This window comes from Hordeum vulgare, chromosome 1H (assembly GCF_904849725.1).
Source record: "Hordeum vulgare subsp. vulgare chromosome 1H, MorexV3_pseudomolecules_assembly, whole genome shotgun sequence".
Taxonomy (NCBI): domain Eukaryota; kingdom Viridiplantae; phylum Streptophyta; class Magnoliopsida; order Poales; family Poaceae; genus Hordeum; species Hordeum vulgare.
Window position 1 is genome coordinate 374,217,384 of NC_058518.1, and position 72,089 is coordinate 374,289,472.

At 44.8% G+C, this 72,089-nt stretch overlaps 2 protein-coding genes and 1 non-coding gene across 3 annotated transcripts; 2 read left to right on the top strand and 1 right to left on the bottom strand.

The window, feature by feature from the left end:
* Positions 1 to 9,833: 9,833 nt before the first annotated feature.
* LOC123438352 (NADH dehydrogenase [ubiquinone] 1 beta subcomplex subunit 8, mitochondrial) lies at positions 9,834 to 16,252 on the top strand. The gene is made up of 4 exons (XM_045115771.1): positions 9,834 to 10,098; positions 10,197 to 10,283; positions 10,410 to 10,505; positions 15,906 to 16,252. The coding sequence occupies exons 1-4, from the start codon at positions 9,961 to 9,963 to the stop codon at positions 15,960 to 15,962; spliced, it is 378 nt and encodes a 125-aa protein (XP_044971706.1). The 5' UTR covers positions 9,834 to 9,960; the 3' UTR covers positions 15,963 to 16,252.
* Positions 16,253 to 16,476: 224 nt separating this feature from the next.
* LOC123438336 (putative lipid-binding protein AIR1) lies at positions 16,477 to 17,521 on the bottom strand. The gene has a single exon (XM_045115770.1). The coding sequence runs from the start codon at positions 17,172 to 17,174 to the stop codon at positions 16,734 to 16,736; it is 441 nt and encodes a 146-aa protein (XP_044971705.1). The 5' UTR covers positions 17,175 to 17,521; the 3' UTR covers positions 16,477 to 16,733.
* Positions 17,522 to 38,310: 20,789 nt separating this feature from the next.
* Positions 38,311 to 38,430, top strand: LOC123422646. The gene has a single exon (XR_006620625.1). It is a non-coding gene; the product is annotated as a U5 spliceosomal RNA (small nuclear RNA).
* Positions 38,431 to 72,089: the final 33,659 nt, after the last annotated feature.

Genomic DNA, 72,089 nt, shown 5'->3' on the forward strand with positions numbered 1-72,089 from the left:
GCCACCCTCCTCTCCCAGGCGCCGCCACCGCCCTCTCCCAGGCGCCGCCGCCGCCGCCCTCTCCCAGGCGCCGCCGCCGCCGCCCTCTCCCACGCGTCGCCGCTGCCCTCCTCTCCCAGGCACCGCCGCCGCCATCCTCTCCCAGGCGCCGCTGCCCTCCTCTCCGAGGCGCCGCCGCCGTCCTCCTCTGCCAGGCGCCGCCGCCGTCCTCTCCCAGGCGCCGCCGCTGCCCTCCTCTTCCAGGCGCCGCTGCCGTCCTGCCGTGGTCAAGTCGCTGCGCGCCGGATCCTACCGCCCCGCCCTGTCGATCTCCATTCCCCATCTCGTGCAGCCATCTCATGCATGTTCACCAAACACTCATCTCTTCTCATCTTTGCATCAAGTCAACCTGGCCATGCTCATCCTGGATCCCTCATGCGATGCAGCCACAAGCTACCCAGGGAACCAAACACGCCCAAAGTGAATGTGGTTGTCTCTAATGCCTAACCCATAAACGATAGTGGTAATTTGATAAGAAATGTCATATTCTGCACTATGTCTAATAGTGCACGATTATGACATACGGACACACCATCAGACTATGGTGTTTCAGGTGGCATGAGTTGTGAAATATTTTTCACGTGAAACAATTTTCACCTTGTCTTAAACGTTTACCAAACTCGTAACTCAGATATATATGATTATCTCCACGATCACATCGTAGACATATTATCCTCTTATCACGACGATCTTCAACTTCACTCTGAAATTACTTGAACCTTTTTCAATAATTCAGACCTGTGTTTCATCAAGTAAATACACTAGTATCTACTCAAATCATTTGTGAAGTATGAACATAATGATATCCACTGCATGCCTCAGTACTCATCGGACTGCACACATCAAAATGTATTACTTCCAACAAGTTACATTATTGTTCCATCTCACTGGAAAAAGAGGTCTTCGGTCATCTTGCCCATGTGGTATGATTTGCATGGCTCAAGTGATTCAAAAATAAAGTGAGTCAAACGATCCATCTGTATGGAGTTTCTTCTTGCGTTTATACCAACAGGCATGGTTTGCATGTCTCAAACGTTTCAAAAATGAGTGAGTACAAAGATCCATCAGCATGGAGATTCTTCATGCATTTTATACCAATATGACTCAAGCACCAGTGCCACAAATAAGTGGTACTATCATTACTACTTTGTATCTTTTGGCAACAATATTATGAACATGTGTATCACTACGATCGAGATTCAATAAACCATTCATTCTAGGTGCAAGACCATTTAAGGTATCATTCAAGTAAACAAAATAACCATTATTATCTTTAGATGAATGATCGTTTTTGCCATTAACATAATCCAATCATGACTATGCTCAACGCAAACACCAAATAACAATTAGTTAGGTTTAACACTAATCTCGATGGTAGAGGGAGCGTGCGATGTGTGATCATATCAACCTTGTAAACACTTCCAACACACATCGCCACCTCGCCTTTAGCTAGTCTCTGTTTATTCTGTAGCTTTTATTTCAAGTTACTAACACTTAGCAACCGAATCGGTATCTTATACCCTGGTCCTACTAGGAGTACTAGTAAAGTACACATCAATATCATGTATATCCAATATACTTTTGTCGACTTTGCCAACCTTCTCATCTACCAAGTGTGTAGGGTAGTTCCTCTTCAGTGACTATTCCCCTTATTACAGAAGCACTTAGTCTCGGTTATGGGTTCAACCTTGGGTCTCTTCACTAGAGCAGCAACTGGTTTGCCGTTCAATGAAGTACCCCTTCATGCCCTTTCCCTTCTTGAAACTAGCGGTTTCACAAACCATCAACAATTGATGCTCCTTTCGATTTCTACTTTCGCGGTGTCAAATATCGCGAATCGCTCAAGGATCATCATATCCATCCTTGATATGCTATAGTTCATAACGAAGCTTTAGTAGCTTGGTGTCAGTGACTTTGGAGAACTATCACTGTCTCATCTGGAAGATAAACTCCCACTCGACTCAAGCGATTGTAGCACTCAGACAATCTGAGCACATGCTCAACGATTGAGCTCTTCTCCTTTACTTTGCATACAAAGAATTTTGTCGGAGGTCTCACACCTCTCAACAAGGGCACGATCATGAAATCCCAATTTCATCTCTTGGATCATCACGTACGTCCCGCGATGTTCGAAACGTCTTTAATGCCTTAATACTAAGTTGTTCAAGCAACACGCACTGAACTATCATGTAGTTATCAAAAACATGTATGTCGGATGTTCACAACATCTACAGACATGCTTGGGGTTCAGCACACTGAGCGATGCATTAAAGACATAAGCCTTCTGCGTAGCAATGAGGACAATCCTCAGTTAACGGACCCAGTCCGCACAATTGCTACTTCTATCTTTCAACTAAGATTTCTCTAGGAACATATCAAATACCGTAGAGCTATATCGCAAGTTACATAATTTGCAAAGACCTATTTGACTATGTTCATGATAATTAAGTTCATCTGATGAACTCCCACTTAAATCGACACCCCTCTAGTCATCTAAGTGATACATGATCCATGTCGACTAACCCGTGTCCGATCATCACGTGAGACGGACTAGTCGTCATGGTGAGAAACTTCATGCTAATCGTATTCAACAATACGATTCATGTTCGACCTTTCGGTCTCTTGTATTCGAGGTCATGTCTGTACATGCTAAGCTCGTCGAGTCAACCTAAGTGTTTCACGTGTGTAACTCTGGCTTACACCCGTTGTATGCGAACTTTAGAATCTATCACACCCGATCATCACGTGGTGCTTCGAGACAACGATCCTTCGCAACGGTGCACACTTAGGGGAATATGATCTCGAAATTTTATGAGGGATCATCTTATTATGGTACCGTCGTTCTAAGCAATAAGATGAAAAACATGATAAACATCACATGCAATCATATAGTGACATGATATGGCCATTATCATCTTTGCTCTTTCGATCTCCATCTTCGGGCATCGCATGATCATCATTGTCACCGGTGTGACACCATGATCTCCATCATCGTGTATCCGTGAAGTCGTCACGCCAACTACTACTACTACTATAGCTAATCGTTAGCAATGAAGTAGAAGTAGTAAACACATGGTGTTGCATCTCATACAATAAATTAAGACAACTCCTATGGCTCTTGCCGGTTGTCATACTCAACGACATGCAAGTCGTGAATCCTATTATAATAACTTGATCATATCATACATCACACATGTAACATCACAACTTTGGCCATATCACATCACATGTCAAACCCTGCAAAAACAAGTTAGACGTCCTCTAATTGTTGTTGCAAGTTTTACGTGGCTGATTTGGGTTTCTAGCAAGAACACTTTCTTACCTACGTGATAGCCACAACGATGATATGCCAAAGCTATTTACCCTTCATAAGGACCCTTTTCATCAAATCCAATCCGACTAGAGTGGGAGAGACAGACAACCGCTAGCCACCTTTATGCACGGTGTGCATGTCGGCCGGTGGAACCTGTCTCACGTAAGCGTACGTGTAAGGTCGGTTCGGGCCGCTTCATCCCACAATACCACCGGAAAAGAATAAGACTAGTAGCGGGAAGCAATTGACAAATCAGCGCCCACAACCTTTTCTGTTCTACTCGTGCATGGAATCTACGCATAGAAAACCTGGCTCGGATGCCGCTGTTGGGTAACGTAGAATAAATTCAAAATTTTCCTACGCCATATTCAGATCTTCCTATGGAGAGACCAGCAACGACAGAGGGGAGAGTGCATCTTCATACATTTGAAGATCGCTAAGCGGAAGCGTTGCTAGAACGCGGTTGATGGAGTCGTACTCGCGGCGATTCAGATCGTGGTGTGATTCTGATCTAGTGCCGAATCACGGCACCTCCGCGTTCAACACACGTGCAGCCCGGTGACGTTTCCCGCGCCTTGGTCCAGCAAGGAGGAGGAAGAGGTTGGGGAAGATCTCTGGCAGCACGACGACGTGGTGTCGATGGAGAGACGAGGTCTCTCGGCAGGGCTTCGCCAAGTACCGTGGGAGAGGAGGAAGAAGAAGAGCAGGGCTGCACCGAGAGAGATGGAAAAACCGTGTCTTCAATGGCACCCCCCCCCCCGCTATATATAGGGGGAAGGGAGGGTGGCACCCCCTTTAGGGTTTCCCACCCTAAAGGGGGGCGGCAGCCGGCAGCCCTAGATGGGGTTGGAGGTGGCGGCCAGGAGGGGGAGAGGGGGTTGGCGCACCCCTGGTGGGCCTAAGGCCCACCTGACTTAGGGTTTCCCCCATTTCCCTCTCTAGGCGCCTTAGGCCCCTCGTGGGAGAGGAGGAAGAAGAAGAGCAGGGCTGCACCGAGAGAGATGGAAAAACCGTGTCTTCAATGGCACCCCCCCCCCGCTATATATAGGGGGAAGGGAGGGTGGCACCCCCTTTAGGGTTTCCCACCCTAAAGGGGGGCGGCAGCCGGCAGCCCTAGATGGGGCTGGAGGTGGCGGCCAGGAGGGGGAGAGGGGGTTGGCGCACCCCTGGTGGGCCTAAGGCCCACCTGACTTAGGGTTTCCCCCATTTCCCTCTCTAGGCGCCTTAGGCCCCTCGTGGGAGGCGCACCAGCCTACTCTGGGCTGGTTCCCTTCCACCTTTTGGCCCATGTCACCTTTTGTGGCTGGTGGCCCCTCCCGATGGACCTCCGAAACCCTTTCCGGTGGTCCCGGTGGTCCCGGTACGCTACCGGTGACGCCGAAACATTTCCGCAGTCCAAACCCGTCCAACCTATATATCAATCTTTACCTCCGGACCATTCCGGAGCCCCTCGTGACGTCCGGGATCTCGTCCGGGACTTCGAACAACCTTCGGTAACCTCGTATAACAATTCCCTATAACCCTAGCGTCATCGAACCTTAAGTGTGTAGACCCTACGGGTTCGGGAATCATGCAAACATGACCGAGACACTCTCCGGCCAATAACCATCAGCGGGATCTGGATACCCATGGTGGCTCCCACATGTTCCACGATGATCTCATCGGATGAACCACGATGTCAAGGATTCAATCAATCCCGTATACAATTCCCTTTGTCTGTCGGTATAGAACTTGCTCGAGATTCGATCATCGGTATACCTATACCTTGTTCAATCTCATTACCGGTAAGTCTCTTTACTCGTTCCATAGCACATTATACCATGACTAACTACTTAGTCACACTGAGCTCATTATGATGATGTTCTATCGAGTGGGCCGAGAGATACCTCTTCGTCACACGGAGTGACAAATCCCTATCTCGATTCGTACCAACCCAACAGACACTTTCAGAGATACCCGTAGTGCACCTTTATAGTCATCCAGTTACGTTGTGACGTTTGATACACCCAAAGCACTCCTACGGTATCCGGGAGTTGCACAATCTCACGGTCAAAGGAAAATACACTTGACATTAGAAAAGCTTTAGCATACGAACAATACGATCTAGTGCTATGCTTAGGATTGGGTCTTGTCCATCACATCATTCTCCCAATGATGTGATCCCATTATCAATGACATCTAATGTCCATGATCAGGAAACCATGATCATCTATTGATCAACGAGCTAGCCAACTAGAGGCTTGCTAGGGACACATTGTGATCTATTTATTCACACATGTATTATTGTTCCCTGTTAATGCAATTATAGCATGAACAATAGACGATTATCATGAACAAGGAAATATGATAAAAACTTTTTTATTATTGCCTCTAGGGCATATTTCCAACACTATCTACTGGTTCCAAATTATTTTTATAAAAATCTTAAAATAAACTAGGCATTATAAGGATCATTTTGCAAAAAGAAACACTAGAAAATAAGTTGTGGATCAAAAGTTATAGCTAAAACAGTTTCAGGGACTAATCTGTAATAAGAAATAACAGAAACACGGGCTAGCTTGAGATAAGTCAAAGCGCCCGAGGGGAAAGGCGTTTCCCCACAAGAAAACAACTTCTAACCGAATACGCTTTCTGCAACGACAGAGAGCTCCTGCGATCAAATTGGACAAGGGGTAAGAAAGGGGAGGAGCTCTTGGACGCGAATGGAAGTCTCTGGAGGTCCTACCGATACTTGCACGTCTCGGGAATGGCCGGATCCCGAAGCGGATCGGGCGGCCGGAGCTGGGGAAGAAGGTCCCTCGAGGACCTCCTCCTGGATCGGCTGGTGTTGAGGAGTGAAGGTGGAGTGTGGAGAGGTGCGAGATGGACTTCGAAGCTCGGGGGAGGGGTTATACTTATAGGCGCCGCGGGAGAAGCTTCGGCATTTACTCCGGCGAGCCGGTGAAGCGGGGGCTCGGGCAGGCGATTAGGTGGTGTGGGTCGCACCTAACCACCATGGGAGTCTCATTTTTGACAAGAGGGGAGTTGGTCATCGACGGAGAAAGCACGGCGACGACGTGGCCATTGATGAGCTCTGCGGTGGCAGAAACTGTGCTCTGAGCAGCTCGGTGCATGGCGACGGCTTTCGCAGCATGCACTGGCGATGGGGGACACGCGGAGGCTGCAAAGGCGATGGACGGTGCCGGGCGGTGCGGGGTTGCAACAGAGAAGCGTTGTTGCTGTTGCAGAGCCGCTGTCGGAGCTTGTGACTTTATGACCAATCTTTAAATAATACTTTGAATACCACCTTGGTCATCATATAAACTCCTTGAAACCAACACATGTACTTCAAGAAGTGCATATGAACAGATTCTTCGAATATAACTTAAGGCAACCATTAGTCCATAGGGATTGTCATCAATTACCAAAATCACATACGGAGAAATATGCTCTAACAACGCCCGACCGCGACTTGTTGTTTATTTTATGCCCGTTCTACAGTGTCGCTAAGACGCCCGACTGTGTTTTTATTTATTTATTTGATGCCCTGTATGAGGTGTCGCTTAGACGCCCGATGATGGTGATTTATTTACCCGTTTACCTTTCGAGGCGTCGCTCTAGACAACCGATCGGTGCAATTTATTTTTTTGTCTCGATATTTCGGGAGGATTATCGTCCGACTTATCCACTAACTTAACTGCTACTAACATATTTATCATGATTAATTATGACCTGAACCATGCATATTGAATAATTGTTGCATGCATTTTATCTTTTGTGCAAACTGTTTGCGAGTACTTTTCAAAATACTCACTGGCTTGTAGATGTAGCCAGATATGGATGAAGGAGACCTCATGGATGAAGAATTCGATAGCGAGTCCGACGTCTAGAGGAGTCCAAGTCAGTCTTATGGTTTGGAGTCCATCGCTGTATTATTTCACCGCTTCCGCCACTTCGAATAAATTGTCAAGCCTCACTCTGACGCTTGGCGCGTAGTAGTACTTGTCATGTCATATTACTCTGATGTGACGTGCCCCTTTTTATTACGAGCAATAGAGTTGTTCCATTACCTGTGTAACATATCCATCTGTGTGAGACTTGGACATGTTGTAATAAATTGTAGAGAGGCCTCCACTTTACTCTGTTTAATATCAAGTACTACTGGTTTTCTGTATCAAGATGAGTCTATCAGTGAAAAAAAAATCTACACTGGTGACATTTATGACTGATTTCCAATAAATCATTTTTATTTAGAAACCGGTCCTCACAATGGGTGACAACAAAATCTCCAGATCGGTTCACCTCCTCCTTGTATATAGGCATAGTGGCGGCCTCATATGATTTTACCGGTGCCGATTTGTTGTTTTATTTCTCTTTATGTTGGACTTGTTGCCTTCTAACTATACAGAAACCGGGTGCCGTTCAATTTGATTTTTACCCTCTTGATGCTACTTGTTGAGTTAATAAAAGTATCCTTTATTAAAGAAAATATCCAACAATTGGTACACCTCTCTCGCCCGATCACTGTTGCTTTGAAAAACAACTAGCAAAAAGACTCGTGCGTTGCAATGGGAGAAAAACAATTATAATCTCCAATGGTGTTGATCATATTATGTCTTTAAAATATTAGAACATTTCTTGAAATGCATGAACTTTTTTGAATTAGCAAACGTTTTTTTCAATTGCACTAAAAAATAACACACAAACTTTTTTCGAAATCATGGACTTTTATTGTTTTCATCAAAATTGTTCTCAAAATTATAAACATTTTTGTGAATATGCGAATATTTTTACAAAAATCCTGAGCATTTTTTAAATTCACAAACATTTTATATTTTCTTCAAACTTTTATTTCAAAATTCCCAGTTTTATAAATTGCAAAAAATTTCGAAGTTTTAAATTATTTAAACTAAAAAATGAAACTAAAAAATGAGACTAAAAGCAGAGGCACGAACTGTTTTTAAGATTTTTACACGGACTTTTGTTTAAAATCGTTGACTTTTTTATTTTATGGACATTTTCTCAAAGTTTAAACATTTGTTTATATGCAGACATTTTTCAAAACTCCTGAGTAGTTTTTGAATTCTAAAAAAAATTATGTTTTTTTGAATATTTTATTTCAAAATTCTCAGTTTCTTAAAATTGAGAAAAGTTGTTTGAAGTTCTAAATTATTTAAAGTAGAAAAACAAAATGAAACTGAAAACAAAACTAAAAAAACTAAACTAAAAAAACAGGCGCCCACGGATGGGTCGGCCCAAACAAGTGTGCTGCATCTTTTTCCAACGCCCAGAGCGTAATATAGGAGGTGCCTACATGGGTCGGTCCAGTCCAGAGATTTTCCTGTTTGAAACGTTTTTTATGACTTATAGATGGCATTGATGGGTAATTTTAGTCAATTTTAAGGGCTATTTGGATGACGTACGGAAGAAGCACTATTTGCTTTATTAGTACTAGAAAAAAACCCGTGCGTTGCAACGGAAGAGAAAATAACACACGCTTTGAACGTAATATATTAGCACATTTGTGTTGTCGACGATGGCCTCACTGCTCACACAACGAAAACGTGTTTGAATGTACAATCACTCGGAATAAGATAAGAAATATGTTGTTTCTCCCCACGAGATTTTCCAAAGGTGTGCATGTGTGATTAACGATGTTTTCTTTCCTCTCAATTTGGTTTTAATTTAATGGATATTTATTGCAATTCGTATGGTCGTCGAAAAGAGAGAAAAAAAAGACAGTGCATTATAGATTAAGTTTGCACCAAAAATAATATTTAAGAAGTATTCAACAGCTAAAAATAACATCCTATTTAGATTATACACTTTTTTCAATCAAATTTCATATATAACATGTTAAAATCGGAGTTACGGTTTAAAAGATATGGATAGTTTTGTTTTAGATAAAATATGGATTGATTAACTGAAAAGTGAGATTTTTTTTGTTAAAACAAAAAAACTGACTTAAATAGGGACGACGTATTGATTACCTGAAATATCAAGGAGTTTTCTGTAAAATGCAAAAAAGCTGGTTTGGCGCCGACTAAAAGATGGACCGCGGGTTGATTATCTAAAACTGTGAGGAATTTTTTGTAAAAGGACAGAAAACGGTTCGTTCTAACTGAAAGTTGAACTGCGGGTTAATTAACTGAAACTACGAGGGCTTTTCTGCAAAATGACCGATGAAGGGCGACAGAAACGCTGCGCGTTTTATTATTAGGGGAGATTATTATTATTATTATTATTATTATATTATTAGTAGGTAAGATAAGATAAGATAGGCTGGTTAACATATTGTACTTCCGAAGTTTCTTTTTAGAACCTTCCGACAAAGTAGTACCCAACTCATTTGTTCTCATTAAGCCCAAAATACCAGTTTAACACAGCTCATGACAAGCGGATTAAGCCCAAAATACCAGTTCAACACATAGACAGCCCATTACCCTCAATAAAAAACACGTAAACAGCCCATTAAGCCGAACACAACTCATTTGTCTGGACCACAACCCGACACCCAAACCAAGCCCACGCTCGCCGAGTTGCTTGTGTCTCCGCCGCCGCCGACGACGAGCACACCCGCAGGCGCAGATCTGAGATTGAGTGAGTGTGTGAGAGAGAAATCGGTGGATATGGCCGGGAGGCTGACTGCGATGGGATCCCGCATCATGGGCGGCCACGGCGCAGCCGCACGGGCCGCGGCCTCCGCTCTCCGCAACCGCGCCGGCATGGGCCTCCCCGCCGGCAGGCACATCGTCCCCGACAAGCCCGTAAGCTAGGAGACCCCCGCCTCCCCCGCCCTCTATGTGTTTGTGTGATCTCCATCTCTAATCGGTTCCATTTCGGATTGGTGATTTTTGCGTCGCAGCTGCCTGTGAACGACGAGCTGGTGTGGGACAATGGCACACCCTTCCCTGAGCCCTGCGTCGACCGCCTCGCGCCGCACATCGGCAAGGTCTGTTGACCCCCCCCCCCCCCCTACTGCTGCAATACAGAAGACCGCACCCACTGCAATTTGGTGCGTTGCACCGGATCACATGCGTCTGTATTGGTTTGATTCTGGTGTGTTTTGGTTGGACAGTACGAGGCTTTGGCGTGGCTGTGTGGAGGTCTGAGCTTCTTCGCCGCTCTCGGCCTGGCCGCTGTTGTGAATGACAAGGCCTCCAAGATGCCATATGTGAGTTTCCAGTGCCACTACTTCTACTGCCTTGTGATTATACAATTCCCATTGTTTGTTTATTAGAGATCATCCTTGTAGTGTTTGTTTGCGCTATGATTTAAAGGAAAAATTCCTGCAAAAAGAAAAAAGATTCAAGGCAGACTTGCCGTATGCCACTGTGCAAAAATATTGTTGCTAAGATGGTAGTATGAACTTTGGGTCATTGTGAGAACATTCCAATCGTTAATTTTAGGCTAGAGTTGCAATTGTTATGAATTGAAGTAATTTTGCACAATTTACCTAAACTAGACCTGAAAGGCAGTGCAAACCCCGTCAATAGAGTTAACTGCAAATACAGTACATTTTGGCGTTTTGTTGTTGCTGTTGCATCTAGGCTTGTAGATGGAAGTATTATTATAGTGTATGATCATCACCATATTTTCTTTGTGGATTATTGGTTGTGATTTGTGTTCTAGCTATCTTGCATGATCTAAATTGTTTCTTGTTAGCAGTTTATATACTGAGAAAATTAAAGACTGCAAGTCGAAATTGATTAATTGAATTAGAACAGAGTTAATGGACCTGAGTTGGTGCAAAATATGGTCTCCACTGTTCCTTGCAACAATCAAAATATAGAGCTTCCTTGATTTCTGATGCATCTACGGGGGCGTTCGTTGTGGGCTTGTGGTATTCTTTTCTTTTCAGATGAACTGCAATTAATCATCTAACTCTCTGATAATAAATTCAGATATTTGCCACCTCATTGCTTAGCAAGTTGTTTTACTGCCTTCAAGTCTTCAACTGGCACTGATTGCTTAAACTTCCCATGGAGGACCTCACTTTAGGAAAAAGTCCGCATTACACTCTCAAACTATTGGCTGTGCTCATGTACCCCCTTAACCAATTTTTGGGGTCATTCAACTCCCTGATTAATTTGAGATCCACTTAGCCCCCTAAACTAAAGTCAGTGCTTCCCAGGCAGGTGTTTTATAATCTTGGTTTGACATGTAGTCACATGGCACACCATCACCAGCCACAGCTCCTTTCCTCCATTCAGTTGATTTAAACGGGAATATTTCAAGGAGACAGAGTGCAGTGACATGGTGGAGGAAGAGGGGTAGGAATTAAGATTCCAGTGGTTGCTAGAGATACCACGGGACATCCAAGTGCTAGCTACCTTAGAGACGTGCCAGTCGGGGTGTCCTAGTGATAGGATCCATCAAGCAGGTTGGTCGTGTCCTTGGCCTTGAACAGCAGATGGAAGCGACGCATATTTTCACGCCACATCATTTCCAGGAGCTCCTATATGATACCCTTGTTGACCTTCTGGAAAAAAAAACCCAGTATGTTGTCATGAACCAGTGCTTGTTCTGTCAGATCACCGTGGCAGAGCAGCACTGCAGAAACGCCTAGTAGCCGTCTGCTGGTGGCTGGTTAGCTAGCGCTGAAGCTAGATATTCAAATTCACTACGGTGAGCTGTAAATACATCTTACCTGTTAGCATCATTGTTTATAAGGTGGTAAGGCGATCTAAGGCGAGTACCAACCGCCCTAATGCGCAAGCGCCTAACGCGGGCATAATTGCAAGGCGTTGCCAGGGCGCCTTGCCACCTAAGCGTCCAAGGTGGGACACCTTATAAGCTATGGTTAGCATGCACGTGCTTTGGCTGATCAAAGGTAGCTGTGCCAATTCTGGATGCAAGGAAGTTACAAAGAGTGTCTTGTGCATGGTAGAAAGTCACATCATCAATAACCTCTGCTTTCTCGTTTTGTGGTGCAAACCCTGCCATGTCATCACTAATCCTGGTATAGGGGGTTAAGTAGACCTCAGATTCTTCATCAGACGGTTAATTGAGCCTAGAAATTGTTTTAAGTCTTAGAGCAGTTAGTATTTTGGTACACCCTTAAACCTTATATGTATGTCAGGCCTTAGATATTTGTGTTGATCACCTTAGGTAGGATTAGACTAGTCCATCTTCAGTTCATCATAGATAGGATTAGAGCACGACTGGTAGGATGGAAGGGGAGGCTGCTGCCTCTAGTGGGGAGGCCGGTGCTGGTGCGCTGTGTGCTCTCCGCCATGCCAACCTTTGCCCTCACGGTTCTGCGTGCGCCCAATAAGTTCTTCAATAACATCGATAAGGCGAGACGGCGGTTCTTGTGGGCGCAAGATGAGGAGGCCACCGGAGGAAAATGCAAAGTAGCATGGAAGATGGTCACCGCGCCGGAGCGCTGCGGAGGGCTCGACATCCACGACCTGTCAAAGTTTGCATCGGTTCTGTGGCTCCGATGGCTGTGGCTTTCCTGGAGGCAGCCGATCCGGCCGTGGGTTGGCACGGGCACACCCTGTGATGACGCGGACCGGGCCAGGTTCGCGGCTGCAACGGCAGTCACCATCGGAAACGGGAAAACAACGTCCTTCTAGGGCTGTTCATGGCTAGGAGGCCGACAACTTCGTCTGGCCTATCCCGCAGTTTTCGCATGCTCAATTAGAAAGAACAGATCGGTGCGCGAGGCGCTCCAGGGTGACAGATGGATAATGGACCTACTCCACAGCGACTACAATTCCATCCTGCCTCAAGTGGTGCAACTAGCAAGGGAGATCAGAGATGCTGCCATCGTGCTCGACGTGGGTGTGCAGGACGAGATCCGCTGGACTATATGCGCCCTGGGACAGTATTCTGCACAGTCCGCCTACAATGCCCATTTCAGAGACCAGCCGGCAACAAGCTTCAGGGCAGCTATCTGGAAGATCTGGGCGCTAGGGAAAATCAAAATGTTCCTCTGGATGCTGCATTTGGATAGGCTATGGTGCAATGACAGGCTGTAAAGACGGGGATGGGAGAGCAACTACTTTTGTATGCTGTGTGTGAGGAACCTGGAAACCTTGGTGCACCTGATCTGGGAGTGCCCGATCGCCATCCAGGTCTGGAACAAGGCGGCCTCATGGATCGGCTGTCAGGCTCTCGTGCATGGCGTGGAGAGCAGGGGCAGGACGACGGCCGAGCGCGTCCAGATAATAATCCAAAAGGCACCTACAAGTGTCAGAAAGGGCATCAAAACCATGATCGCGCTCATTGCCTGGCAAATTTGGCTGGAACAGTGCGCTTGCACATTCAAGGAGAAGACGGCAAGCGCGCACAACATCATTCAAGCCTGCCGTCGAGACATGGAACAATGGAGGATTGCAGGAGCCAGCTGCATCGAGCACCCTTTCGGGGACGTACCGTGAGATATTACCCTAGAATGCACCGGCCAGCTTAGAGCTCTCCTAGCTGGCTTGTAACACCCCCCCCCCCCCCCCAAATTCTTTCTTCCGACCCACTGATCACTTGATCAAACTGTTTGTCGCCCTCTTTGTGCTAATGATGTGAAACGCCAGCCAAAGCTGGGTCTTTCTTAGATATTTCTGTTGAGTTCCTTATTCTGATTTTGGCCTGACACAACCTTGCATTTCCCCAAAATTTGATGTCTGGAATCTGTTACTGGATATATACTGGTGGTTGCTGAGTCTAGATGATCCATTTATTCTGATAACTGTGAAGTTTATTATCATTGCTGTATGTTACTCTATTGGCTCAAACAATTGGATAGCCATGTGTCAAACCTTTCAATCTCTGAGCTATAATGCCTCCTTGGTATGCAAAGTTCATACCCACGTCAGAAGGTGTTAGTATTAGCATCATGGGATACTCATGATATTAAGCAATCTGTTATATCCTTCAAAGTCTTGGAGGATTTTTCATCTATGATTGTTACCTTATGTGCTATACACGTGTGGAAACAAAAAGTTTGGTACTCTCCTGAAGGTTACAGCAGTCAGTAAAGCTATCTGTTAAGCTTATGCCCTTTGTCCTAGAAGAAATTCCTTAATATGTCATATCATCCCAATCCTACTTTTTTGGAATCCTGCAAACGTAAAAGGCCCTAAAATTAACCATCTGTTTAAACTTAATCTTATAGTAACTACAGATGCCAACTTGACTTTGCTCTCCCTTGTAAATGGTATCTGTTATAACTCTTAGGGCACCCCGCCCCCGCCGCCGCTTGGGGGCGCTCAGGTTCCCAAACGCCTTTTTCAAATCGGAATCGGACCAAATTCGACGAAATTTAGGCGATTTCATTAAAATTTGTACAAATTTAGGCGATTTCGGACGAAATTTAGGTTTATGGTGAGGTTGCCGCCACAGTTGTGACGGTGCTCTAACGTCTCCTGGGGCTCGGCCTTCACGGTGGCGAGCGGCGGCATCGTGCCGGAGGAGGACCCCGCCATTCGCCTCGGCAGCCACCAGCTGCTGCTCCGGCGCGAGAGCGACGGCGCCGGGTGCTCCAACGGCGTCTTGTTGCCGCCCTCGATGTGCTCGAGGACAGGGTGCGCCCCACCACTGACGGCGGCCGTTGGAGTTGTGACGCCCCTCTCGCGTCGGAAACCCGTTGGTGGAGGCGAGCTGGTCGGCGTGGCGGCGATGGAAGTACGTCGTCCATAGAGGGAGGTTGTCGGCGGCGTATCTTTCTTCGTGCCGCGCGTGCAAAGAGGCCCGGATGCGAGCGATCTCGTCACGACGTTCCGCGACGGATGGTGGAAGGGGGCACGGGAACTCCTCCGACGCTCAGCCTCTAGGCGCCCGGCACGTGCCTGTCTGGCGGCGTCGGGTAGTTGGCCTCGTAAAGGACTCGCGCCTCCCATTCGTGTAGCGACCGGCTGCCGAAGCCGTTGCCGGCCGCTCCGTTGCCGGGGAATCGCTCCGCCATGGTTTCGGAAAGAAAACTGACGGTGGATAGGAGAGATGGGAGAAGAGGATGGTGGAGTGAGTGTGCGGCGAGCGGCGGCGACGCGCCGATTTTATAGCGGGGAAGGGGCGGGAGCGGTGTGCACGTGTGGCGGAAAAGGGCGGGGCGTGCAGCGGCATGCCATCATTGCGCCGCCAGACCTTGGAATCCGGCGCATTTAACTGGCGCGGGAGCCAAGGCGATGAGGAGGACGGACGTTCTTGGCGACGCCCAGTCTAGCTGACTCGACAGATCCAGGCGGGAGGGATTTGGCGCGCGTTGTTTTCGCGACAAATTTCTTTTCCCCGGCGCCCCCCGACGCGTTGTGTTTGGCCTGGGTCCGCCGGCGACAATTTCGGCCCAAACCGGCGAAAAACGAGGTCATGGGAGCGCGACTGGGCGCATTTTTTTGCGCCGGCGCCGGCGCCAAAAAAGGGCCTGGGGGCCAGTCAGTACAAATGTACAATGGCATGCCATTTTCAGCCAAAAGCTAATATGGTGACAAACTGACACGTGGGTAATGAACGGTGCCTATGATTTGTGAATGCAGACCTGAAAACTATCTAAATTTGTTTTAAATTGGTAAAGAAGGATGCCTGTTTATTTTGCTGAACAAGCTAACTAAACTCATCATGCTTTCTCTTGCAGACACCAAAAGTCTACCCGTACGACAATTTGAGAGTGGAACTTGGTGACAGATCATAAAATATTTCCCCCCACCTTTTCAAGTGTTGCGAGGAACTGAACTCAGCACGCCTCCTTCCATTGGAGAAAACAGGGAAATCTTGCTGTTTATGATGGTGTTTGTTGTTGTTTGCCATGTTACAAACATTGGTCTTGTGGTCCGAATCGAGATAATCGATCCCAGTCATTCCATATCTATGCAATGATCCATGTAATAAACAATTGGGCATCCTGTTGATTTCAGATCAATTGACGATGGAACTCTTTGGACTTCTTTTCAAGCTACTTTCAATCATATTCTGTTTTCATAATCATAATGTTCAGTGTGGTGGATTTCTGCATTTAACTCAGACAATGGCAAAACTATGGTACGTATTCCCCCGTCACAAATAAGTGTCTCAAATTTAGTTACAGGGAAGGAGGGAGTAGAACTGCATGTAATATTGTCTACTTGGTCAGCAACGTCCATACCCCCATTCTAATTCGTTTGGAAAGCACGGTGTCCATAGGGCATAATCATTTCAATCAGACGACATTTAGCAGAGACCGATCAAACATTGAAATATCACCGGAAGTGTACAGCCAGTAGGAACTGGACGTCGTCCACATACATAGCGTAGCACATGACACCAACAGCTAGACTTGTAACAACATTAACGGGCCATACATTATTGTACTCCTATAAAGCAAAGAAACTTAATTAAAATTCGCACTCAGCTACTACCACTGCTAGAACAAGCAAATTATCGACGTTCCATTCGTGCGTGCGTACGCACGGACTTGGCTGGTTGATCAGCTAGGGCACTGGAAGCCATCCGGGAGCTTCCTGTCGCAGTGGTTGACGAGGAGGCCGAGCTGGAGGGGCAGGCCGACGTCGACGACGCCCAGCACGTTGGCCTTGATGGCGGTGCAGAGGCAGACGGCGGCGTCCAGGTCGGCCAGGCCGCCGACGAGCTCGCAGCACGGCTTCTTCCCCGACGACGTCGTCGACCACGAGCCGGACATCAGGTTCGTCAGGCCGTCGCCTAGGCCCAGCACGTCCGCGCACACACCCAGCTTCAGCGCGTCCACCGGGCACTTACCTCCGCCCGTCGCCGTCGGTGCGCTCGGAGTTGGCTTGCTCTTGCTGGGGCAGGCCGCCTCCGACGAGACGGCGAGGAGGAGGAGGCTCGCCGCTAGAACCAGGGTGGACAGTGCAACCACCGTGCTGCTGGTCTTGCCCGTCGCCGTCATGGCCTAGTACGAAGTGGTGTATATGAGTATATGACAAAGTTTGGAGAGATCGACGAGAGAACGAGTACGTAGCTGCCGTGCATGTGGTTGTACTTGTAGGGGAGCCATCGGTGGGAAAGTTGCAAATTTACTTTAGTCAGGTGTCCGATCGGCTTTATCGCGGCGGCACTTACTGGAGCAACGTGCAATCTGTACTGTATCTTGGGTAGTACTAGTACTACTTTTATAGCTTGTAGGGAATGTTAATTGATTGGGTCTCTTCTTGTCGGTGACGCATTAATTCAGGCGCTGCCTGCCGTGTGGTAACTTTCGATCGAGTTATTGATTATTTCTCTGTTCTTTTTTAATGTATTTCATCTCTACCATAATAATTATAGTTGGAGTACCTTTTTTCTTTTTGAAACTTGTTGTCCTTTTATTAACTAGCTATCAAAGCTAGGAATGTCATCAGAAATTACAGCCAATACAAAGTCCGGTTACCCCCAACCACACCTTACAAAGCTCATCTCCTACTTCAACTTTCGCAAACTTATGCGCGTCACCATTAGCTGATCGCCGTACCCAGTCCACTCTACAAGCTTCAAAGGACGACAACAACGATTTGATTTCCTGAATCCAAGGCCCCACAGCAGCCAAGTTCGTCTGTTGGTCCTTCAGCATCATAACCAAACCTTGATTATCTAGTTCAAGGTGTATCTTGGCTACCCCTCTCTGTCTTGCTAACTGCACCGCCCGCCGGCACGCTAGGATCTCGGCCGCTTCCGCGTCCCGGACATCGCCGAAGAAATGGCTAGCACCAGCAAGGAAAGCTCCATTGTGGTCACGCAGCACTGCTCCACCGCCACCCTTAGTAGCCATCTGAATTGACCTTAATCCTCCTCCGGCAGTTCCCATCTCTGAATATGCATATTTTTTGGCAGACCCTCAGGCCTCTCATGTGTGTTCCTCCACTCCTGTAACATAGCAGTAACAGATTCCAATATCGCATGTGGTGTAGCAATCCTCTTTCCCTCCCTTGCTTTGTTCCTGGCCAGCCAAAGCCCGTATGTAGCCTGCACCATTGCTTCCTTCTCGTCGTCAGCGGCACCGGCAAACCATCCCAGCAGCCAGTGAGATAAGGCGCCCTGGGAGTCAATTTAGATCGGTGGGGCTGCCACCGAGACTCCTTTTTTCGAGCGCAACATCTGCCAGAATTGGGCTGAATGTTGGCACGTCCAAAACCTATGAAGTATAGATTCCTCTCTACCGCACGCAACACAAAAAACTCCGGGCTTAATTCGACGCCGATGAAGTTCTGCACCCACCGCAAGGCCATTTCTAATCATTCTCCACATATGAATTTTAGCTTTGCCTGGAACATTAGTGTCCCACAACGCAAGGTAACCCTTGTGTTTATCCACCGAGCTCGAGCCCTCTGGCTGTCCAGATCTCGCTCGTGTCAAGGACACCCTGAGATGGTAAGCTGTTCTCACGTTGAACACCCCATTCTTCGTGTAATTCTAAGCCTGGTAATCCTGCATATTCGGGCCACCAACAGGAATTTGCTTAATATCGGCCGCGTCCGATTCCGAGAACATGGCATCCACCTTGTGTGTGTCCCAACACATTTCCGAACTGGTAAGTAAGTCGCCAACTCTAGTGATACCCTGTATAAATTCTTGTTCCAATGGCTTCATACTCCCTTTCCGTGGTATCCAATTGTCATGATGAATGCGGATATTAGATCCATCTCCCACTCTCCAAATCAAACCCTCCCTTAATAAGTCTCTCCCATACATAATGCTCCGAAAGGTATGTGATGCATTTGAAGGACAAGTGGCTGACAGTATCGAGTGATCAGGAAAATACCGAGCTTTGAGCACTCTTGCCACCAGAGAGGATGGAGCTTGCAGAACACACCAGGCTTGCTTCGCCAAGAGAGCTTGATTGAATGCCTCCGGATCTCGAAAACCAAGCCCTCCATCTCTCTTAGGTGTACAGATTTTGTCCCACGAAATCCAGTGCACTTTCCTCTCACCGTTCATTGCTCCCCACCAGAATTTTTGAAGAAATAGAAGTCAGGTTCCGGCATATCTTCTTGGTTAGGTGAAAACAACTCATGGTGAAAGTCGGTGTGGCCTGAAGGCCAGATTTGATGAGAACCTCCCTCGCAGCTTTGGACAGCCCCTGTCCTTTCCAGCCAGTCACTTTACCTTTGGAGCTTTCCGTAACATACTTGAATGTTCCCTCTTTCGACTTTCCAACCAGTGTTGAAAGCCTGATAACCCACAAGTGTAGGGGATCGCAACAGTTTTCGAGGGTAGAGTATTCAACCCAAATTTATTGATTCGACACAAGGGGAAGCGAAAGAATATTCTCAAGTATTAGCAGCTGAGTTTGCCAATTTCAAGCACACCTGAAAGATTAGTGTCTGCAAGCAAAGTATCAGTAGCAAAGTGGTATGATAGCAACGGTGCCAGAAAAAGATCTGTTGACGGTAGACTATTTCTAACTGTTGTATCAATGGTGCCAGTAAATAGCACGTTGACGGGGGACTATTCTTCCCCAATAACTGCTCCAGAAAAGTCTTGCAACAGGTAACAGCAAAGTAGCAAGTAACAGCAGTAGCGATAGCAGTAGCAAGGAACAGCAGTAGTGACAACAGTAGCAGCAGCAGTAGTAACGCCAAAGTAACGTAGCAAGGACCAGTAGTAAAAGACTCGTAGGCAGTGGATCGGTGATGGATGAGTATGACGGATGTGATTCATCATGTAACAACTATAACACGGAGAGATAAGTAACTAGCTCCCGTTCGTCAATCTAATGTAGGCATGTATTCCGTATGTAGTCATACGTGCTTAGGAAAAAGAACTTGCATGACATCTATTGTCCATCCCTCCCGTGGCAGCGGGGTCCTAATGGAAACTACGGGATATTAAGGTTCTCCTTTTAATAAAGAACCGAACCAACGCATTAACACTTGGTGAATACATGAACTCCTCATACTATGGTCATCTCCGGGAGTGGTTCCGGCTATTGTCACTCCGGGGTTGCCGGGTCATAACACATAGTAGGTGACTACAACTTGCAAGATAGGATCTAAAACACACATATATTGGCGACAACATAATAGGTTCAGATCTGAAATCATGGCACTCGGGCCCTAGTGACAAGCATTAAGCATGGCAAAGTAGTAGCAACATCAATCTCAGAACATAGTGGATACTAGGGATCAATCCCCGTCAAAACTAACTCGATTACATTATAGATCTCATCCAACTCATCACCGTCAAGCAAGCCTACGATGAGATTACTCACGAACGATGAAGAGCATCATGGAATTGGCGATGGAGGAAGGTTGATGATGACGATGGCGATGATTTCCCCTCTCCGGAGCCCAAAACGGACTCCAGATCTGCCCTCCAGATGAAGAACAGGGGTGGCGGCGCCTCCGTATCGTAAAACGCGATGAATCCTACTCTCTAATTTTTTTCTGGGCGAAACGAAATATATAGAGCTGAGTTTGGAGGCGGTGGCGCCACATGGGCCCCACAAGCCCTCACGACGCGGCCTGGGGGGGGGTGGCCGCGGCCCAGGGGCTTGTGGCCCACTGGCACACCTCCTCCGGTGGATCTTTGCGCAGGTATTGTTCATTTATTCCAGAAAAATTCTCCGTAAATTTTTAGGACATTCCAAGAACTTTTATTTCTGCACAAAAACAACACCATGGCAATTCTGCTGAAAACAACGTCAGTCCGGGTTAGTTCCATTCAAATCATGCAAATTAGAGTCCTAAACAAGGGCAAAAGAGTTCGGAAAAGTAGATACGACGGAGACGTATCAACTCGCCCAAGCTTAAAGCCTTGCTTGTCCTCAAGCAATTCAGTTGACAAACTGAAAGAGACGAAAGAAAAACTTTGACGAACTCTGTTTGATCTTGTTGTTGCAACTATGTTTAACTCATATCCAGAGTTTCAACAAGATCACAAGCAAACCACACAAGCAAATGACATCTAGGTCTCACGGTAAACTCATATCAATGGCATAATCAACTAGCGAGCAAATAATAATAAGCCTCAAATGTCAACACTTCAATCAAAACAACATGAAGCAGTACGAACAGATGGTATCTCGCTAGCTCTTTCTCAGACCGCAAAATATAAATGCAGAGCACCTTCAAAGACCAAGGGGTGACTAAACATTGTAATTCATGGCAAAGAAGATCCAGTCACAGTCATACTCAACACAGTTGAAAGCAAAGCATAAAAATGACACAGGGGCTCTCTAATTGGTGCTTTTGTAAGAGGAGGATGACTCAAGAGGGACATAAATAGACAGGCCCTTCGCAGAGGGAAGCATTGATTTGCAGAGGTGTCAGAGCTCAAGCTTTGAAAACAGAGATAATAATTTTGGGTGGCATGCTTTCATTGTCAACGCAATGACTAAGAGTTCTCAACATCTTCCACACTACACATGCTATAGGCGGTTCCCAAACAGAAAAGTAAAGTTTTGACTCCCCCACCACCAATCAATCACACTCCACGGCTAGCTGAATCCTCGGGTACCGTCCATACCAACATCAATCCTGGGGGAGTTTTGTTTGCAATTATCTTTTCGATTTGAGCATGGAACTGGGAATTCCAATTACCGGCCCCTTTCTCGTGAATGATAGTGAATAAACACATATCGAGGATAACACGCCTAACATGGAAGATACCAATAGTCCCCTGTCACCACATGAGCGGTTCGGGCATGCAAAACAGATTATTTCTTGAAGGTTTAGAGAATGGCACATGCAAATTTACTTGGAACGGCAGGTAGATACCACATATAGGTAGGTATGGTGGACTCATATGGAACAACTTTGGGTTTATGGAAGTGGATGCACAAGCAGTATTCCCGCTTAGTACAAGTGAAGGCTAGCAAAAGACTGGGAAGCGGCCAACTAGAGAGCGACAACAGTCATCAAAATGCATTGAGATTAACCAACATTGAGTGCAAGCATGAGTAGGACATAAATCAGCATGAACATGAATATCATAGAGGCTATGTTGATTTTGTTTCAACTACATGCATAAACATGCGCCAAGTCAAGCCACTTGAAACATTCAAAGGAGGATACTATCCTATCATACTACATCATAGTCATCTCAACATTCATGTGGGCATCCAAGTCAAACCATTATAAGCTCCTAGCTAAGTAAGCATGGCATAATCAACTATGATCTCTAAGTTGTCATTGCAAACATGTTTCTCTCACAACAAAGCTGAATCAGGCATGATGAGCTAGTCATATTTACAAAAACAAAATAGATCGAGCTCATATCAGCTTTTCCAGGCTCAGTCACTTCATCATATATCGTCATTATTGCCTTTCACTTGCATGACCGAATGATGTGAACAATAATAAGCGTGGTCGTGCATTGGACTAAAGCTGGAATCTGCAGGCAAACACAAAGGAGAAGATAAAGTAATATGGCTCTTTGAAAGCTAAACAGGTATGCATGCAAGAGCCACTAAACATTGTGTTGGAGCATATATTGAGCATATATCTCCATATGTGGTTTTGGTACTTGATGACAATTCCTATGGACTAATGGTTGCCTTAAGTTACATTTATAGGATTTGTCCATAGGCACTTCTTGAAGTCCATCTGTTGGGTTCAAGGAGTTTATATGATGACCAAGATGGTATTCAAGGTATTATCCAAAGAATGGTCATAGAGACGCATGGTTGATCAAGATCTCAGACAAAGAGTAAATCAAGATGATCAACACACAAAGCCTACAAGATGTACCGAGAGGGATCAAGTGATCCCATGGTATGGATTTGTCCATAGGCACTTCTTGAAGTCCATCTGTTGGGTTCAAGGAGTTTATATGATGACCAAGATGGTATCCAAGGTATTATCCAAAGAATGGTCATAGAGAGACATGGTTGATCAAGATCTCATACAAAGAGTAAATCAAGATGATCAACACACAAAGCGTACAAGATGTACCGAGAGGGATCAAGTGATCCCATGGTATGGTAAGCATTGTCCATTACGTGTTTGTGTACTAACCCATGATCTTCGTGAGAGTTCTATGTGGGGGTTAGGTGTGTTTACATGGGCTTGCGTCAAAAGGAAGATCTCATACAACCCATGGAGTATGACGTCAAGTTGTGATCATCATCAATGGTTGATCAAGATCTCAGACAAAGAGTAAACCAAGATGATCAACACACAAAGCGTACAAGATGTACCGAGAGGGATCAAGTGATCCCATGGTATGGTAAGCATTGTCCATTACGTGTTTGTGTACTAACCCATGGTCTTCGTGAGAGTTCTATGTGGGGGTTAGGTGTGTTTCCATGAGCTTGCGTCAAAGGGAAGATCTCATACAACCCATGGAGTATGACGTCAAGTTGTGATCGTCATCAAGATTGCGACGTGCAAGTTCAAGTGGATCAGCACGAAGATAGCATGCTTGAAGCTTGCCGTCCACTATGGTGGCAATGGACTTGTGAAGATATGCTGAAGAGTGGCTCACCCATAGTGAGTATGGGGGAGCAATCAACTAGTGTTCATCAAGCCAACACAATCAAGAAAGGTGGTCCATCTTGAGGAAGCCAAGATCATCATCATCTAGTTCAAGAGGATGAGGTGCAAGGTATAGGTTTGCCCTTGATAGGTTTTCTGGTTAGGATAGATTGTTGTTCTATCAAGGGGGGCTCTCAAGTGAGTAGCTTGATCGTATAGTTCGTTGAGAGCTCAAACCATTTGCATCCTTGCATCATACTTATTGGTTCTTAGTTGGTGTTTCTCTTTGTGAGTTTTAGAGCTTATGGTCATCTTCATGACAAGCTCGAGTTCATCGAAAACGGAGTCCATATGCATCTACTATGATGTTTTCGATGTTGGAGTTTTTGCCGGTTCTTCATTCATAGAGATCTCACATCTCTATATCTTTGGCACATTCATAACCGCATGGTCTTAAGATTTCCAGTCGCTGTTTGGATAGCCCTTGTCGTCCTGAATCCAACAAGCTTGGGTTTGCTCGATTCGGAGCTCGTATGCGAAAGTTATGGCTGTTTCAGTGGCGAGCGGTAGTACCGCTGGACCTAGCGGTAGTACCGTGCGACCTAGCGGTAGTACCGCTAGAGTTGGCGGTAGTACCGCTGGCCCTAGCGGTAGTACCGCTGGCTCGCGGTAGTACCGCCCCTGGTCAGCGGTAGTACCGCTCCAGGAGCTTAGTACCGCCTGCCTAGCGGTTGTTCATGGACGGACCTTTTTGCGAAGACTTTCTTGGCGGTGGTAGTGCCTTTGCACTATCAGGGGCCCAGCGGTAGTACCGCTGGGGCCAGCGGTAGTACCGCTGCAGTGCCAGCGGTAGTACCGCTAGCTGGCGGTAGTACCGCTGGAGTGACAGCGGTAGTACCGCTGGGGTGCGAGCGGTAGTACCGCTGCAGCCAGCGGTAGTACCGCTGGAGCTCGGGCAGAGAGTGGGGGTAACGGTCTGATTCTTCCCCCCACTATATAAAGGGGGTCTTCTTCCCCCTTGCCTTATCCATCCGTCGAGCTCTTGTTCTATCTCCATTGTTGACATTCTTAGAGCTTGATTACTCTCTATCCCTCCAATGATTCTTGCTTGTTCTTGAGGGAAAAGAGAGAGGAGATCTAGATCCACATCTCCACCAATCACTTTCTCCTCTATGTGAGGGGAACCCCTTGGATCTTGATCTTGGAGTTCTTTGTGAGCTCCTTGTTCTTCCTCTCATATTTCTCCATAGCTTTTGTTGTTGTGGAGGGATTTGAGTGTGAGGGACTTGACCACTTCGTGTGTTCTTGCCATTGCATTAGTTGCATCGGTTTGAGTTCTCCACGGTGATACGTGGAAGTGAGAAGTTGAGAAGCTTACTACCTTTGGTACTTAGTACCCTTGATATTGTTCTTCGTGGATGCTTTGGCGTCCCAGAAGCTTGGTGGTGTCTCGGAGCTCAATCATTGTGGTGTGAAGCTCCGGGAAGCGTCGGGGTCTCCAATAAGGTTGTGGAGATTGCCCCGAGCAATTTGTACGGGTACCGGTAACCGCCCCCAAGGGTTGCCACGTGTACGGGTTCGGTGACCGCCCCCAAGGGTTGCCATTTGTACGGGTTCGGTGACCGCCCCCAAGGGTTGCCATTTGTACGGGTTCGGTGACCGCCCTCAAGGGTCCCTTAGTGGAATCACGGCATCTTGCATTGTGCGAGGGCGTGAGGAGATTACGGTGGCCTTAGTGGCATCTTGGGGAGCATTGTGCCTCCACACCGCTCTAACGGAGATTAGCATCCGCAAGGGTGTGAACTTCGGGATACATCATCGTCTCCCCGTGCCTCGGTTATCTCTTACCCGAACCCTTTACTTATGCACTTTACTTTGTGATATACATATTGTTTATTGTAATATATCTTGCTATCACTTAGTTGTTTATCTTGCTTAGCATAAGTTGTTGGTGCACATAGGTGAGCCTAGTTGTTTGTAGGTTTTGTGCTTGACATATTAAACGTTAGTTTTATTCCGCATTTGTTCAAGCCTAAACCTTAACTATTTTAAAGCGCCTATTCACCCCCCCCCTCTAGGCGACATCCACGTCCTTTTCACATTGTAACCATGGTCTTCTACCTTGACCCAAAGAAAAAGAAAACTATTTACACGGGAAAGCTCCCAACAAGCAAAAGAAGAAAAAGAAAATCTTTTTGGGTTTTCTCAAACTAGACAGACACACGAAAAGAAAACGAGAAAAATAAAATAAACTAGCATGGATGATACAGTGGCAAAGTGTGAACACCGGCTAACAAAGTGAAAGCATAAGCAAGAATGCAAAGTCGGTGAGAACACGTACTCCCCCAAGCTTAGGCTTTTGTCCTAAGTTGGTCTACTCCCAAGGATGGTCCTGTCGAAACCCAAAATCATAATGGGGGTTATACACGAGCGCTGCAGCCACTGCCTGAATAGCTGCCTCACGGAGACGAGCAACCTTTGACTCCCTCTCATACTCCTCTGCCTCTCCTCTCATTATGTAATATCTCCGTTTTACCTAAAAGTCAAAGAAGGCAGGAGCAGGAAGGGTAATATGGAAAACACGCTGCCGGTTAAATATCAAACGGTATAGGAGGGATTCATCATCCCTCTCAAGGAGCTGGTAGCATGTCAAAGCGACGCGGTCAAGGAAAGTTGTATGGAGCGGGGGATCTCCTTCGCGGATGGGTACTCCAAGAAAATTTGCTATGCGAGTGGCATAGATCCCACCAAAAAAATCCCCTTCATTAGCATTCTTATTCAGCCTCCTTGCTATTATAGCTCCCATGTTGAAGCTTTTGTCACCCGTCACTGCGCTCTTAAGGATACTAAGGTCGGATGCGCACAGGTGACAATGCTCAATCTTGCCATTAATGCATCTGCCTATGAAGAGGGCAAAGTAATGCAAGGCAGGAAAATGAATACTCCCCATGGTAGCTTGCGTAATGTCTCTAGTTTCTCCAACTGTAATACCAGCGCAAAAATCTCTAACCGAAGATTTAGGAGGATCATTGAGGCTACCCCAAATAGGTATTTTGCAAATTCTATTGAAATCCTCTAAATCCATGGTATACGATTTATCATAGAGATCAAACAGTACCGATGTCTCACGGCGAGCTGAAAATTTGAATCTACGAACAAAAGAGGCAGTGAGAGCAACATACTGTTCACATTTATCGAAGATGAATTATTCGAGTCCGACGTTATGAAAAAATGCATCAAACTCATCTTTGAAACCTGCCTCAATCATAAATTCATCAGAAGGTCATTCACATGGTTGTACCTGCGCGTCCCTTGGTTGGTAAGTATCAGGCTCCCGAATCGCAAGACGGGGACCTCTCTTGCTTGAGGAACCACCATGAAAGTTTCTCCTGAACATCTTCCTTTTCTGAATTTTTCAGTGACCCAAAGGAAAAGTGAACAAGGCTCAACTAAACTAGTAGCAACTACTCCCACAAGTGCCTAGATGTCATATTACGCATCAAAACTACTTGGGATCAGCTAAAATTAGCATGCAAAGCTCAAGAACATGGTCACCAAGGCAGCAAAAATACTCGGAGTATAAGGCACTAGAGCAAAAACTAATTGGACTAATGCAGGAGTCACTTACCAAGGAGTAATTTTCCCAAAATAGTTCGGAGAATGGTGATTTGAGCAAAGAGATCGAAAATCTGAGCAAGAGGAGCAAGAACACGGGTTTGAGTTGCGAAACGATTTTTCTGGAGGTAGGAGAACCAGATGAGAGCAAGAATGAGTGGAGGGGGTGCCTGTAGGCCCCACAAGCCTGGGTGGCGCGGCCAGGGGGTGCCCGCACCGTTAGGGCTTGTGGCCCACTGGTACAGCCCCCAGACAAGCTCTTTGTCTCAGTATTTTTCAAAAAATCCAGAAAAAACCATACTTGATTTTCAGGACGTTCTGAGAACTTCTATTTTCGGGGTACTTTTCGACGGGACGCTAAAAGCAGAAAACAGGGAAAATTAAACTAAATCTATCATTTTTCTTCTAAGCAACCGAAGGTGAAAGCTTGGAACAGAGATTTGTGACTCCTCGATTCATCCATCTCATGGTCATCGAAAGAAAATCCGTCAATGAGGTTGATCAAGTCTCCTCGACAAACCTTTTCGAATCGCAAAAGATAACGGAGGATTTTCGAATAGTCACTAGGTTACCTCAATGGGGATGCGAATTTCCCCAACAAGCAAATCATACTTCATCTTGACACGAGGAATAGGGCATTCAAAGCTCCCAATAAGAATCGATGAAGTTTTTTCGATAGCATTGATGCAACGTACTCGATATTGTTTCTTCGGAAAGTGCACCGTATGCTCATTACCGTTGACATGGAAAGTGACATTGCCTTTGTTGCAATCTATAACAGCCCCTGCAGTGTTTAAAAAGGGTCTTCTGAGGATGACAGCCATGGCATCGTCCTCGGGAATATCCAAGATAACAAAGTCTGTTAAGATAGTGACGTTAGCAACCACAACAGGCACATCCTCGCAAATGCCGATAGGGAAAGCAGTTGATTTGTCGGCCATTTGCACAGAGATTTTAGTGGGTGTCAACTTATCCAATTCAAGTCTACGATAAAGAGAGAGAGGCATAACACTAACACCGGCTCCAAGGTCGCATAAAGCAGTTCTAACGTAGTTGCCTTTAATGGAGCAAGGTATAGTGGGCACACCGGGATCACCTAGTTTCTTAGGAGTTCCACCCTTGAAGGTATAATTAGCGAGCATTGTGGAAATCTCAACCTCAGGTATCCTCCTCTTATTAGTCATAATATCTTTCATGTACTTAGCATACAGAGACATTTTGAGCATATCCGTCAAACCCATTTGCAGAAAGACAGGTCTAATCATTTCAATGAAGCGCTCAAAATCCTCATCATCTTTTTTCTTGGATGGTTTGGGAGGAAAGGGCATGGGTTTCTGAACCCATGGTTCCCTTTCTTTACCATGCTTCCTAGCAGCAAAGCCATTCTTATCGTACCTCTTATTCTTAGGTTGTGGGTTATCAAGATCAACACTAGGTTCAATCTCCACATCCTTTTCATTGCTGGGTTGAGCATCATCATGAACATCACTATTGATATTATCATTAGGCTCATGTTCATCACCAGATTGTGTTTCAGCATCAGAGACAGAGACATCGTTTGGACTCTCAGGTGTAGCAACAAGAGGGTTGTTAGCGTGCAAGTTCCTATCATCTTTCTTCTTCTTTCTAGGATGACTAGGTGCATCAGTGCTAACTCCTTGAGAATCTTGTTCAATTCTCTTCGGATGACCCTCAAGATACAAAGGTTCCTGGTTCATTCTACCGCCTCTAGTGACGACTCTGACGGAATTGTCATCCAATTCATTGAGCAAGTCATTCTGAGCTTTAAGTACTTGTTCTACCTGAGTAGTAACCATAGAGGCATGTTTACTCGGAAGCTTAAGATCATTGACATTTCTGTCTACACAAGCACTTAAATGACTAAGCATACAAGCATTCTGTTCCAATTGTCTGCTAACATAATCATTGGAACTCTGTTGTTTGACAACAAAGTTATCAAATTCATCCATGCATAGGCTAGCAGGTTTATCAAAAGGAATATCACTCTCATCAAACCTACGCAGAGAATTTACTTCTACTACCTGTATCGGGTTATCAAGACCATGGATCTCTTCGATAGGTGGTAGATTTTTGACATCTTCAGATTTAATGCCTTTCTCTTGCATAGATTTCTTGGCTTCTTGCATATCTTCAGGACTGAGGAATAGAATACCTCTTTTCTTCGGAGTTGGCTTAGGAGGTGGTTCGGGAATAGTCCAAGCATTCTCAATGCACAAGATGTTATTCAATAGGATCTCAGCTTGTTCTACGGTTCGTTCCCTAAAAACACTACCGGCACAACTATCTAGGTGGTCTTTGGAAGCATCAGTAAGTCCATTATAGAAGATATCAAGTATTTTATTCTTCTCAAGAGGGTGATCAGGCAAAGCATTCGGTAGCTGGATGAGCCTCCCCAAGCTTGTGGGAGACTCTCTTCTTCAACTTGAGCAAAGTTGTATATTTCCTGCAAGGCAGCTTGTTTCTTATGGGCAGGGAAATAATTTTTCAGAGAAGTAGTAGACCATATCCTGGGGGCTACGCACACAACCAGGAGCAAGAGAAGTGAACCAGGTCTTAGCATCATCCTTTAGCGAGAAAGGAAACAACTTGAGGATATAGTAATGGCGGATCTTTTCCTCACTAGTGAATAGGGTGGCTATATCGTGCAGTTTGGTAAGATGGGCTACAACCGTTTCAGACTCATAACCGTGAAAAGGATCAGATTCGACTAGAGTGATTAACTCAGGGTCGACAGAGAATTCATAATCCTTATCGGTCACAAAGATAGGAGAAGTGGCAAACTTCGGGTCGTATTTCAGTCTAGCGTTCATAGATTTTTCTTTCCACTTGCGTAGTAATTTCTCAACATCATAGCTATCCTTACACGCAAGAAAATCCGCAGCTATCTCTCCCTCCATAACATAACGCGTATGAGGCATATCAGGTCTAGGAGAGCTAGTTCTAGCAGGCAAAATAGCAGGTTCTACTTCAATAGTATCAGCAGTTTCAAAAGTATCATCACATCTAGGAGCAACTCTAGCAATTTGTGCATCAAGGAATGCACCTAGTGACAAAGCAGTATCAGGCATATCATCATCAGGCATAGTATCAAGCATAGCATCATCAGGCATAGTATCAAGCATAGCATCATCAGGCATAGTATCAATCATAGCATCATCAGGCATAGTATCAAGCATCGCATCCTCAAGCATAGTATCAAGCATAGCATCATCATAAGCATCATGAGCAGCAGAAGTAGCATCATCAAGCACAGGCGACATATCAAGATTTCTAGCAGGAGGTGATGTCGCAAACTTACTCATAACTGAAGGTGAATCAAGTGTAGAGCTAGATGGCAGTTCCTTACCTGTCCTCGTAGTGGAAGGCAAGACTTTAGTTCTTGGATCTTTCGGATTCCTCATAGTGACCAGCAGACGTAAATCCCAAGTGACTCAGAGAATATAGCTGTGCATCCCCGGCAACGGCGCCAGAAAATAGTCTTGATAACCCACAAGTGTAGGGGATCGCAACAGTTTTTGAGGGTAGAGTATTCAACCCAAATTTATTGATTCGACACAAGGGGAAGCGAAAGAATATTCTCAAGTATTAGCAGCTGAGTTTGTCAATTTCAACCACACCTGAAAGATTAGTGTCTGCAAGCAAAGTATCAGTAGCAAAGTGGTATGATAGCAACGGTGCCAGAAAAAGATCTGTTGACGGCAGACTATTCCTAACTGTTGTGTCAATGGCGCCAGTAAATAACACGTTGACGGGGGACTATTCTTCCCCGACAACTGCTCCAAAAAAGTCTTGCAACAGGTAACAGCAAAGTAGCAAGTAACATTAGTAGTGACAGCAGTAGCAAGGAACATCAGTAGTGACAGCAGTAGTAGCAGCAGTAGTAACGACAAAGTAACATAGCAAGGACCAGTAGTAAAAGACTCGTAGGTAGTGGATCGGTGATGGATGAGTATGCCGGATGTGATTCATCATGTAACAGCTATACACACGGAGAGATAAGTAACTAGCTCCCGTTCGTCAATCTAATGTAGGCATGTATTCCGTATGTAGTCATACGTGCTTAGGGAAAAGTACTTGCATGACATCTATTGTCCATCCCTCCCGTGGCAGCGGGGTCCTAATGGAAACTACGGGATATTAAGGTTCTCCTTTTAATAAAGAACCGGACCAACGCATTAACACTTGGTGAATACATGAACTCCTCGTACTATGGTCATCTCCACGAGTGGTTCCGACTATTGTCACTCCGGGGTTGCCGGGTCATAACACATAGTAGGTGACTACAACTTGTAAGATAGGATCTAAAACACACATATATTGGCGACAACATAATAGGTTCAGATCTGAGATCATGGCACTCGGGCCCTAGTGACAAGCATTAAGCATGGCAAAGTAGTAGCAACATCAATCTCAGAACATAGTGGATACTAGGGATCAATCCCCGTCAAATCTAACTCGATTACATGATAGATCTCATCCAACTCATCACTGTCCAGCAAGCCTGCGATGAGATTACTCACGAACGATGAAGAGCATCATGGAATTGGCGATGGAGGAAGCTTGATGATGACGATGGCGACGATTTCCCCTCCCCGGAGCCCAGAACGGACTCCAGATCTGCCCTCCAGATGAAGAACAGGGGGTGGCGGCGCCTCCGTATCATAAAACGCGATGAATCCTTCTCTCTGATTTTTTCCGGGCGAAATGGAATATATAGAGTTGAGTTTGGAGGCGGTGGTGCCACGTGGGCCCCACAAGCCCTCACGGCACGCCCTGGGGGGGGGGGGGGGGGTGGCCGCAGCCCAGGGGCTTGTGGCCCACTCGCACACCTCCTCCGGTGGATCTTTGCGCAAGTATTTTTCATTTATTCCGAAAAAATTCTCCATAAATTTTCAGGACATTTCGAGAACTTTTATTTCTGCACAAAAACAACACCATGGCAATTCTGCTGAAAACAGCGTCAGTCTGAGTTAGTTCCATTCAAATCATGCAAATTAGAGTCCAAAACAAGGGCAAAAGAGTTCGGAAAAGTAGATACGACGGAGACGTATCAAAGCCCTTAGTAACGCTCATTAAGAGCCTCCAATTGAACTCCTAATACTTGTTTTAATTGGACCTTTGTCTCATCCTGGCATCCCCTCCCGAAAAAGATCGACGATTTCTGCAAGTTAACTCGCTGTCAGGATGGCTCTTCATACTTAGTTAGTATCTCCCTTAGTGCCTCTATATTCTCAGTGGATCCCTCTAGGAATACTATGCTATCATCGGCAAACAACAAATGTGTGATATGGGGCCCAGTGCTCCCAAAAGACACACCCTTGATTTTATCCTCCTCCCGAGCTTTCTTTAGCAAAGCTGAGAAACCCTCCACGCAAAACAAAAACAAGTATGGTGACAAAGGGTCCCCTTGCCTTAGCCCCCGAGAGGGTAGGAAGCTCCTGGATAGACCACCATTCAGTTTGACAGAGAAGCTCGCAGATTTAACACATCTCATAACCATCACAATCCACTCACTAGCAAACTCAAATTGAAGAAGCATGTGCTCAAGAAAGGTCCACTCGACCCTATCATAGGCCTTCATCATGTCAAGTTTTACCGCACATAGACATTTCTTCCTCTTTCTGGTTCTTATCACATGCACACATTCATAAGCTACCAGTACGTTGTCCGTAATAAGATGCCCTGGGATGAAGGTGCTTTGCTCCTGAGAGATCAAAACAGGAAGGATGCGTTTGAGTCTATTAGCCAGTACCTCGGTAGCTATCTTGTATAGCACATTGCATAGGCTAATCGGCCTGAATTGGGACAACAAATCCGGAGAGTTTACTTTGGGGATCATGACAATCACAGTAGCATTAAAGGAGTCCGGAGTCGCTGCCCCACTTAAAAAATCTCGTACAGCTCGGCACACATCTTCCCTCACCAACGACCAGTGTCGTTGATAGAACATGGCCGGTAAACCATCAGGCCCTGGGGCCTTAGTTGGCCCCATTTGAAATAGGGCAGCCTCAATTTCCTCATCTGCTATTGGCGCCATTAACCTCATGTTCATTGCTTCAGAAACCAGCTAATCAATATTTTGAAGCAGTGCATTGGCCCCTCGCGATCCTTCCGACGTGAATAGTTTCTCATAAAAAGAGGCCACAAGTTCTCGCATCTCTTCATCAACTTTGCACATAGATCCATCCTCTCTCCTCAGTGCTCTCATCGTGTTCTTTCTCTTCATACGTGATGCCCTGTTCTGAAAGTATTTCGTGTTCATATCGCTCGCCTTAAGCCATTCAACCCTAGATCGCTGCCTGTACATCACCTCCTCTCTCTCGTAAATCTCCCTAAGCTGCTCCTCAATATCCCGAACCTCAGTAGTGTACCCCGTCACCCCGGCTCTGGATTTTGCATCCACCAGATCAGCTTTCAGTCTTGTAATCTGCCTCTTCACTGAACCAAAGACAGTCCTTGCCCATCGCTGCATATTTCGTGTGACCTTTTGCAGCTTCTGGCAAACTGCAGCCAATCCATTGTTACCCGAGCCAGCTTCCTCCCATGCCTTAGTGACCATACCATCATACTCTCCATGTCTGGTCCAAGCCTCTTCGAATCTGAACTGCCCACTGCCCCTGGCGCCTTGGCACGGAGCTGTCTCCCGCGCGCGCACCAGGATCGCTTGATGGTCCGATTCCTAAGTCATGACATGTTCAACAAGTGTTGCTGGAAAGAGCTCAAGGAAGGAATCGGTACAAGTAGCCCGATCCAACCGTACCTGAATGTTATCGGTACCACTTCTTTTGTTCTCCCATGTATAAGGGTATCCCGAGAACCCCAAATCCGCCAAGCCGCAGTCAGCAAGGCAATCACGAAAATCCTCCATCTGTCGGAAGCTCCGCGTGTTCCCTCCACTTTGTTCCGAGTTAAACAGCACTTCGTTGTAGTCACCTACGTAGATCCACGGAAGATTATCCTGCGCCCGGAGGAAACGTAAAGCATCCCATGATTTTTTCCTTAGCTCTGTCTTGGGTTCTCCGTAGAATCCAGTGAATCTACAAAGCTTCCCCTCCCACACTATCTCTGCATCTATGAAATATTGGCACCATGGCCTCACAGTCACTTGAACATTCTCTCGCCACCATAAAGCCAAACCCCCACTCTTTCCATCACAGTCCACCGCCATCCCATTCGAAAACCCCAGACTCCACCTTATCCTCTCCATCGCCCTCGCGCTCTGCTTAGTCTCGCTGAGGAACACCACCACTGGATTGAGAGACCGAATCAGGTCTCTTAATTCTTCCACTGTCGAGGCCAATCCCAATCCTCGACAGTTCCAGGCTAGAAGATTCATGGTGTCCGGCGGCCCTGCACAGCAGGGTCCGCCGATGAAACATTATCCCGGGATATGCGATCAAACACTGTAGACGTCTTGCGTCTCGTATCACGAATGAAAGCACCCTCTGGACAATGCCTACCTGAACCATCCTTAGCAATCCAAACCTGCTTCGGTCCCCGCTTCCTGCTGTCATGAACAAAGGCAGCATGTGAACTCCCTGGCGTGTGGTAATGTTGCTCCAATCGCGGCTTCTTCACATATGTACCCCTTTTCCTAATTGCACAATCTTGAATTCCATGCAATCGCGTGTCCTTCCGCGCAGAGTTAGTGCATGGCTCAGACACACTAGCTTTCCCTTTGCTCCCATGGTTTTCCACCCATGATGCTTGACCCTGCTGACGTTGTCCCAATAATTTGTCGCGTAGGTCATGCTCTCTCCGCTGCTCAATACCCTGTCGAGGATCACCTTCTCCTCCCGTCGCAAGGTTTCTTTCCCTCATCAGCTGGATATTGTCCTCGTCCCTGCCCGATCTCAGTCCCGCGCCAGTGCGTGAGTCCGCCGATCGCATAAAATTTGCATTTAGGTTACGCTTTGTTGGGGCCTCCCTTCTACTGCCAAGTTGGTTAAAACTCCCGTCCTCGCTATCACCAGTACGCCTAGCTCCGGAGCTACTGTTCTTGCTAGCCGCCGGGTCTCCCACATAATCCTTTCCCACCTTGCTCTTCCCTGGTGATGCCCTTAGCCATCCACCCCATTGAGAACCTGAGTCCACTGGCGGTTCACAGATACCATCCACATGAACCAATCGTCCACATTGAAAGCAGAAGTGCGGGACTTTCTCATATAGAAAATCATACCAAGTTCCCACCTTATCCTCGAGTGAGGTTTTAAGGTAGAACCCTCTCACCAGGGGTTCATGAAAAGAGATCTTGGCTCTCACTCTAAGGTGAGAACCTCTCGCTATGCCTTCATTGTCACAATCAATTCGCACAATCTCACCCAGCCAATTACCAAGAGCATTGCCAAAAGACTCCGTCCGCCTGGCCGGTGGTAGATCATTGACACACACCCAAATATCTACTTTATCAAACACCATCTCAGATGGCCTGGTGTCCCCCTCATAGTTCTTCAGAATCACCTCATTAAAATCAAAATTGCCAGGGTCCATTATTCATCACAGGCTTCCAATCACCTTCACTTCCAAAGTGCACGCCAAAAATATTTCCTCCAAGTGGCCTGAACTTTGCCTCCCTATGTAGCCCCCATGTTTTTTTGCATCGTTCGCTCCAGAGCAGTAAAGTTCATCCGTCGTGGGGAGCACACCTTCCCCACCACCGACCACCTTGAATCCTTTGGGAACGCCGGTTCAGGGACTTCAAAGACAAATCCCTGGGCCTCCTTCTCCATCAGCACCATACCTTCAAGTCTCGCCGACAAACTCGCTGCAGGATTCGGCGTCTTGCTCTCCACTGGAGATTTGGAAGATCCCCGGCTAGCCGATCTAACCGTTCTGTGTGTCACCGGCGTGGCTGCCACCTCGCCCGCGCCCGGATGGGGCGCCTCCTTTTGGATTGTCCCCCCTGTCGCCTGAGTGGATGATCCTGCTACAGCCTTAGGAGTAGCCGCCGTCGCCGCCTTCATAGATGCCATCTTCGCCGTGTTCCCCGCCATCTTCTCACGCGCCCTCTCTGCCATGGACTTCGCCTCTAGCAGAGACAGGAGCACCGCCGGTCTGTGAACCAGAGGAGCACCGTCGCCCTCCAGGACACCACCGTAAACCCACCACCCCCGACAGTCAAAACCCTAACCCTAACACAGGAACGCGGTCGCCGTGCAATCGCCCCCCTGTCGCCCTAGAGTTTCGCTCCGTGGTGGACCCTCTGCCCTTGTCATAGTTGGAGTACGTGTGTTAGTCTTTCCAACAATATTTTTTTATGATAATATGTGTCTCATTTATATCATTATCATAAAGATTAATGTGTAAGTCACGTATGAAGCGACATGATAAAATCGAAAAGATAGCAGAACATCTCTGAGCTTGACACCAACACGCGTCGCCTGCCTCCAGCACCACCACAACAGCCATCGAAGAAAAAAAACGATGAATCATCTCTTCACCCGAGCTCAACACGACTCAATTACTGATATGCAGCTTTGCAAACCTCTAAGGTGGCTCACGAGTGAAGCCCTTACCGTTGAACGAATCAGACCGGGACAACACCCCAGTCACGCCATCGAACTCTAGATATGGCACCCTACCACGACTAAAACGTCGAAGAAGGAAACCATACATGCCATCCACGAACCATGAAGCCAGCACAAGTTCTGTCTTTCGGATATCATCGATGCTCACCACAATCTGCATCTGTTTCTGGACTACCTTCCAAGCTTCGTGCCGACGCTGGAGCAAGCATCATCGCAACGACGAAGCCCGATGACACAGGTCCACCACAAAAATGCCGATATAGAGGGAGCACACAAGTTCAAAGTTTGTTGAGAAGAGTTTCGCATGGCTCAACTGGCTCACATCAAAGAAAGAAAACAAAAAGAAAGGCTCATTTTTTTAATAAAGTCACCAAAAGGCATCTTAAATCTGATTAGCATCGAGGAAAACAAAAACCAGTACTATGGATAGACAACTGGACATAGAGCGACCAGTTCAAAATAAAATTACATTAAAAAGCATACTAGTCTTCTTCTTCATCTAATTATACGTCGCCCGCCTAAGATTGAAAAATGCACTAAACCAACAGCAAAGAAAAGCCCCACCTGCAAACACCCTTGTCATACATGGCTTTGAAGACCACAATCGTCACTCGCCCCTAGAGATGAGATCTAAAGATCTTTAAAGCAGCATCCGTCGAAGCATCATCCCAAACAGAACAGGCTTGCAATCCACCACCACCAGTTCAGAGGGTTGGAGAAAACGGGTTAAACCACAAAACAACACGAACTGTCAAGATGTCGAAATCGTCACACCAAACGTCAGCCAAAAGCTCTCCTTAAAAGACACACGTACTGTCAAGATCTGATGGAAGCCAATCGATCTGGGGACACCAACTCTCACCGTCCCTTCGCCGACGCCGAATCAAACGTCGTCGAGGTAGGAAGAGACCAAAAAGACCTTATTCCAAAACACCATCGTCGCGACCACCTCGTCGATATCGCTAAAGAAAACAAAAACCTAAGAAAAAACAAGATGAACGAGTCCGCACTCCTCTTGCCGCCGATGAGGTCGCTGGACGGGGAAAAGGAAGGGGACCGAGACGGAGGCAAGAGAAGTGGCGGCGGTGGCTTAGGGTTAGAAAGCGGCGGCGGCGGCGGCTATGAGATAGAGTCTGATAGGTTTAAGTCTCATTTATTAACAGAAAGGAGTCTTGACCAACTAAAAAAAAGAGAGTCGCGGCAGGAGACTGGACCTGTACACCACCGTGAATTGGGCTGTTATTGCCTCTCGAGTGGGCTAAGCACCGGATGGATGAAGATCCAACAGTTTCTGTGGGCTTTACTAGCGAACATGTGCGGCAATTTTTTTACAAAAACATGTGCGCAGCAGCAGCAGAAGGGAAGCAGCGGGCGGAGGCAGCCGTTTTTAGTCCCGCCTCGCCTGGCTAGACAGGAAGGAGCTCTCGCTCCACTATATAAGAGGGCAGGGTGTAACCTGTGAGAGGCACGCAGCTGCGTGGTGAGCACAAAGCGAACTATTCTTTTGCCTTTTACTAAAGAATACCGTGTGCACTCCACACTAAACAGCATACCCTAATTTTTTAAGGGTATTTTCTCTTTGTGAGAAAATCCCACAATTAGAATTTTCAAATGTTTTGTGCGGTATATGTGATCTACATGTTTTTTTTTAAATTGTAGACTTCTTCTTCGGACCTTGATCTGCGCTGGTTGGAACTTTTGGCTGGTCCTACTTTCTTTGTTGGGCAGATCCGAAGTTTTTTTTGACTTTGTTTGAAGCTTTTTTAATAACGGTTGCAACACTTCACGACGGGGTGAAGGCTGGAGGGAGTGTCGATAGTTCTGACAACTCACGAAAGTTCTGCTTAGGCATGGTTGGCCACTTGTCATTGAGAATTTGATGCTATCTCGCCAAGGAGGTTTTGTCCTCGCCGAGTTGAAATAGTGCCTTTTCACTTAAAGTTCAGTACGCTATCTGAATCTTGTTAGCTCATGCCTTTCAGTTCTATTTCAGGATTTTCATCTACTTGTTGCAGCCAACAACTCTCTAATATCTTGTACCGTACCAGGAATCCGTTCATTCACCCGTTTCAGTACAGCAAAAATCTTCTGTTAGCTATAGCTTCATGGTTTTTATCAACTGTCTGCCGGCTCTTTTCTTCCAAAAAAAAGCTAGCCGTTGACTGCAGTGCAAATTTTCCCTAGTGATTTTCTTGCCTTTTTGTGACTTGCAACGTTTCCCCTAGTGAGTTTCTCTACATTCAGGAGCTATATCCTGTACGGCTGTATCTGTAGGTGACTTGCAACTCTGATTTGGCCAAGTATTTAGGCATTTAGTAGTAGTTTGTTCTCTTCTGAGTGAAGTCATGTTAATCTTTATTTTGAGTGTTTAACTGAATACTCCCTTTGTTTTTAAATATAAATCTTTTTAGAAATTTTAATAGAGGACTATACATCTATATGTAGTTTTCTAGTGGAATTTTTACAAAGACTTATATTTAAAAACAGAGGAAGTACATTACTAACCTTCTTTCCTAACTTTTGTATGGTACTCCCCCCGTTCCTAAATACTCCCTTCCTTCCTAAATATGTCTTTTTGAAGATTTCACTAGGAGACTACATACGGAGCAAAATGTGTGGATCTACACTCTAAAGTATGTCTATATACATTCGTACATAGTCTTGTAGTGAAACATCTAAAAGGATTTATATTTAGGAACAGAGGGAGTATAAGTCTTTTAAGAGCTTCCAGTAGGGACTACATACGAAGCAAAATGAACGAATCAGACTTTAAATTATGTCTATATACTGGTTATCCAATTTGGCTCCATATTGATAGACACAAAGTTGTCACTGTCTTTCGATAAGATGGTGGTTATTGTTTTGGTGGAGTAGACTTTGATGATCCGACTACGAACGTGTGAGGACATCGCGCCTTAGCAATCGCTAAACCAACTCTGAGAGGTTATTGATCACGCCGGAGCACGATCAACCTGACCACGAGGGTCTGTTTCCTGCATGCAAACAAAGAAGAAGCAAGAAACTAAGAATGCAATATGGATATTGCGAATATAAGAGGAAAGTTTTATTGATGAAAGTGGGGTTCTCTCATTCTTTGTCTGATCGTGGAACACAAACGAAGAACGCGAAGTTGCAGCTATGACGAACTTGTAATCTAAACAAAACCCAAGTCTAAACAGCGCCCCAAGGGCTGTACATATGGGGGAATAGAGGAGGAATTTCGTGACGCATTGGAGGAGGGGTCCAAAACCGATCCTAACTTAGTTTCCCCAACACACAAACTCTAAAAATAGCCTATAGTATGGTATTTCGAAATTACATGGGCTTAGCCCAAAAATAAGGTGGTGCAGCACCTATAATAGCCTGTGGAGGAATTTTACAAAGTGACGTGTTGAATATTTGGTCCGAGCCTTCATGCTCTCCTTATGATGGCTTCAAAGTGCGAAAATCACCAGTGGAAGCTCCATTGTTCTTTCCCGGGCATGCACCTTCTTCTCCATGCTTGATCCCGCTCCAACGGATATCTTTCTTGTCCATGCTAGGTCCTTCATTCATAAGTACAATAAAAATATCTAACTTAGGAAGCATCATATGTTTATGAACATTAGAAGGATTTCCAAGAAACGGAAGTACCTGGTAATTCAATTGGCATGCGCGAGCTCTAGTAACTGGTCCAACATGTATAGCAGCTGGGGCTGTGGGTGTAACAATGATATTGATGTCCTCATCATTCTGCCCTTTTTGAACTGAAGTCGTCCTCGACGGAAGCTCATCTTCCTCACCCAAATATGGCTTCAAATCTGCAATGTTAAAAGTGGGACTAACCAAAAAATCTATAAGCAACTCAAGTCTATATCTCCAGCAAGTTTATATTTAGCATTCATACGCTCAATGTTTTCCTTAGTTAACCCATGCATCTTTAATATCAAATCAACACGTTCTTTAGCATCAAAATTAACCTTCTCCGAAGATGGAAGAGGTAACAAATTAATAGGTGCATGAGTTAAGAAACCATACACAACTTCAAAAGGGCACATGTTAGTAGTAGAATGCAGCGAACAATTATAAGCAAATTCAATATGAGGCAAGCATTCTTCCCACATTTTTAGGTTTTTCTTCAAAACAACCCTAAGCATAGTAGACAATGATCTATTGACTACTTTAGTTTGTCCATCAGTTTGGGGGTGATATTTAGTACTAAAAAGCAGTTTTGTCCCCAACTTAGCCCATAAACATATCCAAAAGTGGCTAAGAAATTTAGCATCACGATCTGAAACAATCGTATTTGGCACACCATGCAAGCGAATAATTTCACGAAAGAACAAATCAACCACATTAGCAGCATCATCACTTTTATGACATGGTATAAAGTGTGCCATTTTTGAAAACCTGTCCACGACAATAAATATGCTATCCCTCCCCTTCTTTGTTTGAGTTAAAACTAAAACACAGTCCATAGATATCCCAAGGAACACTAGGTACATGCAAAGGCATATATAAACCATGAGGATTGAGTCGTGACTTAGATTTTTGACATGTCGTGCAGCGAGAAACAAAACGTTCAACACCCCGTCGCATCTTTGGCCAAAAGAAATGTGTAGCAAGTACATCCTCCGTCTTATTTACGCCAAAGTGTCCCATCAATCCTCCTCCATGTGCCTCCCGTAACAATAAAAGACGAACAAAGCTAGCTAGAATGCATAGCTTGTTAGCACGGAACACATATCCATCATTAATGATGAACTTGTTCCATGTTCTCCCTTCTTTACAATTATCCAACACATCTTTAAAATCAACATCATGCACATATTGATCTTTGATGGCCTCCAAACCAAATATTTTAAAGTAAAGTTGTGAAAGCATAGTATAACGACGAGACAATGCATCAACAATAACATTTTCTTTACCGTTCTTGTGTTTAATGACGTATGAGAAAGTCTCAATGAATTCAACCTATATAGCATGTCTATGGTTCAGTTTTGCTTGACTTCTAATATGTTTCAAAGATTCATGATCAGAATGTATGCCAAATTCTTTGAGCCATAAATAATGTTGCCATGTTTCCAAAGTCCGAACAAGAGCATATATTCCTTATCATAAGTAGAATAATTCAGACTAGGCCCACTCAATTTTTCAGAAAAGTATGCAACTCGTTTACCACGTTGTAATAACACACCTCCTAATCCAATTCCACTAGCATCACATTCAAGCTCGAAAGTCTTATTAAAATCAGGAAGTTGGAGTAAAGGAGCATGTGTTAACTTATCTTTCAATACCATGAAGGCTTCTTCCTGTGCGGTACCCCAAGAAAAAGGGACATCCTTCTTTGTAAGCTCCTTGAGAGGTGCAACATTGGTGTTGAAATGTCTCACAAAACTCCTATAGTAACCAGCGAGGCCAAGAAAAATCCTCACTCGCGTGACCGTTTTGGGTCACGACCAACTCTCATTAGCTTCAATCTTGGCTTTATCAACTTCAGTTCCGTGTGGAGTAATGTAAGTGCATCTAGTGCCCTTAGTGATTTTGGTGGTTTGAAGACTTATAGCTTAAGTAACTAATGTGTTTATAAGTGTACACAGGCTCTATAAGTCGCTGAGGAGTTTGAGTTATATGATGAATATCGACCCCTAAAAATGTATGTCTTCGGCTGAAGAAATTGGTCTAAGCTTGAAGACTTTGATCGCATGAAGCTATTGAAAATGAGGAATTTGGTGTGTCCTGAAGAAAAATTGCCTGAAGACTTCGAAGCGTGAAGACTTACTCTTTCTGTTTCGTTTTCTTTACTCTTGAGTCTTAGGAACACCGTACTATTAAAGGGGGTTGAGGTAATACTACAGAATGAATTTCCTCATGATGCTCAACCCAAGCCTAATCCTACAAAAGCCTCAAGTGAGGAATATGAGAGACATGAGGACTTTCACAGTTGAAAGTTCCGACCGTTGCCGCGACACACGCCACCTCACTGATCTTATCCACACCAACGGTCATATTATTTAAGGGCATTTATGTCAAATCATGTCGGGATTCTCCCAGACTATAAATAGCCGCCCCCCACAACCACTAGCTGGTTGGCTTCTCCGAGAGAAACCGACACTTGTCATTTAGAGCAACCCAAATTCCTCAGAGTCTTCGAGAGTAACTCATCAAGTGAGGAAATACCCCAAACACCAAACCAAAAACCAAAAACCAAGTGATTGAGCATCACTGAAGAATTTGTTCGTGTGTGGAACTGAAGCCTTTTACCTTTGAGGACTGTGCATCCTCCAGATAGTTAGGCATCATGATCTAGAGCATCCAACAGTCAATTGTGGATCGCCGGGTGACCAAGTTTGTGAGGGTTTGTAAGTCTGCCCTAAAGACTTACCACGAGTATTGGGCGAGGACTATGTGTACTTAGCTAAAGGAGAATACGGTAGGGACTGTATGTCCCGGGACTGTGTGTCCTTTGGTTTCAATACCAAGCTGCTCCAAACCAGACGTACGACTGTCAGAACAGTTGGAACTGGGTCATCAACAATTGTCTTCATCGTGAAACGGGTTCTAATTCTTCAACTCTTTCAATTCCTCAATATTGTATGTTGAAGACTTTCATTGTCACTGTTTGAAGAATTTGCTGAAGACTTTCACTGAATTTCCTCAACCTCAAATTCCTCATACCAGTTAATCTTCACCTGTTTATTCTGTGCCTGGATACCGTCAAACAGATTTTCATAATCTTCATCAAGTAAACTGCTGTTGTAATCTTTGCACCTTTGATCCGGCGCTATTTCCGCTGCAAGTTATTCATCAGTGGGGAATTTCTTCAAAAGGAATTTCCTCACCGATGAAATTCTAAAAATTGCCTATTCACCCCCTCTAGTCGATATAACGCACTTTCAATTGGTATTAGTGCAAGGTACTCCATTGTTCTATGTGATTTTGGTTTAACCACCTGGAGTTTTAGTTATGTCGACTGCAGGTATGATCAAGGTTACTATAGGATGTCCTACCTTCGAAGGAAAGGACTTTCCCTACTGGAAGACCAAGATGCAGATGCATCTTCAGGCTATTGACAATGATCTCTGGTACATTGAGGAACATGGCATTCTCTCCATCGCTGCTACTGTCTCTGCTGCTGATGTGAAGAAATTCAAGCAACTTGATTCTCAAGCAAAGAATATCATTTGTGTCCATCTGAGCAAAGGTCAGTATGGCATATGAGTGCTTTAGGCACAACTAAGCTTATCTGGGATAGGATGTCCAAAGTCAATGAAGGAATTTCAACTCAGCGTGACTCTCGTGTTGATGTTCTTCGCAATCTCTTCAATCGTTTCAAGAGGCTTGACAATGAAAGCTGCCAAGATACTTTTGATCGCCTCACTGACATCTCAAATGAACTGCAAGCACTGGGAGCTCGAGACATCACTGACCATGAAGTTGTGAAGAAACTGCTAAGATCTCTGGATCCATCATTTGATACACTGGTTCTGATGATTCAAGAAAGAGGAGACTATAAGATGCTTGATCCTGCTGATATACTCGAAAGACTCAATACTCAATACTCAAGACCTCGTGCGCTGGAGGCCAAAGCAATTTCCTCATCTGAAGAAGAAGACTCAGATTGCAGCATTGGTGATCCTGAAGAACTTGGATAGGAGCTTGCAATGCTTGTGAGGAAATTCCATAAGTTTACAAGGCGTGGCCAATTTGGTAAATCTTCAAGAAGAGATATGAGGAAATCAGAATCCTCATCTGAGGACTACAAGAAAAGAACCTGCCACAAATGCAAGAAATCTGGTCACTATATTGCTGATTGTCCTCGCTGGGTGAAGGAATCAAAGAAGAAGAAATACAAGGATGAAAGTTCGGATGACTCGAAGAAAAAGAAGAAATCTTCAAAATCCTCATCCTCAAAGTCCTCATCGCACAAGAAGACTAGTTTCACAAAGGCTCGGGCACTCATTGGCAAGGAAATGGATTCTGGGGAAGAATCTGAGGAATGTGATGAAGATGAAGGTTCTAAAGAAGACTCAGAGTCTGGTGTGGCAAGTCTTGCACTGGCTACCACATTCGTCAGCAAGTCAATCTTCAACCTTGAAGAAAATGACAATGCTATCTACACTGATGACTATGCTGATGACTTCGCTCCAACCTATTGCTTCGTGGCAGAAGTTTCAAAGGTAACGAATGACACTTCCTCCTCTGACTCAAGTAACTGTGAACCTGATGATTATAAAAACCCAGTTACAGTAAACTTGCCAACATTGCAACTAAACAACAAAGTGCCATTGAAAAGCTTCAAAAACTGATAGATAGAAGCGATGACCTGTTGAATGATGAAATGAATCATACTCAAATCCTCATTGAAAATGTGAAAAGTCTTTAGTCTAGATTTGATAGTCTTCAAGATCGTTATGGCACACTCTTGGCTGACCATGAGAAACTTTCCTATGAATTTCTTTAATGGGAACTTGATCTTGAGAAGTTGAAGATGTCTCATGACGATCTTCGAATGGAAAACGATTCATTGCTTGCTCAACGGATCAGTGCCACTCAGGTTGAATTTACTCCACCATGTCTCAAATGCATCGAGCGAAAACTGCCAATTATTCACCAGAATCATCAAATGCTTATATTTCTACAAATTCTTCAACTGCTCCTGTGGTATCAAATTCCTCACTTGAGGAAACCACAAATGTTACTGATGAAAATACAGGGCTGAAGGAATTGTATGTGACAGGCATGTACAAAAGTCTCAAAGAGCATCAAACCCTTTGCGATGTGCTCAAAAAACAGATCTTGAACAATAACGCGAGGAAAGAAGGAATTGCCTTTGAAAGGAAACTGATTGCTGATGGATCATACTGGAAACCTGAGCACTATCCCAAAACCTCATGGGTTGCTGCTAAAGGACCTCCTACGGATCCATCCAATCTAACAAGCTTTGCATGTGAATTATCCTATTCCTCAGATGATTCATTTGACTCCAACTATAAACTGTTCAAAATCAATATGGTGAAGTATTTGCACGATATGTTGGAACTAACTGCATGTGGACCACCCCTGAGGAAAATCTGACAGTTGAATGTCCCCATGACACCACGTGTGAAGAACCTGAACCCCAGATCAAATTCCTCACGTGGACCAAAGTCTTCAAGAGGATCAAAATCCTCAACTGGTCAAAACTATGCTCGTACTCGTGCAAATGATTTTGAGATGCAGGGAAATTACAAGGGATATGAATATCAGCATTATACCTTAAATCATTATGTTCATAAATCCTCAAAGAACTTCTCTGCCTATTCATTTGAGTACTATAGCCCCCCTACCGTGAAGAGAAGTGCATTAGATTCAATACCCCTTTCTCATATGGTGCTCGCAGGATGATGAACTCTTTGCCAGCCCTTCAGATGTGGGTGGTGAAGAAATTGAACTAATCACTTCTGCAGGTGAGATCCACAGATGAAAATCATCATGTGAAGAATTTGCTGGAGACGTGAGCAAAATGCTTGATTGGACGCAAGCTAAAATTGATGAAATGATGGCATTTCACACGTCCTCAAATTTACTGTTTATGATGAAATTCCTATCCGATGAAAATGAAATCATATTCTTCAAGTCTGAAGCATATGAGATGGTAAGCTGTACTAATTCATCTGCAGGATGACAAACCCAAGAGTATTGAGTGGGTTCTTGACAATGGTTGCACAAACAACATGACTGGTGATAAAAGCTTGCTGATGAATATGCCACTGACTCCATCACCTCTAAAGCAACTCACCTATGCTGACAAAGGTAAAAGCAAGGTATTGGGACTTGGCAAAGTGGCTATTTCCAAGGACACGCACATGGACAAAGTGATGCTAGTTGAATCCCTTGGGTTTAACCTCATGTCAGTCTCAATGCCTTCTGATCTTGATATGGTAGTTATCTTTGGAAAATATAGATGTGTAGTCATCATGGAATCTGACAGATCCAAAGTCTTCTAAGGCTTTAGGAGAGGAGATTTGTACATTGTTGATTTTTCCAAAGGTCCTCAACCAGCCACATGCTTACTAGCAAAAACCTCAGAAGGCTGGCTATGACATCAAAGACTTGGTCATGCAGGCATGAGGAATTTGCACATGCTGGCGAAGAAGAAGCATGTCATTGGCATCGCATCAGTCAAATTCCTCAAGGACTACCTCTGTGGTGCGTGTGAGTCTGAAAAAATGACCAGATCCAAACACCCCTCGAAGACTATCATGACTACTACTCGTCCATTTGAATTGCTTCACATGGATCTGTTTGGACCTACTCACTATGCTACTCTAACCAATGCAACATCCTTATATGGCTTTGTCAGTGTTGATGACTATTCTCGATATACTTGGGTACATATCATTCTGTATGAAACTGAAGTGCAGGAAGCCTTCAAACGATTTTTCTCAAGGGCCTCGACGAACTTCAGCGTCAAGATCAAACACATCAGGAGTGACAATGGGACAGAATTCAAAAACACTGGTCTTGATGATTATCTTGATGAACTTGGTATTACTCATGAATTATCTGCTCCTTATACTTCTCAACAGAATGGCGTCGTTGAATGTAAGAACAGGACTCTGGTTCAAATAACATGGACTATGCTTGAAGAATATCAGACTCCTCGTCGTTTCTGGCCTGAAGCAATCAACACTGCTTGCCACATCATCAACAGGGTATATCTTCACAAATTCCTCAAGAAAACATCATATGAACTTCTCACTGATGAGAAACCCAATGTAAGTTATTTCAAAGTCTTTGGTGAAAAATGCTGGATTAGAGATCCTCACCATAGCTCAAAATTTGCACCTAAAGCACATGAGGGTTTATGCTTGGTTACGGAAAGGACCCGCACACCTACAGAGTCTTCAACACCTATCACAACAAGGTTGTTGAAACTGTAGACGTGCGGTTCGGTGAAACTAATGGCTCGCAAAGAGAGCAATTGCCTTCTGTGCCAGATAAATTATCTCCTGAGGAAGCAATCAAGTTCAAAGCTACTGAAGACACTGTTCCTACTGAGGAAATTGCTGAAGAAATCGTCCCCAGCACTGATGAAATTCAAGAAGGTGCACCTGAGGAAATTGCTCCAGATCAAATTCCTCAGCCCAGACAAAATCCTCAACCAGCTCATCCAAGGATTGCAAATGAAGCAGAACTTGACAAAATCCTCGATGACATCAATGCGCCAGGTCCTCTCACTCGCTCAAAAGCTTCACATTTAGTTAACTTTTGTGGACATTCCTCTTTTGTGTCTATCAGAGAACCCTCAAAAGTTGTTGAAGCTTTCATGGAACGTGAGTGGATTCAAGCCATGCAAGATGAACTTCTTCAATTCAAGCTAAATGACATATGGGAACTCGTCAAGCGACCAGATCCTCGCAAGCACAATATCATCGACACCAAGTGGATTTTCAGAAACAAGCAAGATGAGGATGGTCAAGTGGTGAGGAATAAGGCACGACTTGTAGCCCAAGGCTACACATAGGTTGAAGGAATTGATTTCGATGAAACTTTTGCACTTGTTGCTAGACTTGAAGCTATTCGAATACTACTTCTTATGCTAATCATCATAACATTACTTTATATCAAATGGATGTGAAAAGTGCATTCCTCAATGGTAAGCTTGAGGAAGAAGTATATGTTGCTCAGCCCCCAGGTTTTGAGGATCAGAAGCATCCAGACAAAGTCTTCAGACTCAAAAAGGCACTCTATGGCCTCAAGCAAGCCCCTCGGGCGAGAAAGGCTTCAAACCTGGTTCACTCAATCCAACTCTTTTCACAAAAGCCTATGATAATGAACTCTTTGTGTGCCAAATATATGTCGATGCCATTATCTTTGGTTGTACTGACAAACGTTACAGTGATGAATTTGCTTACATGATGAGTGAAGAATATTAGATGTCTATGATGGGGGAGCTGAAATTCTTCTTAGGTCTTCAAATTCGTCAACAACGCAATGGCATCTTCATATCACAAGAGAAATACCTCAAGGATGTTCTGAGGAAATTCGACATGCATGAATGCAAAGGCGTCAAGACTCATATGCCTACCAACGGCCGCCTCTGCACTGACGAAATACCTCAAGGATGTTCTGAGGAAATTCGACATGCATGAATGCAAAGGCGTCAAGACTCATATGCCTACCAACGGCCGCCTCTGCACTGACAAAAATGGTACCCCAAGGGCTCAAATCTTCATCTTGTTGGATATTCTGATTCTGATTATGCTAGTGACCGTGTGGATCGCATGTCAACATCACGGACATGCCATTTCCTCGAAAGATCATTAGTTTGCTGGTCCTCAAAGAAGCAGAATTGTGTCTCTCTCTCTCCACTGCCAAAGCTGAGTACATTGCCGCTAGATCCTGTTGTGCTCAACTACTGTGGATGAAGCAAACCCTTAGAGACTACGACATCAACATGAAGAATGTGCCCCTATACGGTGACAATGAGGGTGCAATCAAGATAGCCTACAACCCAGTACAACACTCAAAGACTAAGCACATCCAGATTCGTCATCATTTTCTTTGGGACCATGTCATTTGGGGCAGTTTGTGTGAAATATATTCCTGATTTGTGTGAAAATTGCTGGATATTATTAAAAATAAAATAAACAGTGGCAGTTTGGAGCCTTTGCCGTGTGCCCACCGACGGCAAAGGAGCTACAGTAGACGGCAAAGGGCCCAAACTGGTCTGTTGAATCAAATTGGGTGCCCCCTTTGCCGTCTGCCGTGCTGGTGGGCGAACGGCAAAGGTTAAAAGGGCAGATGGCAAAGGGGCAAGTGAGAGGGGCTTTGTTGGTACCTTTGTCGTCAGACCACCAGCACGACGGACGACAAAGGGTCAAAGGGCAGACGACAAAGGGTCAAAGGGTAGATGGCAAAGGTGCAAACCAGAGGGGCTTTGGCGGTGCCTTTGCCGTTAGTCCACCAGCACGGCAGACGGCAAAGGGGCCAATGACGGACGACAAACTATCCGTGGGCCCAGCAGGCCGCCGTTAGCACTTGACGGAGGTGCCCGCAGATGTGCCGTCCCATATTCTTTGCCGTCAGCCCCCTCATGGCAAAGAATCTTTGCCGTCAGCTGTCCCAATGCAGACGACAAAGAGGCCCTTCACCGGATTTTTGTTTGCCGTCCAGTTTGCCGTCTGCTGACGGACGGCAAAGGCCTTTGCTATCCGGGGTGACCCCCTTTGCCGTCCGCCATGGCAGACGACAAAGTCTCAGATTCCTGTAGTGCCTCAAGGGCAATATCATCATCGACCATGTGAAGACTGATGATCAACTAACAGATATCTTCACTAAGCCCTTGGATGAGAAAAGGTTTTGCAAGTTGAGGTGTGAGCTAAATATCCTAGAGTCTTCAAATATTTTGTGAAAACATGCACACATCCTAACACTTATGCAAAGTTGATGACTTAGATGTGCAACACACGGAGAATCGATTTTCTTCAATAAATGAAGAATATCACTCTTAGTGTGAAGAAATTAATGAATAATTAGGTTCTCAGGGCCCTACGATAATTGTACGCGGCGCGTGAAATCATCATTCTTATACGGTGGGTCATGCCACCATCCAACTTTGAAATTCTTCAAGCTGTTTTTCCTCAAAGTTAAAATTCATCAATCTGACACTTTGTCACAAAATCCTCAAGTTTTTCAAAATCTTCAAAATCTTCGAATTCTTCAAAACGTTTGATGATTTTCATTTGCATATGTATATATTTATATATATATAAACTTAGTTTTTAAATTCCTCAATAACATTCACTTATAGCTCAGTCTTTAATTTGATAATTCATCTAAGTAAATGTGATAGGATCCGACTCCCCTCTATGCTCAGCTCAACCCAGCCTATTCAATTCTTCATATGCCTTCTACTTGACACTTGTTCAAAATCCTCACCGTGTCCTTATCAGCTGAGGACTTTGCAACGAAATCCTCAAAACTTCAAAAAACATTTTTATAACGTTACACAGTAATTGGACCCACTTCCCACGATCGGATAACCACGAACTCCACCGCTTGAGTCATAGGCTCCACGTGTCATGCGGAGACGAATGGGCAAGGGCAGTTCGGTCCGAAAGTTTTGACCGAACAATTTTTCACCTGAGCTACAAATAGGACCTTACCCCCTCAGTCAAAACTCTTCGTCCTCTCGTCTTCTCTCCTCGAGCTCAACCCTAGCGCCACCGCTAGCAATCTCGTCGCCGGCGAGGAAAATCTTCACTGCCTCGCCCTCGCTGTCGCCGCCGGAAGCGGAATATCTCCCTCCGCCACCGCCATAGCTGATATCTATCGCCAAATTAGGGTGTAGAAGATCTGAACCAAAGAGCTTCTCTCTTTTACTGCTCCTGTTCTTCGTGTTCTTCACTTAGGGTAATTAAAATCTTATTTTACTGCCTTTGTTGATATATTATTTCACTTTAGACTCGCGAAATCTGTTTTTCCTCAGAGTGTCTGTCAGCCACGCACACTCATTCCTCAAACACTTGATGAATTTCACTAAGCCACTCAAATTCTTCATGAGATTCCTCAATTGTGTAAATTCTCGAATCTGCACAACTCTGGAACCCAAGATCAGAATGCTTAGTCAAATTCCTCAACCCACTAGTCAAATTCCTCAACCCACTGGTCAAATTCCTCAACTACTAAAATTTTCAGTTTCTTCAAATCTGAGAACGCATATGACCTCGCCAAATTCTTCGCACCTATACTCTGTTCACAGGTACAAAATGTCAGTTGATGAATCACTAGGTTCTCATCAACTTAACTCATTTGCAGCGTTCCTCTAAGAAACTTTACCCGTGTCATCAGAATCTTCAAGAGTGCATATTCCTTAGCAAAAGCCTCAGTTGAAGAAAATGGAGGATGACAAGAAGGAGAAGGGGGAAAGAAGCTCGAACAGAACACAACTTTTGAAATTCCCGAAGACATATATGCTGACTACTGCACCCCTGAGGAGGAAATACATGGCAAAGAAACCATGCCGAAGCGCAACATAAGGTTTCAAAAAATTGAACGCAGGTGGGCCAAGGAGTGGAAGGAGTACATATATGATACTCCAAAATATGCGAAGAAATTCGCCCTCAAGCCACCTTGCAAGAGGCCTCCTCAGGGTGATCAACAAGCTGCTCATCCCTCAAGCGTTGAAACTATTGAGGATTACCCTGATGTGAATGAAAAATATTTGTCTAAGTTACAGAAGAAGGCAGAAGCAGCTGTGAAGAAATTCAATGATGACTCTGCTGCTGCTACCACTACCGCCACCTCTTCAGCTACTGAGGCCTCTGATACAGCTATTCCTAAGAAGAAGACTATGCCAAAGAAACCAAAAGCCTCAGTGCCGAAAGAGCAATTGCCTCAGAAGGCTGCACCAGTGGCAAAATCTTCAACAACACCATAGTCTTCACAACCTCAACAGAAGCAGCTCATTAAGCATCAGCCTGCTCAATCAAGTTCTTCAGTGCCTTCTACCACGAGCTCTGCCACAAAGTCTTCACCACCTTTGTTGAAGACTAAAATGACAGCTGGAAGAGGCATCAGGCCAAGTCCAAGCAAAGTCATCAACGTTCCTTCTGCATCAGAAGGAAGTGAAGAATTTGATGAGGAGACTCTTCAAGCTATCATCAGAAACAAGCAGGAACAAGTTGGTCAAGCCTCAGGCAACTCTATTCCTCTTGCCATGGACCCGAAGGTTCTGCTGGACTTCATCGACCTCTCGTATGAAGATCCAAACACTCCCATTGATGACTTGAAGCTTCCCCTGGTGTTAGCCACATGATAGCAACTTTCATCAATGAGGCAAAATGGAAAGAACAACAAGCCAAGCAAGCAAAGGCTGCTAAACTCAAGCAGGAGAAATTCCTCAAGCAGAATCTCCTCAAGTTGACGCCTGAAGCTCTTGTATCAACTCAGGCTGAACTTAAAACCTTGACAGATAAGTACACAAGACTATCTCATCATCAAGGTGTCAAGGTGAATTTCATCAAGGTTGCGACAACTGCACTTGATGAATACAGCAAGAGAACTGCTCCTCCGATGCAGCAACAGCCACCTCAGTCTAGCTACACTGTTCAGCTGACAGAAGCAGATGAAACTGATGAACCAACTGCTGAGGAAATTCCTCAAGATATTCTAGCTGAAGACACTATTCCAGCTGAAGAAACTGCTCGAGCTGGCGAAACTGCTCGTGCTGAAGAAACTGCCAGGACTGAATCTGCACCAGCTCCTGATGAAGCTATTCCTTCACCTCAACCCTCAAAGGTGAAGAAGATGACCCCATCTACATCAGACGTGAAAAATACTAAAGCTGTTGAGAAAGAAGCAAAGAAGAGAAAAACTTCAATGACCTCAGACACCTTAGAGGCCAAGCGCCAAAAGGTCACTCAATCAGAGTCTTCGACTGCCTCGGTGGATGCTACTCCTTTGAATGTAGCTCCATCTTACTTGCTCGTTCCCTTCGGAGTTGACTATGTCATTCCTGAAGATGATGAAGAAATGGAGGATCCCAAAGATGAAGAAATCATGGATGAGGAAATACTGATTGACGATATTCCATAGCCCACCATTCCTCAAAAGACCTCTGAAGAACGAGTGGATGATGATGAAACTGGGTGCAACACTCGAGTGATTCATGATGACTTCTTGGAAGAGACTCCTCCTCGCTCACCAAGGTCAACTCAAATTCCTCCAATCCTCGTTGCAAAAGAAATCCTCACGAGTTCTGATGGGAAAACCTTTCATGAGGAATTTTCTCAAGAATCAGCTGCATGAGCTGAAGACAATGCAGCGACAAATACTGCAACCGCCTCCTCAAACAAGCAAATTCCTCAAGCTGAGGAAAACCTTCAACCTAAATAAAATGCTCAGAATGAAGAAAATGCTCCTGCCCCAAACACTGAAACTGCAATTGTTCTGGTAAATACAGAAACAACAATGATAGTGGCTCCTTCTCAAGAACAATAACATAATCTTCAACCACAACAGAATCAACCTTTCTCCAAAAGGCCAAAGTTTAAAAGGAGGCATTTTATGAAGAACGCATGTACTTTACTGGCAAAAATCCTTATGATAAGCTTCGCATCAGGCATAGGAAGTTCTGGACAAGGAACCAACTCAACTATTATGCTTCAGTGCTTTGTGGGAGGAACAAGATATTTCAACACAAACATATTCCTCACTGTGATATGGAGGAAATACCTTGCTTTACTCCAGTCCTCAACGTTCTTCACGAAGCTGGATTATTGCCTCTTTGCACTTACATTGGTGACTGGAACTGTGATATTATTCTTCAGTTCTACGCCACCCTGCATATCTCTAGCGACCCAAAGGATGTCAACACTTTGGTTTTGGATTGGATGACTCAACACACGCACTACAAAGTGCCTGCCACTGAATTTCTTCGAGCTCTTCTAATCTCAATTCCCTCAGAGGATGTAGTGATGATGTATGATGAATGTGAGCTGCCCAATAGACCGATGGAAGTCCTCATGAAGCCTTTGGCCAAGTACCAACCTCCACGGACTCGCTTTCTATTTCAAGACTTGAAGTATGAACCACGAACAGTCTTGTTGTGACAGCCCGAGACCGACGTTCTAGAAGATTCCCCTCTCTTTCCGTTTTCGTCGTGTGTCTATTTTCTTTTGTCGCATCATCATCGCATCATGCGCATCATCAGCATTGCATCGGCATTCCGTTGCCGCCCGTTTTCAAAACTTGCATCCGTTGTTAGTTGCCGGTTCTCGCCGTTGTCCATTCTGAGCCCGACTACACTGGCACGCGCCCGCGGCATCGTCGAAACCCTGTTTTAAACGTGTGCGTAAAACTTTCTCTGATCGGGGTGAAACTTGGCATGCGGTCGTAATTAGTTCTAGCTAGGCCGCCTGTCGAATTTCGTCGCGATCGGAGACCGTCTGGTACCCGAACGGTCAACCGTAGTGGCACCGTATTCGGTCTACCATCGGACGTCTGTCGGTGTTTTAAAAATCGTTGCCGCGCCGCCCGTTCTCCGTCTCGTCTCCGGATATCCCCTCTACACGTCCGCGAACCCATACCCGCGTTCGGAGTCGTCCGAATCCGATCGCACGGTTGGATCCGGAACGCGATTCCGGTTAACCGAGCCCCTCTTTTCTCTATAAATACCCCCTCCATCATATTTTTTAGAAAACCCCCTCCTCCACCTCGAAATCCGTGCAAACCCTAGCCGCCTTCCACCCCCTCTCTCTCCCCTCAGCCTCCCACCAGCCGCCGGGCCCGTGAGCCCGCGTGCGGCCCGCCCGAGCCCATCCGAGCCGCCGCCGCCCCGTTATGCCTCGAGCTCGCCGCCGCAGCACACCTGCCCCGAACTCCCCGCGCCTCGCGCCGCGCCGTCTTCCGCCTCTGCGCCTCGAGATGCGCCGGCCAGCACCGTCGCCGGACCGCCGCGCCACCCTTGCTGGTCGCCGGAGCTCCTCAGGTCCCCCTGACCTCTCTCTCCCTCTCCTTCTTCCTCCTCTCCCCCGCTGTCCTAATCTCCCGGCTCTCTCTCTCTTCCTCGCAGGTCCCAGGTGCCATGGATGCGAGCTCGCAGCATAGGGCTTCGCCCTCGCCGGAAAGGGACAGATCCAGCGCCGCCGGACCAGATCGGCTCATTTCCCCTCGGATCCCGCCGACGGGCTCGCTCGCCGGAGCCCCCAGGGACGGCCGCCGCCGGCCTCCATGTTGCAGCAGAGCACGGAGCTAGCGCTCGTGTGAGCACGCTGCTCGCGTCGCGCAAGTGGGCCGCGCCACGCTCCTGGGCCGGCCTCGCCCTACCTCGCCTCTCTTGGGCCGCGACTCCCTAAGGCCCAGCCGAGCGCCTCTTCCTCCCCAGCAACCTGGGTCGAGCCCAGCTAGGGTGAGCAGCCCGTAATCCCGCCATGTGCGGTTATTAGTATCCTGCGCCGTGCCCTGTATGCCCATGTATAGTTTTGGCCCATTATGTAATTAGGTGTTTTTCCGAATTAGATTTATTCCAGAGATATACGTATATTAAAACGTTCGTAGATTTTAATCCGCTAGTCGGAACGAAGCGAGTAATATATGGTTTTGGGGTAGCTTTGCGAGTAGAACACGAATTTAAAACTTGCATAATTATTTGACGTAGTTTTACATGCCGAACGCCTAGTTTAACGTGTTGTCCTATATTGTTTCGTCCCGTATTTATTTTTTCTTGCGGTCCGAATTGCTCGAGTACCTTAGACAAAATGCCCATGTTCTAGGAACTATTTTTCCATGTATTTTAGAGCGGTCATTTGTATTTTTGCGTGTAGGGATTGCCGGTAGTTTATTTTCCCGTGTATAGGTTATTTTCTCGCATTTTCGTGTGGAAATATTTTGTTGTTGCAACCCCACATATTTTATATGTTTTCGGGGTAGAAAAATCCATTGGATTTTTCTGTGCAATTTGTTTTAGCTTTTGAGTAAGTTAGTTCGCACGATATTTTGCCGTGATGCCCTTTTGTTTATTTCGTAGGATTTATTCCGTGCGTTGTGTGACGGAGTTGTCAACTAGGAAGTTGTTCTTGGGTGTTTAGACTAGCCCCGGGTATTTTTGTTCACAATAGAAATGCATGTTTAGGAGTTGTTTGCTTGCTCTCAAGTTGCTAGAAATAGTGCTGATTTGGAGGTGCTGAAATATTTCTAAGTCTGGAATCTGTTATCATTTTGTTGCTGTCTTGTCTTGCTTCTATCTTTTGATATGTAGCTCTTTTGAGGTTGGTCCAATGGAGTTAGTTGTAGCCCTTACGTTTCTCTAGCTTGCTGTGAATGTTCATGCCATTTGGAGCCCTGTAGCTTATGGTTTTGCTGCTGTCAATATGCCTTCAGGCTGAAAACTGCACTTTCCTGAGGTGTTATTTTCACTAAGTCTGAAATAGTGTGTGGGATGCCATTTTGTGTCTTCTTTCCCTAGTGATCCATGATGCCATGCTAGTTGTTGTTAGTTGTTTTTAGTAGTGCTTCTTGCCCTCTTCCGTGTCATGCTTTGCTTGAGTTTATCGGAGTTGTGTATCCCATAGTTGTGGGGCGTAGAAAATGCTATGTGGCTGATTTTGGCAGATTGTAGTGATTTCTTGATTTGCTCGTATCTTTTGAACCGTAGCTCCGTTTTGATCGTGGCCTACATGAAACTTGCTTAGAATCACGTGTAGTTTCATTTTCTTTTGCTGTTTGTATGTTTTGAAGTGCTCGTGACCGTCGTTGCACACATTTTGCATTCATGCCATCATATCTTGCGGTGCTTGTATCTTTTGATCCGTAGCTCCGTTGGAGATGTTCTTTATGGCTAGACTGCTTGCCATGACGCGTAGAATCATGTGAACCTACTTGTTTTGCTGCTTAACAACCAATTAAATGCATTAGTTTAGATCTGGACAGAATTGTAAATTTACATGCGAGGTCGTTTCGGAAGTGCTATATGACATTTCTGACCTCATTTAAAATGCCTAGATAGGTAGTTTAATTGCGCTTCACCTCTTGCCATGTTTAACCACATTTAATATTGCCGTGTATCTAATCGGGATAGAACTAAATAAATAAACGTGGAGTTTCGTCAATATGCAACTCGTTGCATATTGAACTTCACTTAATGTGTAGTGTTTGATTGTATGAATTGTCATGCCGTGACTTGCATGTATTCAGCTGTTCATGCATCATTTCTGTTGTGCATCGTGTGGTGAATTCCGTGTGTTGATTTGTGTTTCCGGTTTGCTTCGTCTCGATAGAGTTCCGCAAGCGTGTCGGATGTGAGGACCCGTTCGACTACGTCGGTTCGTCTGCTTCACGGAGGCATTCTTCTTCCAATCGGGATCTCAGGCAAGATGATCATTTCCCCAGATACCATTACTATCATTGCCATGCTAGTTTTATCGTTTCTGTCGTTATGTCTCGTTGCCTACCACATGTTTAATATCAGCCTCTCAACAATGCCATGAAACCTTCAACCTGTTCGACCTAGCAAACCACTGATTGGCTATGTTACTGCTTGCTTAACCCTGTTGATAACGTTGCTAGTTGCAGGTGCAGATGCTTCCATGCGAAAGCATGGGTCCCTTGTTATATCACCATATTAATGCTATTTAACTTAATGGACCTATATACTTGGTAAAAGGTGGAAGGCTCGGCCTTTCTAGCCTGGTGTTTTGTTCCACCTTTGCCCCCTTAGTTTCCGGCTACCGGTGTTATGTTCCATAAATGAGCGCTCCTAACACGATTGGGGTTGTTATGGGGACCCCCTTGATAATTCGTTTTAGATTAAAGCTGGTCTAGCAAGGCCCAACTTTGGTACTACATTTGCCTAATCACCTAATAAAATTGCATAGGGACTTTCCGGACCCCGAGGATAATTTAATCAACCCCCGGGCCAGTGCTCCTCATGAGTGTTGGTCCCACCTGAGCGATGTCCGGCGCTCGTCTGGTCACCCAGAGGTTTAGCGATCCCGACGTCTAGCTCATCCGCCGTGTCCTGAGAACGAGGTACGCGACTCCTATCGGGATCGTCGACACGTCGGGCGGCCTTGCTGGATTAGTTTTACCTTTGACGAGATATCTTGTGCATCGGGATTCCGGTGATGCTTTGGGTAATCTCAGAGTTGAGGTTTTCCACTAGGGAATCCGACGAGATCGCGAGCTTCGTGATTGAGGATTTCTATGCGGCTTGTGGTAATTTGTGATGGACTAGTTGGAGCACCCCCGCAGGGTTAAATCTTTAGGAAAGCCGTGCCCGCGGTTATGTGGCAACGTGGAAACTTTGTTTAACACTGGTTCTAGATAACTTGAAGTTAACTTAATTAAAACCTGCCAACTGTGTGCGTAACCGTGACTGTCTCTTTCGTGAGTTCCGTCTCCGATCGAGGACACGGTGGGGTTATGTCTGACGTAGGTAGGTGTTCAGGATCATTCTTTTGATCATGAGTAGTTCACGTTCGCTATGCGTAGATCTTCCCCCTCTCATTTCTTGTACTCGTAAGTTTAGCCACCAAATATATGCTTAGCCGCTGTTGCAACCTCACCACTTAACCTTACCTCACCCATCAAGCTTTGCTAGTCTTGATACCTTTGGAAATGAGATTGCTGAGTCCCCTGTGGCTCACAGATTACTACAACACTAGTTGCAGGTACATGTAAAGGTTACTTGACGTGAGAGCGTTGATTGTTCATTTGGAGTTGCTTCTTCTTCTTCTTCTTCTTCATCGATCTAGGATGCGTTCCAGGCCGACAACCTGGGATAGCAAGGATGGACGTCGTTCTTCTTTTCTCGTTTGTTTTCGTCTGTAGTCGGACCCTGCTCTTACTCTTGATGATTATGTAATGTACTGATGTGACTCTGATGTAGCTTGTGGCGAGTGTAAGCCAATTCTATATATATATATATCTTCTTTTCAGTACATGTACTTGTAACGATATCCATTCTTGCGACACGACGAGATGCGCTTCTATCCCTTACGAGGCCTTCGTGCCAAATTGAGGATAGGGTCGCATCTTGGGCGTGACACTTGTCCTCAAGAGGAATTGGAGTTTACTCAAGACTTCGGCTGGTCGTGGCCTTCAATGGGCGTTAGTCCTGAGTTTTGTCCCTTTTTGTCCCTTGATGACAGGGGGGGGGAATGTGAGTTAGTCTTCAAGTGGGATCTATTTTGGGGCTTATAAACATTATTAAGTTACAACCTCTTGGTTATTCTGAAGTGTTTTATGTAATGAGTTGTAACTTAAGCCCGATGGTGCTCTGACTCTTTTGAACATTTTTCTTCGCATGCTTATTCCTCAAAGTATATTAATGCAGGCATGCTGAAATTCGTCATACATCATTTCTCATCATGCATCCTCAAATTCCTCACTTTATATGTCAAATGTATGCATGATTTACAAGATACAGGGGGATATCTCCATGATATAAATCATGAATATGCATCTGTAGTGAAAAGAAAATTCCTAAAAATATGCACATCTTCAGAGGGAGTCTCCTCAGTATCTTGATTTAAAATTCCTCAAACTCAGTATTTAGACTTCATATTTTTATCCCCGTTGAAAACTTAACCGAATTGTCATCGACCACCAAAAAGGGGGAGATTGTAAGTGTATCTAGTGCCCATAGTGATTTTGGTGGTTTGAAGACTTATAGGTTAAGTAACTAATGTTTTTATAAGTGTACAGAGGCTCTATAAGTCGCTGAGGAGTATGAGTTATATGATGAATATCGACCCCTAAAAATGTATGTCTTCGGCTGAAGAAATTGGTCTAAGCTTGAAGACTTTGATCGCGAAGAAATTGCGATGAAATTGATATTCCTCATGAAGATATTGAAGATGAGGAATTCAATGTGTCGTGAAGAAAGACTGCCAGAAGACTTCGAAGCGTGAAAACTTACTCTTTCTGTTTCGTTTTCTTTAATCTTGAGTCTTAGGAACACTGTACTTTTAAAGGGGGTCATGGTAATACTACGGAATGAATTTCCTCGTGATGATCAACCCAAGCCTAATCCTACAAAAGCCTCAAGTGAGGAATATGAGAGACATGAGGACTTTCGTAGTTGAAAGTTCCGACCGTTGCCATGACACGCGCCACCTCACCGATCTTATCCACACAAACGGTCACATTATTTAAGGGCATTTATGTCAAATCATGTCGGGATGCTCCCAGGCTATAAATAGCCGCCCCACAACCACTAGCTGGTTGGCTGCTCCGAGAGAAACTGACACTTGTCATTTAGAGCAAGCCAAATTCCTCAGAGTCTTCAAGAGTAACTCATCAAGTGAGGAAATACCCCAAACACCAAACCACAAACCAAAAACCAAGTGATTGAGCATCACTGAAGAATTTGTTCCTGTGTGGAACTGAAGTGTTTTTTACCTTTGAGGACTTTGCATCCTCCAGACGGTTAGGCGTCATGGTCTAGAGCATCCAACAGTCAATTGTGGATCGCCGGGTGACCGAGTTTGTGAGGGTTTGGAAGTCTGCCCTGAAGACTTACCACGAGTATTGGGCAAGGACTGTGTGTCGTTAGATCAAGGAGAATACGGTAGGGAATGTGTGTCCCGGGACTTTGTGTCCTTTGGTTTCAATACCAAGCCGCTCCAAACCAGACGTACGACTGTCACATCAGTTGGAACTAGGTCATCAACAACTGTCTTCATCGTGAAACGGGTTCTAATTATTCAACTCTTTCAATTCCTCAAGGTTGTATGTTGAAGACTTTCATTGTCACTGTTTAAAGAATTTCCTAAAGGCTTTCACTGAATTTCCTCAACCTCAAATTCCTCATACCAGTTAATCTTCACCTGTTTATTCTGTGCCTCGATACTGTGGAAATAGATTTTCATAATCTTCATCAAGTAACTGTTGTTGTAATCTTTGCACCTCTGATCCTGCCTTATTTCCGCTACAAGTTATTCATTAGTGAGGAATTTCCTCAGCGATGAAATTCTAAAAATCGCCTATTCACCCCCCTCTAGTCGATATAACGCACTTTCAAGGAACAACATAGCCAAGAAAAGATACTCGGTTGATGCAAAAGGTGCACTTCCCAAGGTTACCAAATAAACGTGCATCACATAGAGCAATAAAAATAGCACGCAAATGATCCAAGTGTTCCTCCAAAGATCTATTATAAATCATTATATCATTAGAGTAGACTACCACAAATCGTCCAATGAAAGCACGTAAAACTTCATTCATTAATCTCATGCAAGTGCTAGGTGCATTAGTTAACTTGAAAGGCATAACTAACCATTCATATAATCCAAACTTAGTTTTGAATGTTGTTTTCCTTCACCTCATAATTTCATGCGCATTTGATGGTATTCACTACGGAAATCAACTTTGGAGAAAATTGTAGAGCCACTTAATTCATCCAGCATATCATCTAGCCTAGGAATAGGATGACGATAACGAATAGTAATATAATCAATGCCTCTATAATCAACACACATACGCGATGTATCATCCTTTTTCGGCACTAGAATAATAGGAACACCACAAGGACTAAGAGATTCGCTTATATGACCTTTGTCGAGCAGCTCCTGTACTTGACGCATAATCTCCTTCGTCTCCTCTGGATTGGTGCGGTATGGTGCATGGTTGGGTAGCGACGCACGGGGAATTAAGTCAATTTTATGCTCAATCCCTCTAATAGGTGGTAATTCCGGTGGCACGTCTTAATGGAAAGACGTAAGTGAACTCCTACAAAATGTTAATGATAGCAGGAGGCAAAGAGGCAGGCATGTCCTCGAATGAAAATAATAGGTCTTTGCATAGGAAAGCATAGCGAACATATGTAGTAACATCCAAATCAGTAATATCAGACTTAGTGGCAAGTAAACAACCACTCTTTAGTTTTATTTCAGATGCAACACTAGATGATGGTTTATTAGGCTTATTTTTTTGCTCAAATTCCTTTGCTACAATCTAATTTTCACTCTTATGTAGGTCCCGTTTTGCTTTACTAGCTCTAGCAATGTCATCTTTCATAATATGTCCAAGATACATAGGAAGCAAAGTTATATTTTGATCCTTATGAAAAAGAGTATGCTAATTTGTCCTACCATGGTGTACAATTTTTTTATCAAATTGCCATGGTCTACCAAGTAAAATGGAGCATGCTTGCATGGGTAGCACAACACAATCAACAAGATCAGAATATGTAGCAATGCTAAAATGCACACGAACAGTACATGTTACCTTAACTTTGTCACTGTTGTTGAACCACTGGATGTAATAAGGATGAGGATATGGTCTGGTGGTGAGAGACAACTTCTCCACCATCTCCATGCTAGCTAAGTTGTTGCAACTCCCTCCATCGATGATTACGCGAACATAATGTACCTTCACAACTCCCTTTGTATGGAACAAGTTGTGCCTCTCATTTTGCTCATCGTGTGTTACCTGCGCAGTTAAAACACATTGAGCAAATAAGCTTCCATACCTGTCAGTGTAGTCAACAGCCATGTATTGTGTCTCTTGTTCAGTATCATCTACACCCTCTTCTTCACTTGCAATAAGAGCTAGAGTCTCCTCATCATAATCACTAGCAGAGTCATATCCACCATCCTCAGTAATAATCATCACACGCTTGGATGGGCACTCTCTCGCATAATGACCTCCACCCTTGCAACGACGACATATAACCTCATGTGTTTGCCCAGTGGATGTCATGGATGAAGAAGAGCTCTGTGCTGGACCGGAAGGTGTGCTCTTGGCGGAAGGAGAGGCAGGGGCCTGTTTCCTGGTATCTCTGTTGGAGTTGGTGGCTGAAGTAGGCGGTGCTTATGCAGGAGGATGTGTGTAAGTACATGAGGCCCGTGGCGTCTATGAGGAAGTGCGACCTGCAGAAAAGTTAGTTCTCGCCAATGCGTGTCGATCCTGCACTTCACGTCCAGCTTTGCAAGCAAGATGGAATAAACGACTGATAGTGTTATAATCCTTATATTCTAGAATAGTCTAAATATCTTATTTAATCCATCCATAAAACGTGCAAGCATAGCTTCATTGTCCTCAACTATACCACATCTAATCACGCCAGTTTGTAATTCCTGATAATATTCTTCTACACAATTTTTTCCTTGTCTTAAATGCTCCAATTTTTGAAGTAATTCACGTTTATAATATGGTGGAACCCAACGAGTACGCATAGCAGTTTTCAAAGCTTCCCAAGTAGTTGTGAAAGTGTGTTATATCGACTAGAGGGGGGTGAATAGGCAATTTTTAGAATTTCATCACTGAGAAAATTCCTTGTGAGGAAATTCCTCAATGATGTCTTACATGCAGCGGAAATAGCACAGGATCAGAAGTGCAAATACTACTACAACATATTACTTGGTGAAGATTATGAGAATCGGTTTGCACAGTACGCAGGTAAACATAACGCATGTGAAGATTAACTCGAATGAAGAATTTGAGGTTGAGGAAATTCAGAGAAAGTCTTCAGACAAATTCTTCAAACAACACAGATGAAAGTCTTCAACATACAATTCTGAGGAAATGAAAGAGTTGAAGAAACAGAACCCGTATCACGATGAAGACAGTTGTTGATGACCCAGTTCCAACTGTTGTGACAATTGTACGTCTGGTTTGGAGCGGCTTGGTATTGAAACCAAAGGACACACAGTTTCTACCGTATTCTCCTTGATCTAAGGACACACGGTCCTCTTCCAACACTCGTGGTAAGTCTTCAGGGCAGACTTCCAAACCCTCACAAACTTGGTCACCCGGCGATCCACAATTGACCGCTGGATGCTCTAGACCATGACGCCTAACCGTCTGGAGGATGCACAGTCCTCAAAGGTAAAAGGCTTCAGTTCCACATACGATCAAATTCTTCAGTGATGCTCAATCACTTGGTTTTGGTTTGAGGTTTGGTGTTTGGGGTACTTCCTCACTTGATGATTTACTCTCGAAGACTCTGAGGAATTTGGGTTGCTCTAAATGACAAGTGTTAATTTCTCTTAGAGCAGCCAACCAGCTAGTGGTTGTGGGGCGGCTATTTATAGCCTGGGAGCATCCCGACATGATTTGACATAAATGTCCATAAATATTGTGAGCGTTGGGTGGATAAGATCAATGAAGTTGCGTGTGTTGCGGCAACGGTGAGAACTTTTAACTGTGAAAGTCCTCATGTCTCTCATATTCCTCACTTTAGGTTTTTGTAGGTTTAGTTTTGGGTTGAGCATCATGATGAAATTCATTCCGTAGTATTACTTCGACCCCCTTTTAAAGTACGGTGTTCCTATGACTCAAGAGTAAAGAAAATGAAACCGAAAGAGTAAATCTTCATGCTTCAAAGTCTTCAGACTGATTTTCTTTAGGACACACCGAATTCCTCATCTTCAATATCTTCATGAGGAATATCAGTTTCATCGCAATTTCTTCGCGATCAAAGTCTTCAAGTTAAGACCAATTTCTTCAGCCAAAGACATTCATTTTTAGGGGTCGATATTCATCGTATAACTCAAACTCCTCAGCGACTTATAGAGCCTGTGTACACTTACCAACACATTAGTTCCTTAACCTATAAGTCTTCAAACCACAAAAATCACTAAGGGCACTAGATGCACTTACAATCTCCCCCTTTTTGGTGGTTGATGACAATTAGGTTAAGTTTTCAACGGGATAAAAATATGAATAGTAAGTACCGAGTTTGAGGAATTTGAAATCAAGATACTGAGAGACTCCCCCTGAAGATGTGCATATTTTGAGGAATTTGCTTTGCACATCAGATTCACATTGATGATTTATATCATGGAGATCTCCCCCTGTATCTTGTAAATCATGCATACATTTGACATACAATATGAGGAATTTGAAAATGCATGATGAAAAATGGTGTTTGACGAATTTCAGCATGCCTGCATTAATAGACTTTGAGGAATAAGCATGCGAAGAAAAATGTTCAAAAGAGTGAGAGTACCATCGGGCTTAAGTTACAACTCATTACATCAAAACACTTCAGAAGAACTAAGAGTTTGTTACTTAATAATGTTTATAATCCCGTTTGAATACTAACTCTGAGATTTCTCCCCCTTTGTCATCAAGTGACGAAAAGAGACAAAACTGAGGACTAACGCTCTTTGAAGAAATTCACTTCTTGGCTGATGTAGAGGCGTGAGGATTCTTGGAGACAGGCTTCTTCCTTGGACCAGTCGCAGTGTCTTCTGGTTCTTCATCTGACTCAACAGTGCAGAATGAAGAAAACGAACTGTCCTCCAAGTCAGGAACTGGAATTGGCTTGAATTTCTTCTTTGGAGGCCACGACCAGTCAAAGCCTCGAGTAAACTCCAATTCCTCAAGTTCCTCTTGAGTCTTCAGATGAGCCAAGGTGGCCCAAGTGCAATCAAACACCTCATGAATGTAATAGTGACTTTTCTTCACTGCATTCTGAGTTTTGTTGAAGGTTTTCACAATGGCACTAAACTGACGTTTAACCCACTTGTGATTGCGATCGACCTTCTGATGAACACTGAGGAGTAGCTCTCTGTTATTCATCACTCTGGGGGCAGTTGGGCTTGGAGGATCTTGGGTAGCTTTGTCATCATATGAAGAATAAGAATCTGCCTTGCAAAATTGGCCATCAAGGGGCCGATTTCCTTCATCAATTACAGACTTGCCTTTGCCTTCAAGAGGCTCAAATGATTTCTTGATGACTTTGATCAGCGGCAGATATCCAAGGTGATTCTAAAAATCAGCTTGGTAGTTGACGCCTAACCTATTTCTGATGAATCTCATAATCCACGACGCATAAATCTTCAATTCAAATGGCGACAGGGCATTGTCAGCCAAAGTCCTCAAGAAAAAATCATGAAGGTTCATCGGTATGCCATGGATGACATTGAACAGGATATTCTTCATGATGCCTACGACATCTTCTTCATCATCACGCCCTTTGATAGGAGCAATGGCATAAGACATGATTTTGTAGACTGTTCTTGGTTCATACTTCAAGTCCTGTACCAGAAATCGAGTCCCTGGGGGTTGGTCCTTGGCCAAAAGCTTCATGAGGACTTGCATCAGCATGTTGGGCAGTTCACGTTCATCATACATCAGAACTGCATCCTCTTGAGGAATTGAGATTCGAAGAGCTCGAAGCAATTCAGTTGTAGGCGCTTTGTATTGCGTGTGCTGAGTCATCCAGTCCAAAACCCACGTGTTGACATCCTTTGGGTTGCCAGAGATGTGCAGTGTGGCGTAGAATTGAAGAATGATAAGAGTGTTCCAATCTCCAATGTCAGTGTAGAAAGGCAGTAATCCAGCTTCGTGAAAAACGTTGAGGACTGGAGTAAAGCAAAGTATTTCCTCCATATCACAGTGAGGCATATGGGTATGTTGAAATATCTTGTTTCTCCCACACACCAGTGAAGCATAATAGTTAAGTTGATTTCTTGTCCAAAACTTCCCGTGTCTGATGCGAAGCTTGTCATATGGATTTTCACCAGTGAAGTACATGCGTTCTTCATAGAATGCCTCTTTATGAAACTTTGGAATTTTTGAGAAAGGCTAGTTCTGCCGCGGTTGAAGATTGTACTGCTGTTCTTGAGGAGTAGCCACTATCATTGATGTTTCTGTGTTTACCACAACAATAGTGGTTCCAGTGTTCGGCGCAGTAGCATTTTCTTCAGTCTGAGCATTTTCCTCAGCTTCAGGATTTTCCTCACGAATGTTTTTCCCATTAGAATGAGTGAGGATTTCAGTTGCAGCAGGAGTAGGAGGAATTTGAGTTGACCTTGGTGAGCGAGGATGAGTTTCTTCCTAGAAATTATCATGAATTACTGGAGTGCTGCACCCAATGTCATCATCACCCACTTGTTCTTTAGTGGTCCTTGGAGGAATGGTGGACACAGGAATATCATCTATCTGTATTTCCTCATCCATTATTTCTTCATCTTCAGCATCATCCATTTCATCATCTTCTTCAGGAATGACATAGTCAACTCCGAAGGGAACGATCAAGTATGATGATGCTACATTCTGAGGAGTACCATCCACTAGGGCTGATGAAGACTGTGACTGACTGACCTTCATGCATTTGGCCTCTCAGGTTTCTGAGGCTATTGAAGCTTTCCTCTTTTTGGCTTCTTTCTCAGCCGTTTTGGTCTTCTTCACGTCTGATGCAGACGAAATCACTTTCTTCACCTTTGAGGGTTGTGGTGAAGGAACAGTTTCATCAGGCACTGGTGCAGAGTCAGGCCTGATAGTTTCGTCAGCTGGAGCATTTTCTTCAGCTGGAATATCTTGAGGAATTTTCTGAGCAGTTGGTTCATCAGTTTCATCTTCCTCAGGCAGCTAAATAGTGTAGCTTGACTGAGGTGCTGTTTGCTTCTTTGGAGGGGCCGCTCTCTTGTTGTATTCATCAACTACAGCTGATGCAACCTTGATGAAATTCACCTTGACGCCTTGACGATTAGTGTGAAGACTTGTATACTTGTCTGTTAGAGTTTTGAGTTCAGCCTGAGTTGATACAAGTGCTTTAGGCGTCAGCTTGAGGAGATTCAGCTTGAGGAATTTCTCCTTCTTGAGTTTTGCAGCCTTTGCTTGCTTGGCTTGCTGCTCTTTCCACTTTGCCTCATTGATGAAAGTGGCCACCATATGGCTGACACCACGGGGAAGCTTTAAGTAATCAACAGGGGTGTTTGGATCTTCATACCAGAGGTCGATGAAATCCAGCAAAACCTTCGGGTCCATGGCTAGAGGAATGGAGCTCCCGGAGGCTTGTGCAACCCGTTCCTGTTTGTTTCTGATGATAGCTTGAAGTGTCTCCTCATGAAATTCTTCACTTCCTTCTAATGCAGAAGGAATGTTGATGACTTTGCTTGGTCTTGGCCTGATGCCTCTACGAGCAGTCATTTTAGTCTTCAATAAAGTGGGTGAAGACTTTGTAGCAGAGCTAGTGGCAGATGGCACTGAGGAACTTGATTGAGCAGGTTGATGCTTAATGAGCTGCTTCTATTGTGGTTGTGAAGACTGTGGTGCTGTTGAAGATTTTGTTGCCATTGGAGCCTTTTGAGGCAATTGCTCTATTGGCACTGAGGCTTTTCGTTTCTTCAGCAAAGCCTTCTTTCGAGGAATTGTTCTAGCAGAGGCCTCACCAGCTGAAGAAGTGGCTGATACGTCCATTTTGCATCATGTTTTCATGTTGATATTTATCGCTTCTTTGGTTGTTATTTCACTTCACGGTACAATTCTTATGCCTTTTCTCTCTTATTTTGCAAGGTTTACATGAAGAGGGAGAATGCCGACAATTGGAATTCTGGCCTGAAAGTGGAGCAAAGTTGAGATACCTATTCTGCGCAACTCAAAACGCCGTAAAAATCAACGATGATTTTTTTCCCGATTTATCAAAAATACTGGGCCGAAGAAGTGCCAGAGGGACTCCACGGGGTGGCCACAAGCCTGCCCGGTGCGGCCACCCCCCAGGCCGCGCCATGGGGGCTTGTGGGCACCCTGCTGGCCCACTTGCCCCCCTCTTTGGCTATATGGAGGGTTTCGTCCAGGAAAAGAAATCAAGGAGGAGCTTTTTCGTGGTTTTGCCGCCGCCACGAGGCTGAACAATGTTATATGATTAGAGATCCCTTAGCATGTGACGATTGCTTCCACCTCATATTAGCCAAAACTCCCGCACCAAGTAGAGATACTACTTGTGCATCCATAAACCTTCAAACCAGTTTTGCCATGTGAGTCCACCATACCTACCTATGGATTGAATAAGATCCCTCAATTAAGTTGTCATCGGTGCAAGCAATAAAAATAGCTCTCTAATATGTATGATCTATTAGTGTGTGGAAAATAAGCTTTATACGGACCTGTGATGAGGAAGACATAAAAGCGATAGACTGCATAATAAAGTTCTTTATCACAGGAGGCAATATAAAGTGACGTTCCTCCGCACTAAGAGGACACACATCCAAACCTCAAAAGCGCATGACAAACTCTGCTTCCCTCTGCGAAGGGCCTATCTTGTACCTTTATTTTTTGCCCCTGAAAGAGTCATGGTGATCTTCACCAATTCCTTATTTCGCCTATGTCTTGGCTACCGTCATATGCTAGGGAAAGATCTATATTCATATGTCAACTTGGAGGTAAGTATTCATGAATTATATTGTTGACATTACCCTTGAGGTAAGCGGTTGGGAGGCAAAACTGTAAGCCCCTATCTTTCTCTGTGTCCAGCTAAAACTTTGATCTCATGAGTACCACGTGAGTTGTAGCAATTGTAGAGAACGAAAGAATGATTGAGTATGTGGATTTGCTTTACAAGCTCTTATTTGATTCTTTCCGATGTTGTGATAAATTGCAATTGCTTCAATGACTAAAGGCTATCGGTTGTTACTTCTCGGTAAGGTTCTTGATCCATGCTTTGCTTTGTGAAGGAATTATCACTTTAGCATGAGAGAAGATATCTTGGTATTGCTGTTATGATCTTGATCATGATGCATGCATATTCGTATCTTGTTTTGTCGACACCTCTCTCCCTAAACATGTGGACATATTTATTGAGCTAGGCTTTCGCTTGAGTACAAGCGAGGTCTAAGCTTGGGGGAGTTGATACGTCCATTTTGCATCATGTTTTCATGTTGATATTTATCGCTTCTTTGGCTGTTATTTCACTTCACGGTACAATTCTTATGCCTTTTATCTCTTATTTTGCAAGGTTTACATGAAGAGGGAGAATGCCGACAACTGGAATTCTGGCCTGAAAGTGGAGCAAAGTTGAGATACCTATTCTGCGCAACTCCAAACGCCGTAAAAATCAACGAGGAATTTTTTCCCGATTTATCAAAAATACTGTGCCGAAGAAGTGCCAGAGGGGCGCCAGGGGGTGGCCACAAGCCTGCACGGCGCGGCCACCCCCAGGCCGCGCCATGGGGGCTTGTGGGCACCTTGTTGGCCCACTTTCCACCCTGTTTTGCTATATGGAGGGTTTCGTCCAGGAAAAAAATCAAGGAGGAGCTTTTTCATGGTTTCGCCGTCGCCACGAGGCGGAACTTGAGTAGAACCAATCTAGAGCTCCGGCAGGACGATCCTATCGGGGAAACTTCCCTCCCGGAGGGGGAAATCATCGCCATCGTCTTCACCAACACTCCTCTCATCGGAGGGGAATCATCACCATCAACATCTTCAATCAGCACCATCTCATCTCCAAACCCTAGTTCATCACTTGTAACCAATCTCCGTCTCGCGACTCTGATTGGTACTTGTAAGGTTGCTAGTAGTGTTGATTAATCTTTGTAGTTGATGCTAGTTAGATTATTTGGTGGAAGAGTTTATGTTCAGATCCTTGATGCTACTCATTACCTCTCTGGTCATGAATATGATTATGCTTTGTGAGTAGTTACTTTTGTTCCTGAGGACATGGGATAAGTCATGCTAATAGTAGTCATGTGAATTTGGTATTCGTTCGGTAATTTGATATGTTGTATGTTGTTTTTCCTCTAGTGGTGTTATGTGAACGTCGACTACATAACACTTCACCATTATTTGGGCCTAGAGGAAGGCATTGGGAAGTAGTAAGTAGATGATGGGTTGCTAGAGTGACAGAAGCTTAAACCCTAGTTTATGCGTTGCTTCGCAAGGGGCTGATTTGGATCCACTAGTTTAATGCTATGGTGAGACTTTGTTTTAATTCTTCTTTCGTAGTTGCGGATGCTTGCGAGAGGGGTTAATCATAAGTGGGATGCTTGTCCAAGTAAGTGCAGTACCCAAGCGCCGGTCCACCCACATATCAAACTATCAAAGTAACGAACGCGAATCATATGAACATGATGAAACTAGCATGACAGAAATTCCCGTGTGTCCTCGGGAGCGTTTTTCCTCCTATAAGACTTTGTCCAGGCTTGTCCCTTGCTACAAAAGGGATTGGGCCACTTTTCTGCACCGTTTCTACTTTTTTTACTTGTTGCTTGCTACGAATTATCTCACCACACAATCACTTGTTACGGACAATTTCAGTGCGTGCAGATTTTACCTTGCTGAAAACCACTTGTCACATCCTTCTACTCCTTGTTGGGTTCGACACTCTTACTTATCGAAAGGTCTACGATTGAGCCCATATACTTGTGGGTCATCAAGACTCTTTTCTGGCACCGTTGCCAGGGAGTGAAGTGCCTCTGGTAAGTGGAACTTGGTAAGGAAACATTCATATAGTGTGCTGAAATTTATTGTCACTTGTCACTATGGATACTAATCCATTGAGGGGCTTGTTCGGGGTATCTTCACCTCGAACGGAAGCACAAATAGTTGCTCCTGAACCTGCTGCACCTACTGAAAATATTTGCTTTGAATTTCCTTCGGGTATGCTTGAGAAACTGCTGGCTAATCCTTTTACAGGAGATGGAACATCACATCCAGACTTGCATCTAATCTATGTAGATGAAGTTTGTGGTTTATTTAAGTTTGCAGGTGTGCCCGAGGATGAGGTCAATAAGAAGGTCTTTCCTTTATCTTTGAAGGATAAGGCGTTGACATGGTATAGGCTATGTGATGATACTGGATCATGGGACTACAATCGGTTGAAATTGGAATTTCATCAAAAGTTTTATCCTATGCATTTAGTACATCGTGATCGGAATTATATTTACAATTTTTGGCCTCGTGGCAGAGAAAGCATCGCTCAAGCTTGGGGAGGCTTAAGTCAATGCTATATTCATGCCCCAATCATGAGCTCTCGAGATAAGTTATCATTCAGAACTTCTATGCTCGGCTTTCTCATGATGACCGCACCATGCTTGACACTTCTTGTACCGGTTC

Coding starts and splice junctions, on each gene's coding strand:
- LOC123438352 (XM_045115771.1), top strand. CDS start 9,961: ATGGCCGGGAGGCTGACTGCGATGGGATCCCGCATCATGGGCGGCCAC. Junction 10,099..10,196: donor ACATCGTCCCCGACAAGCCC/GTAAGCTAGGAG, acceptor TTTGCGTCGCAG/CTGCCTGTGAACGACGAGCT. Junction 10,506..15,905: donor AGGCCTCCAAGATGCCATAT/GTGAGTTTCCAG, acceptor TTTCTCTTGCAG/ACACCAAAAGTCTACCCGTA.
- LOC123438336 (XM_045115770.1), bottom strand. CDS start 17,174: ATGACGGCGACGGGCAAGACCAGCAGCACGGTGGTTGCACTGTCCACC.